This window comes from Pelodiscus sinensis, chromosome 19 (genome assembly GCF_049634645.1).
Source record: "Pelodiscus sinensis isolate JC-2024 chromosome 19, ASM4963464v1, whole genome shotgun sequence".
NCBI lineage: Eukaryota > Metazoa > Chordata > Testudines > Trionychidae > Pelodiscus > Pelodiscus sinensis.
The window spans coordinates 3,782,260-3,834,850 of NC_134729.1; the positions used below are offsets into that span (position 1 = coordinate 3,782,260).

Genomic DNA, 52,591 nt, shown 5'->3' on the forward strand with positions numbered 1-52,591 from the left:
TGGAGTTCATCTTCGCACACTCTCCTGTCCCAGTAAACCCCCTTGCACACTCATTCTTCTCATTGCATATCCATCTCCCCTTGCACAATCCTTTGTCCCAGCACACACCACTTACACGCTTATCTTCACAGTAAAGACACTTACACACCCTTCTATTCACACACTCGCCTCATCTTGCACTCACCCATTGCTGCACGTACCATTTGCACACTTTTCCCCAAGTAAAACAGCTTTCTCCTTGCACAGTCATCTCTTCTTGCACTGCTCCACATCCTTATATTTGCACTCACATCCTCTTGCACACTCATTTCCCCCGATAAAAGACCATGCGCGCACATTTTTCTCCGTGCACAATCATCTCCCCTTGCACACGCACCCTCCACCTAGTACACTCCCACGCCCATGGGGCTCTGGAACAACCCATTCCCGGGGTAGGGGTGTGCATCCCCTCCCCCCTCCCGGGGTGGTTCGCTCCATCATGCTGAGCAGTAGGAAGGAAGGGACGGATCGGGTCTGTGCGCGACTCTTAAAAGGGGCGATGGAATTATCCCGATGTTGCGGTCCCCACCTCACAAAATACAGTAATAGGGACATCCAGAGCCCTTATCCTGGACGGGCAGGACTCCTGGGTCCCTTCTATCTAGCAGGGGAGGGGATCCAGTGGCTCGGGGCGGGGAGGGGGAGCCAGCCCTCCTTTGTTCTTTCCCAGGCTCTGACATGCAGCCTATCTGCCCGTGCCTCAGTTTCCCTCATGGGGTGGGGACACACTCTCCCCTTCTCCCCCCGGAAGTAGGGCGGAGCTCGCAGTTTCGCTTTGCACATGGGGGGGAGGCGGAGGGAGGCTGTTGCCCTTTTAAGGCCTGGCGGGATTTCGGCGCCATTGGAGGCTCGGCGCGGCCGGCGAAGCCCCGGATCGGGTAGGGGGGCGAGCTGGGGCTTGGGGGGCCCGGGCTCGGGGGGGGGGGGGGGGGGGGGGCGAGCTGGGGTTCGGGGGGCCCGGGCTCGGGGGGGGCGAGCTGGGGCTTGGGGGGGCCGGGGTCGAGGGGGGCGAGCTGGGACTTGGGGGGCCCGTGCTCGGGGGGGGGGCGAGCTGGGGCTTGGGGGGCCCGGGGTCGGGGGGGGCGAGCTGGGGCTCGGGGGGCCCGGGCTCGGGGGGGGGCGAGCTGGGGCTTGGGGGGGCCGGGGTCGGGGGGGGCGAGCTGGGGCTTGGGGGGGCCCGTGCTCGGGGGGGGGGCGAGCTGGGGCTTGGGGGGGCCGGGGTCGAGGGGGGCGAGCTGGGGCTCGGGGGGCCCGGGCTCGGGGGGGGGGCGAGCTGGGGCTTGGGGGGCCCGGGGTCGGGGGGGGCGAGCTGGGGCTTGTGGGACCCGTGCTCGGGGGGGGGGGCGAGCTGGGGCTTGGGGGGCCCGGGGTCGGGGGGGGCGAGCTGGGGCTTGGGGGGTCCCGGGCTCGGGGGGGGGGGGCGAGCTGGGGCAGGGGGGGCCCGGGCTCGGGGGGGGGGGCGAGCTGGGGCTGGGGGGGCCCGGGCTCGGGGGGGGGGGCGAGCTGGGGCTTGGGGGACCCGTGCTCGGGGGGGGGCGAGCTGGGGCTTGGGGGGCCCGTGCTCGTGGGGGGGGCGAGCTGGGGCTTGGGGGGCCCGTGCTCGGGGGGGGGCGAGCTGGGGCTTGGAGGGGATCGGGGGGGTCTTTCTGGGGGGGTCTTTAGGCTTGGGGGTTCTATGGGAAAGGCGGTGCTGGGTTATTTTGTAGGGGTTATTGTGGGGGGGTCTATGCAGAAATAGGGGGCAGATTTCTGGGGGGGAACCAGGGTTTGTGTATTTGGATCACGAGGCGCAGGGGGTGAGAACTGGGCTGTGTTCCTTTATCCTCCCCCCACCAGCTGCCCTCCACCCCGCAGAGGTGGCTGCCTGCTGGTGCCCGGGGTGGGGGTGCAGTGCTGCCTGCTTCTCCAATGTACAGTGGGGGGGTGGGGCTGGCTTTTCTCGCCTTCGCACCCTGTACTCCAGGGTAACGTGTGTGTGGGGGGGGTAGACTGGCAGCCAGGCCCTGCAGCTGGAGAAGCCCCCCCCCTGCCCTGAAGTGATGGGGATGGCTTAGGGTCCCCAGCAATAGCTCACCCCTAGGTTGCGATTTCCCCCTGCCCCCGGTTTTCCATCCGTTTCCTGGGGATGTAGCCGGCCGCCCCCGGGGCCCTTAGAGGAGCTGGGATCTCTGGGGCTCAGGGCACATGGAGGGGGCAAACGCAGAGCGTGTTCAGCTGGTTGCTCAGGTTCCCTTCTCCCTGCCTGGGAACCTGAGGGCTGAGCTCCATGGGGCGTGTCTCATCCACCTCTCCGTGCCCACGCCGCTCGTGAGCTGGGTGCACCCCGTGCCGGCTGGGCGACGCTCACCAGCGGTGTCATGTGCTCCCAGGGCACGAAGCAGGCGGGGCGGGGGGGGGGATCCACGAGGAGACACGAGAGAGCGGCTGGTCTCGCAGGCCTCTGGCCTGTGTGGCCACGGGAGTCACTAGAACTGGTCACGACCCCCCCCCCCCCCCCACGGGAATCAGTCGCAGCCTTTGTCATGTCAACATTTACGTGAGCTGTAGCGAGACGCTGCTATCCTCCCGGCCTGATCCAATCGCCACCCAGCTCCGCGGGGCCCCCACGACCTGTCTTGCTCTCCTGCCTCCTCCTAGGCAAAGGATCCCTGTGCCAGAGACCAGTCAATTCTGGGCTCCTTGACAGCTCCTGGCAGCAAATTCCAGAGGCTGGGAGGCAGGTGGGACTGGAGCGGGGGGTGCATGATCTGCCCGCGCTGGTTCTGTCTGGACTGGAGGCAGCGGGTTCCTGGCTGGCTGTGTCCCCTGGTACTAACTCCCCGTCTCTGGCCACAGCCTCGTCCTGCTGGAGGGGGAGTTAGTTGACTCTTCTCCTGCACCCCACCCTGGCAAGGCTAGTCTGGGAAGGTGGAGGATGGTTGAAAGTGCCTCCTTCCCCCGAAATTAAGGGGTCAGCGCCTTGAGCTGCTGCAAGGGAGCCCCTAGTGGAAAGACATGGGGCTGCTGGGGGCAGTTCCTTCCTCCCATCCAGGTCGGGGTGCGACTAGGAGACAGTCCCGCTCTCCGTGTCCTCAGGCATGGCTCCCCGGCGAGGCGCTCCCGCTAAGGGCGGGGGCCTGGCTCCATGGGGATGCTGTCCCTGTGGAAACCGCTCTTTTGACACCAGTTCCGTTGAAATGGGGCCTGGGCTTTCCCATCTCGGTTTGGCAGAGGCATAGGGATGTAAAGAGGTAACCGGTTATCGGGGGGGGGGGGGGGGCTGCTCTGGCCCGGCCGGGCCCACCGCGTTGCACTGCTGGCCAGTTTTCCAGCTGAACAGTCAACACCTAGTTGAACAGATGAACATTTTAAACTGAAGTTTGCCCCCCTGCTGACGCGTCCCCCAGAGGGTTTATACGAAGGATGTTACGTATCGGGTAGTTGACGAATTGAAGAGTCGATGCGTTTTTGCATCGACTTTTCGATTCGCCGAGAGGGCGCCTCCGTCTTTGAAGTGTAGCAACGGCCCTCGGGCTTTTGCTACACTTCAAAGGCGAAAGCGCGGAAGCCCGGGGTCAGCTGGGGACTCCCGAGCTCCGTGCGGCGCTGCCGCTTTGAAATGCCACGAGGAGCTTCATGCCGGGCTCCTTGCGGCATTCCAAGTGGCCGCACCACATGGAGCCCAGGGTCCCCAGCTGATCCCAGGCTCCGTGCGGCACTGCTGCATTGAAGTACTGCCCTCTTCTCCTCCTCCCGCCCCCTCCCCCCCCGCTGCCTCTACCTGATAGAGGCAGCAAGGTGAGGGGAAGCGACTAGTCAACTCGTCCTTCACATCCCTAGTTTAGATGGAACCAGAGCATCCTTCAGGTGGCAGGCACCTGTTTTACCAACCTGCTTTGAACAGGTGCAAAACCTCCTCGTGGCAAAGGGAACTGGCTGGGGAGGAGATTGGGGGGGGAGCAACAGAGAGGGGGCCCCAGATAGGAGCCGACCTGCCCCCTCGCACTGTCTCACGTGGCTGGGGAGAAACAGATTCATAAGCCGGGGGGGACTGTGCAGGCCAGGCGCCGTGCAGCTGGACCCACGTGTGGCAGTGACGTCCGCGGCCCCGGGCTCCAGTGCCTCGTGTGATCCGCAGGCCGGGGAGCCTCACGCCGCGCCTCGTGACCCATTTATTTCAGCCTCCTCGCTCGGCTGTTGCTAGGAGCTGGGGCGGGGTGTGCGGAGAGCCTGCTGCCCAGCCGGGTCCCTTGCACAACGCTGCCTCGCTGAGAGGTGTTGGCTGTCACCGTGATCTCCTGCTCACCTGATTGTGGGTGGGCCGGGAGCCTCCGCTGCGGTGAGGCGTAATTGGCAAAGTGGGGGAGTAGAAACTGAGGCAAGTGAGGCATTAGAGCCCCCTGGGCCTTTGCTTTTCCTCCACTAGAAATGTCGGGTCAGGTCCCTAGGAATTGTCCTCACCCCCTCAGGGGAAACTGAGGCTGGCCTTCCAAACAGGGGGATCGGTGAGGCTCCGCAGGGAAGGGTCCTGGTGCCAGCCTCACCCTTCACTGGAAGAGCTGGAGGCGCTGGCAGGGAGGGCAGGACGCCACGGCTCTCGGAAGGTGTCAGCCATGAGCTGGGGTGTGTGTTCCAGGCCAGGGAAGTGCCCGGGGCAGGCTGGTAGCAGGGGCAGGGGGTGGCTGGCTGGGACTCAGACTGCGGGAGGGGGTTGGTGATCGTCACCCAGCCCTTGGCCATAGGTGAGGGCTGCTCTTATCTGTCGCTGCCCCACGGGGTTATGCCAGTGGGGAGGGGGGCAGGTCTAGTGGCTGGGGGGAGGGGGGGAGAGCCAGGATTCCTGGGTTCTCTTCCCACCTCTGCTCTCCTGGACCTTCTCCCAATCACTCCAGCTCCCTAAAGCAGGAGCCAGCCGGTTTGCCCCTCTCCATGCTGCCCCCGGGGCCTCTTGCCTGGCTCTTCGGGCCACGACCCGGCCCTGGCATGGGGTGCCTGCGGTGTCTGCGGCCACGGGGCAGGGGCGGCTCCCCTCCCCGACACGGTGACCTGCTTTCGAGCGGCCTGCCGCCCCTGGAGACAGGGCTGGGAAGTGGGTTAGCGCCTGGCCGTGCTCCGGGGAAGTGGAGCAGTTGCATAAGCCAGTTATGTGATGTGCCGGCTCCCGGGGGGCGGGTGCCGGTGTGTTGGGGAGGGAGGGGAAGCGAAGGGCCTTTTTAGGGCGGGCGCCAGCAGCAGAGCGTGAATTTTCCAGGATCGGTGGGGCGGGTGGGGGTGCGGGCGAGTGCAGAGTGCCTGGATCAGCCGGTTCTGTGAGTGTGGGCCGGGGCGGGAACAGGGGAGCTGGCTGGGCTGGAGGCAGGGAAGTGAGGGGGGGGGGGATCTGGGTGCAGACTCTGCTTTGGCCCAGGCAGTTTTTCCGCTGGTCCCCCAGCTCAGCCTCCGGTTGCCTCGCACCCAGAGGGGCTCTCACCTGTATGGGAGCGAAGTGGGGCTGCTCCCCTGGGGGGAGGGCTTGGCTGTGTGCTTCTCCTTCCAGCTCCGGCTCCCCTGTTGTCTGGGCCACCCGGGGCTCAGCAAGGGGACGCGGTGATGGCTGTAAACCAGCCCTGGGCAGGCCGTCTCCTGTGGGGGCAGGCGCAAGGAACCCTGCCACAGGGGCGGGCCATGCCCTGGGAGCAGGAATATTTCCAGCCTGGCCACAGCTCTGGCTGGTTTTTGGAAGCCTGGCTCGGTGCTTGATTTCCTGTGGCAGAGAGTTCCGCAGGCTCCCCAGCTTTGGGGTGGGGGCAGGGAATAGCCTTTCCGGCTGGCAGCTTTGAATTGGCCTGTTCGAAAGGCAGGACTCCTGGGCTCTTCCCTTGGGCGAGTCAGTCTCTCTTGGGGGTCAGGGCAGTGCCCTGCGGGGGAAGGGAATGGGCTGCCCCAACAGCTGGGTGGGGGGGCTGGCGGGTGCCATGCGCCGGGGCAGGGCCCTTTCAGTAGTGACCTGACTGGGCTCCTGGCGGGCTCAGCCTGTCGTGTCTGTAGGGACAGTTAGATCTTGGCGGGGGGGGGGGGGCGTTTCTGGCCCCCAGTGTGGGGCAGGAGGTAGGGAAACTGGAGGTGCTCGTGGGGCAGGTAAGAGGCTGGCCCCGGTGCTGCTGTCAGCGTGGTAACCAGCAGGAGCCTTGCTGTTCGGGTGGGCATCAATCCCCCCCCCCCCCCTGCCATGGGTCCAGTGTCTCCATCTGCCAGGTCACCTGAGCCGGCTGCTTTCGGCCTGGTCTCCAGGGCAGCGTGCCGCTTCCATGACAACGCCCCAGGCGGCAGTGGGGGCCATGGGGCCGAGGCTCCGCCCCAGAGAGGGGTGTCACAGGCTGGTGCCTTGGCTCCCCCCCCCATACTCACCTCTCATTCTCGCTCTCGGCAGCTCCCCAGCACCTGCCTGCACAGCCGTCCGGAGGTGGGTCTGTACTCCCTGCTGGGTTCTCAGGGACTGAGGTCTAGTGGTTAGAGCTGTGGGGAGCCTGGTAGCCAGGACTCCTGGGTTCTGCCTGCAGCTCAGGGAGAAGAGTGGGGTCTAGTGGTTAGCGCTGGAGGAGGGGACTGGCAGCCAGGACTCCTGGGTTCTGTCCCCACTCAGGACAGGTTAGGCAGGGGATGGGGACTGCTGAGTTCTCCCCCTAGCCATGCTCTTGGGTTGCTGCAAGACCTTGGATATGTCTCTTAATTTTGCTTTGCCTCAGTTTCCCCACTTGGTCGTGGAAGGCTAACGATTCCCTGTTCCCTGCTCCTTCCTGGCAGCGCAGGGCTCGGGCCTTAGTACTGGGGCTGACGGTTCCCATCCAGGGACACGGGGGGCTCACTTGCTCTGTCCTTGCAGGTTTCGCTCTCCCTTTTCTGGCCGGGCCGGAATTTATGGACTTGTACATGATGAACTGTGAACTCCTGGCAACGTGCAGCGCCCTGGGCTACCTGGAGGGGGACGTCTACCACAAGGAACCGGACTGCTTGGGTACAGCCAGGAGGGCTCTGGCACCGGTGGGGTCGGGGGGGGGGTACCCAGGAAGTGGGGGTGCTGACTGACCCCCTGGTATCACTGGGTGCTTGAGAGCCTCCTTGAAAGGGACTCCTGGCTCACCCTGGTCTGCCATCTCCCGAGGGGGCAGCCCCCAGCCCGAGGGGGGGGTTCGAAGTGGCTTCGCCCCCCCACCACTACATGGTCTCCTTGGATACACTCAGCTCTGGGGTGACGGGGTCCGGCTGCTTGAGTCAGGGCTCGGCCTGGCTGGGACAGACGCTGGACCGGGTGCTGGTGGGACTCACTCCCCTTGCTCTCCCCCCCGCCCCCCAGAGAGCGTGAAGGACCTGATCCGCTACCTGCGCTATGAGGACGAGACGCGGGACGTCCGCCAGCAGCTGGGCGCTGCCCAGATCTTGCAGAACGACCTGCTGCCCATCATCACTCAGTACCCGCAGGACAAGCTGCTCTTCGACGCCGTCATCAGGTACCCCCCCCCCCCCCCCGTGGGAACCAGGCATTAAGTCACAGGGCTGGCAGCCCTCCAGGGGAAAGTGTTTCATAGCGCCCACGTCCATGCTGCTCTGGGCTCCTATCAGAGGAGGCAGATGCAGGCACGTTTCAGATCCAGTGGCGGGTAGTTCCACAGTCTGGGACACTCGGTCCCCCAACATGGGATCGTTGCCTGGGTCCCTGTTCTGGATGCTGAGCCCTTGAGCTTGGCTCCGTCTCTCCGGTGGTGGGGAGTACAGAAGGCTAGGAGGGGAAACACCCCTCCCCATCTCTGGGTGGCTGACCTGGATTAGACCTGGGACCCTGGCTAGCGGTCCAAGGCTGTAGCAAGCTCCTCGGTCGCTAGGGATGGCCCACTCACCACTGGGGGGGGGCAGGTTGGAGGGGTGTCTTTCTGGGTCCCCTGTGAGGTGGGGGACTGCACCCTGGGGAGAGGTTGGCACCGTGCCAGGTCTGTGTCTCTCCCCTGCCCAGGCTGATGGTGAACCTGACCCAGCCGGCTCTGCTGTGCTTTGGCAAAGTCCCGCACGACCCCAGCTCCCGGCACTGCTTCCTGCAGGTGGTGTCCTACCTGCAGGCCTACAAAGAGGTGAGGCCGCCCCCCCCTTTGGGTCCTGGGGTAATGGGGCTGGGGGTTAAAAGCAGCCACCTGTCACAGTCTGATTCAGGGCTGAATGGGTTGGAGGGAAATGGGGGGTGGGGCATGTCAGAAACCCGGGGTCTTTCCAGCCCTGGATGCCCCTGTTGTGCCAGCGGGTAGAGCGGGGGGCTCTGGGGTTGGGACCGCCTGGGAATTCCACATCCAGGGGCCTGGACCTGTAAGTGCCCCTCTCTGTCCCTTGCCCGTTCGCTCCCCCCCAGAGCTGGCCGCCTTGGAGTTGGAAGGGGGGGGTACGAGGCCTGCCTGCTCTTGGATGCCCCCTGCTGGCTTTGCATCAGCCAGCACCCTCCTGGGACCGCCCCCCCCCCCCCGGGCCACACCTCCCTTTGCCCTCATGCCGCTTCTGCCTTCTGCCCCCAGGCTTTCGCCAGCGAGAAGGTGTTTGGGACGCTCAGCGAGAAGCTCTACGACCTGCTGCAGCTGGTGAGCGCAGGCCTGGCCGGCGGGGAGGCAGGGCTGTCCTGTGCTTCGTGGGGCCCTGGGTGAACAAGACTGCTCCTCACATGGCGTCTGCTGGGGCTCAAGGCTCCCCTCCCTCCCCCTGCACTGTCACTGCCAGGGGTTTCCCCTCCCCCCCTGGCTTCTAGTTGCCCTCAGGAGCTTCCCAGGGGCAGGAGGGCAGAGCAAAGCTGCAGAGGCTGAGGGTTGCGCTCCCCGCCGCAGGAGGGAGCCCTCCCTAGCTGCAGGGAGAGGAGAGAGCAGCTGGGGCGGGCAGAGAGGAACCAGGCAGGCTGCAGCGTAGGTGATGGGGGGGGCCATGCTTAAGCAGACAAGCACATGCAGCTGCTGGGGAGAGCACCTGGAAATTTGCCTATGCCCAGGGATGGCCCTGGGGAGAAGAGGCTGCAAAGGGAGTTTTGCACCCAGTAAATTGTCACGTGAGCCAGGTGCCTGATTCCCATAGGCCCGGGGGAGGTGGGATTCCCATGGGGGATGGGTCCCAAGCCTGCCCCGGGGGCCGGGCGGAACTGGGAGGCAGCAGGACTCCCGGGGGGCTGCGTGGCGTTCCCTTAGACGGGCGCCCTCTCATTGCACCTCCCCGGCCTGCCTGCCAGGACTGGGAGCAGAGGCAGGAGGAGGACAACTTGCTGATCGAGAGACTCCTGCTGCTGGTGCGCAATGTGCTCCATATCCCCACGGACCCCGAGGAGGAGAAGGTAATGGGAGCGGGAGGAGGTTTCCGTCTCCTTGCCAGGTGTGGCCGAGGGGAGCCCCGGCAGGGGAAGGAGGTGGGGGGGGGCTGACATTGAGAGCAGCTGGGGCGGGGGGAGAGTTGTCCTCGCGCGCACCCGGTTCTGGTCTCCCTCCCTGTGGCGAAGGGGGGGGGGGCAGGTAGCGAGTTCTGGGATCGCCCACAGCTGGGGTGCGGTGCCCGCAGGGGGGTGGGGGGGAAGACCCAGGAAGAAGCCAGGCTCTGCTCTTGCATGCTGCGAGCAGTAGCCAGGGGAGGCCCCACGTTCACCTCCCCCCTCCCCAGAGTGTGGACGACGATGCCAGCACCCACGACCGGGTGCTCTGGGCCATGCACATCAGCGGCACGGACGACCTGCTCAAGTTCCTGGCCAGCTCGCCGGCCGAGCAGCAGTGGGGCCTGCACGTGCTGGAAATCGTCTCGCTCATGTTCAGGGACCAGGTGAGCCTGGGCGGGCGGCAGGGGCAGGGGCAGGAGCTGGCTGGATTCATGCATGTGTGGGCGGGGGTGCAATGTACAGCAGTGGGTCGTACCAAGGGCCGGGGGGAAGATGCCTTTGTGCTCCAGAGGGGCTGCATTGGCATCTCTCCAAGAAGTCCATCGTGGAGCAGCTGGCCTCAACACCCCTCTCCACAGGCCATCTTGGTAGGGCTCAGATCCTTCAGCCTGCACACACGCCCCTCACTCCCTTGTGGAGCAGGGCCTGCTGGGATATGTAGTCTCCCAGGCCCCCATTGGAGGCACCGCAGGGGAAGTCACTGGCTCCCTGTCCCAGCAGGATCCGGAGCAGCTGGCGGCCGTGGGGCAGTCCCGCCTGGCCAAGGAGCAGGCAGCAGACATGCGGGAGCTGGAGCTGCTGCGGCAGAGGGAGATGGCGGAGAGGAAGAGCCGGGTGCTCCAGCGAGGGAGCAGGTGAGCCAGGGGCTGCGGCTGACTCCTCGCTCCAGGGGTCTGAGCCACCCCAGGGGCTGGGGGAAGAACTGGCCCCCTCCCCTCAGAGAAGTAGGCTTGAAAACAGCCTGGCCCCAAGGATTTGGGGCTTTCTACACCGTATAGATCTCCATGATGCACCGTCTCTGCAGGCGGCTGGGGGTTGGTTTCAGGGGGACCAGCAGAGCTGGGGGGAGGAGGGAGCCCAGAGCTGGGTTGGCAGGGGCTGTGGGCTGGGGGTGAGGGGCACCAGCAGGGCTGTGGGAGCCCAGCAGGACTGGCAGGAGCTGGGGTCAGTGCTGAGGGGTGCTGAGCTGTGGGGAGCTGCTCTGGTGCCCACCTTTCCCATGCCCCTCAGTTCAGAGGGCACCCTGCTCCTGTGTGCTGGAGGCTGCTGCCCTTTGGCATGTGGGGGGCTGCAGCACGATCCCTCCCCCTGCCCGGCAGTGATGACTCCGGCGGCCTGGCTCACTCCAGCCCCTCTCCCCCCCCAGGCACTCCCGGTTCGGCGGCTCCTATGTGGTCCAGGGGCTGAAATCCCTCGGCGACAGGGACCTGGTGTTCCACAAGGGGCTGCACAATGTAAGTGTCTGGCCCTCCCCCCGTCCGTCTGGCTTGTAACAGGGGAGGAGAGCTCCCTGTATGTTGGGGGTGGGGGGCTGAGGAAGGAGCAAGGCCCCAGAGACGTTCTGACAGCAGCGTGGCTGCTCCGTCGTGGCCCGAGGCTGCTTGGATCCCCCGGCCGCTGCCCCTGGGGTTGAGGAGAGCGGGTCTCGTGTGGGAGCCGGGCTTGGTAGGTCCCACCACGGAGGCACCGGAGTCAGCACCTGCCCTGCCAGGCTGCCGGGGTCCCCCCGTGGGGCTGGTTACGGGCTGGGTTCTGGTTACTCTGCTCACACTGGCGCCTGCCCATTCCTCCCCCCCCCCCCCCCCGCAGCTGAAGCACTACAGCCACGACCTGGGCAAGGAGGCGCGGCGGGTGCCCAAGCGCCGGCAGCCGGCCCGGGAGGCAGAGCCACGCCGGCGCTCGGCCCTCAACGTCCGCCTCTTCCTGCGGGAGTTCTGCGGGGACTTCCTGGAGAGCTGCTACAACCGCCTCATGTGCCTGGTGAAGGTGAGTGTGGGGCGGGGCGCCCCCGGCTGGCCAGCTTCCCCACCTCCTGGAGCTCCGGGGCTCCAAGCCCCTCAGTTCCCCAGGGGCGGGGCAGGAGGGTCCCCAATGGCCCCCCCAACATCCGTGTGCTCCCCAGGACCAGCTGCTCCGGGAGAGAGGCCAGCAGCACGATGAGACCTACTACCTGTGGGCCATGGCCTTCTTCATGGCCTTCAACCGCAGCCAGCGCTTCCGGCCCGAGCTGGTCTCGGAGACGCTCAGCGTCCGCGCCTTCCACTTCATCGAGCAGAACCTCACCACCTACTACGAGGCCATGCTCCTGGACAAGAAGGAGGCCACGTCGTGGGCCAGGCGGTGAGCAGGGGGGCCCAGCCGCCCTTTCCTGGGGGCGTTGACTGAGAGCAGAATGGCTCCGTGCAGCCGGGCAGGGAGTGGGGGCTAGTGGTCAGAGCTAGGAAGGCTGGGAGCCAGATTTTATCCCTGGGGGGGGGGTGTCTAGTGAGAGAACTAGGAGCTAGGACCTCTCCCAGAACTAGAGGGGGGGGGTCTATTGGGTTAGAGAAGGGGGCTGGGAGCCAGGGTTCCTGGGTTGATTCCCTTCCCCCGCTGCCTCTCACTTGCCATGTTACCCTCCCTCCGGGGTGGGGGAGATGCCAGGTGCTGCTGGCCAAGGGGGCTCCCCTGACCCGCCTCTGCTCTGTACCCAGAATGCACCTGGCCCTGAAGGCCTACCGGGAGCTGCTGACCACGGTGCAGGAGATGGATCGCTCCCCGGATGAGGCCGTGCGGGACAGCAGCAAAATCATTAAGAGTGAGTGGGGGGGGGGAGTGTCTCCTGGGGCCAGCTGTGTGTGGGGGGCTGCTTTTAATGGGGGCTCCCAGCCCCTTGGCACCGAGGCCCCCCTTCATGGCTGCCCTAGGACCGGAAATGGCCCAGCCCCCCCCCCACCCCGCAGTGCTGTGTCAGCCTCTTGCCTGGTAGGTGCTGGCCCGGCCGGGGGGCTCGCTCGCTCTGAGCCCTCCCCATGCTCCCCCCCTCCCCCCCAGATAACATCTTCTACCTGATGGAGTACCGGGAGCTCTTCCTCGCCCTGTTCCGCAAGTTTGACGAGAGCCGCCAGCCCCGCTCCTTCCTGCGGGACCTGGTGGAGACCACCCACCTCTTCCTCAAGATGCTGGAGGCCTTCTGCCGGGGCCGGAGCAACCTGGTGGTGCAGGTAGCTGGGCTGGGTGGGGAGGAGGTGTGTGGGAGGGTTGTGTTGGGGGGGGCACCCACTTCTTCCCCTCCCCCCCCCCCCCGCCTGCAGACAGGGGGAGGTGCCTCTGATCTGACATTGGGCCAAACTTGCCCCTTTTTGCTTTTCCTGACAGTCCCTCTTGGTGGCCAGCAGGGGGCGCCGGATTCTCTGCTTCCCACCATCCCCATGTGCCTCGGGAGGGGGGGGTTCAGGGCCCTGGGGTGCCGGCCCTTTGGGGGGGGGGGGGGGGTCCTGCCCAGCTGCCTCTCACCGTGCCATCCCCTTCCTGCAGAGCAAAAGGGTGCGGAAGAAGAAGCAGCCCCGAGCTGGCCGGGCAGGCCCCCCCGCGCCGCCCCACACCCCGCAGGAGCTGGAGGAGCTGTGGGCCGGCCTGCAGGAGCAGCTGGACACCTGCGCCCAGGTAGGGGAGGCAGCGCTGGGGGTCCCTGCCGGGTCGGGGCTGCCCCCCTTTGGCGCTGTCGGTTTGCCCAGGGGAGGGAGGGACCCTGCCCAGCCTGACTTGGGCGTGGCCAGGGGCGTGGCCTTGTGTCACTTTGGGGGGGCACCTCTGGGGGGGGTGTCTGGGGAAAGGCAGATGTCCCCAAGGTTGGGGTGGGCCAAGACCCAGGTGGGAGGGGCCTGCTACCCCCACTGATGTAAGCCCCGCAAGGTGGGGGGCTGGTTCAGTGGAGGGGGGGGCTGTTCTGTGATCCCTCCCTGGGCAGGGCTGGCTCTGGCCCTGCCTGCCGAGCGCTGAATCATCCCGGCTGCCTCCTCCTTCCCTGCCAGGGGGCCGAGCCCCTCCCGGAAGACGCGGTCCCCTTCGACGCGGCCTCGGAGACCCCGGTGGAGGAGCAGCGAGCGGAGGCCATGGTGCGCATCCAGGACAGCCTGCTGGACCGCCGGGCGCCCGCCGCCCTCGCCCTGCTCCGCTCTGCCAGGTACTGGCCCAGCCCCGACGGCTGGAAGGGGCCGGCTCCCAGGGCGCTGCGCCCACGCTCGGCTGGAGCCAGGGGGGCAGCGGGAACCCCCTGACCTGTCTGCCTCCCCTGCCCAGGGAGGTGTGGCCCGAAGGGGACGTGTTCGGCTCCCCGCAGGCGGCCGTGGAGGAGGAGACCCAGCTGCTGAGACAGATTCTCTTTGCTCCCCTCCCTCGTGAGTATCCTCGCTGGGGGGAGGGGTGTCATGGGGTGGGGGCTCCTCTCCCATCACCCCCCCCCAGTCTCCGCAGCCTGGTTTCCCTCCAGACCTGTGGCCCTGTCCCCGCCCCGCTTGCCCAGGAGCCCTGTGTTCCCAGAGCCAGTTCACCCCCAGGGCCCGGGCTGTGTGTGAGGCAGGGATGGGCGGGCAGCCCCGGGGTAAGGAGGCGGCGCCTCTGGAGGCCTCCTGGGCCTGGTGGCACCGCGTCCCCGTCATCCTGGTGTCTGGGACTCGCAGGGCAAGCGGCGCTTGAGGTCGAGGAGCCGGGGGAGGAGGAGGAGGGGGAGGAAGACGAGGAGGAGGAAGAGCTGGCGTCTGTCCAGGTGTCGGAAAAAGAGTTTAGCTTCCTGGATTACCTGAAACGGTGAGGGGGGCCGTGGGGGTCGGGCCAGCAGGCCTGGGGCATGCTCTCCCCGGCTGGGCTCCTGCGTGGAATGTGAGGGGCCCCAGATCCTGGGGTGGCAGGGCTCAGGGGGGTGCAGGGGGATGCAGAGGTGTTCGGGGCGGGGGATGAGATGCTGAGGGGAAGGAAGGCGGCTAAAGCGCAGCAGTTGGAAAGCGGGGGGCAGGACTCCTGGCACTCTGTGGCCTTGCCTCAGTTTCCCATAGAGCCCTGCAAGTCCGCAGGTATCCGCGGCTCGTCTTTGCGGCTACGGAAGCGGGTGGGGGGACGTTGTGTGGGCTCTGCTGGTCCCTACCTCCTGGAGGCTGAGCCTCTGGGTGTGAGGAAGGGGCCTTGGCCCTCCGCTGTCCCATGATCCTTTGCTCACCCACCGTGGGTTGGGGGGGTAGGTTCGCCAGCACCAGTGTGGTCAAGGCCTACGTCCTGCTGCTCCGGAGCTACCGTCAGAACAGCGCCCACACCAACCACTGCGTGGCCAAGATGCTGCATCGCATCGCCTACGACCTCAAGATGGAGGCGCTGCTCTTCCAGCTCTCTGTCTTCTGCCTCTTTCAGCGCCTGCTCAGCGACCCCTCGGCCGCCGCCTACAAGGTGAGGGAGCCGCCCCCGCGCAGGGCTGGCCCTTCGCCACCTCGCCAGGAGGGAGGGCCGGCGCCGGGGAGAGGAGGCTCGAACGTCCGAGCGTCCCTGTGTGGTAGAGCAGCTTTGGGTTGCTCTGGGCTAAGCTCAGCTCCCTGCTGGCCCCGGGGAAGCCGAGAATACCCACGATGCCGTGCGTCGTCCTCCTCTCTCATTCACACCTGCTCCAGCTGTGCAGATAACAGCCCTACTACTACTGCTATCCCGGTGAAGCTGCTCTGTTGGCTCAAGCGTTCCAGGCTCATGTGCTCTGACCAGAAGGACTCCGGTTTGGTGCTGGGGTGGGGGCTTATGGGGTTGTGAAGCCTCTAATCTTACCCCCCCCCTTCCTCCCTCCCCAGGAGCTGGTGATCTTCGCCAAATACATCCTGGGCAAGTTCTTTGCCCTGGCAGCCACCAACAAGAAGGCCTACGTGGAGCTGCTGTTCTGGAAGAGCACGGCCACCGTGCGGGAGATGACAGAGGGCTACAGCTCGCTGCGGGAAGGAGAGGGGTGAGGCCGGGCCCTGGGACAGCGTGCCCTGATCCCCAGCCGCCCCTGCGCCCGGGGGTGGCTCTTGGGGAGAGGGGCCCTGGGCACTCCCTTTAAGGCGGGTTTGCAGGCCTAGGGCCAGGCGGGTGGCGAGCCCTGGGGTCCCAGCAGGGAGGGGAGAGTCTCTGACGCTGGCAGCACCTTACCGGGTCTCTGCTTCCCCCAGTGCTGGGGCCCGCAGGGCCTCCAAGTGGACTCAGCAGGAGGAAGAGGAGCTGCAGGAGCTGTACCTGAAATACAAGGGAGTGGAAGGTACCGGCTGCTCTAACGCCCCGCCAGGGCCCCAGGGGTCAGGGAGGCTGTGCCGGGGAGGGCCTTAGAGCAACAGGCTAGAGCCAAGGCTCTTGGGGTGTCTCCCAGCTCCAGGAGGGGAGTGGGGGCTAGTGGTTGGAACAGGCACTCGGTGCTCCCAGGTTCTATCCTGATTTCACCAGTTGGACTCTGAGCTTCTCCACCCTTCCCCGTGCCTCAGTTTCCCCATCTTCACAAGGGCTCTGGGACATACCAGGGCACAGTCCAGACTGGGGGGGTTGCCCTGGGGTGCTGCCAGCCACCCCACAGTGACTGCATGTGACTGCAGCGTGTCAGGCATGTGCCAAGGCAGCCCGTGTAGGAGGCTGAGGGTGCAGGGGGCGAGTTGGGGGGTGTGCTCCGTCCCAGGCTCCCAGCTCTGCTGCGGGGGTTGGCGGGTGGTTCTCCTAACAGCACCCCGGCCTCCCCGCAGGCGCCGACGTGGTGGGCAGCATCCTCACGCACCTGCCCAGCCGGACCCGGAAGCAGGTCGTCAAGCAGCTGGTGCAACTGGGGCTGGCGGAGAGCAGGAGGGATTTCCCGCGGGAGAGGTGGGTGTGCTGAACGGTGGGGGGGCTGGGCGGCGGGGCTGCAGGCTGAGCCGGTCATGGGGAGCAGGGAGCCCTGAGGTCCGTGCCCAGCCGCGACACGGGGACTCCGGCAGCGCCAGTGTGACGGCGGGTTGGGGTTCCCCCGATCCTGCGCCCCCGTGGCAGCGAGAACAGGCTCCGCCAGCCAGTCGAATGGAGGGTTAATTGCTTCTCCGGGACACAGCCCAGCACAGACGTGATGTGGTTACAGGAGTCAGGACCCGGATGCCTCAGCCCCCTTAGGTTAGGGGGTCCTTTCCCCCTCAGCACCCAGCACCTTCGGCTGTGTCTAGACTGCAAATCAGACCCATCGCAATTGCAAATGAAGCGGGGATTTAAATCCTCCCCCCCCCCCCCCCCCCCGCCGCTTCATTTGCATAAAAATGGCTGCCGCTTTTTTCCAGCTCGGAGCTTTGCCGGAAAAAAGCGCCAGTCTAGACGGGGATCTTTCGGAAAATAAAGCCTTTTCCGAAAGATCCCTTATTCCCTGGGAAGAGCAGTGTTATCTGCTCATGCTGGGACGAGGTGTCTGGGCCAATTCACGGGTGGGTGAGTCAGTGGGTGCAGGGGGACCCCGGGTGACAGAGCAGACAGCCCCCCCCACTACGTCACAGCCAGTAAATCCCCGGATGGGGGCGGGACTGGGAGCCAGGACTCCTGGGTTCCATTCTCGGCTCCGTCACTGATGCTCTGTGACCGGGGAAGTTTGGGAGGGGCCAGTAGATTGTTGCACTCTGGAGGCGCAGTGTGATCCTTGGGGGGCGCCGGGGCTGCTGCCCGCACCCCTGAGCCCCCGTGTTCCGGCCCAGGAAGGGGACGCGCCTCGTACTGTGGACGGAGGAGCAGGAGCAGGAGCTGCAGCGGCTGTTTGAGGAGTTCCGGGACGCAGACGGTGAGCTGGGGTCCAGCGGGGGGAGCGGAGTGATCCGGCGACCTCCGATCAGCCGGGACTCGTTCTCCTCGTATCCCTGCGCCCCGTGTAATAGAAGGGCCCTTCCCCCGGCCTGACGCAGACCCTCTCCGCCCCCGCAGACATCCTGGGGAACATCATGAGGCACCTCACGGCCAAGCGCTCCAAAGCCCGTGTGGTGGAGAAGCTGCTGAGCCTGGGGCTGGTGGCAGAGCGCAAGGAGCTGTACAAGAAACGCAAGAGGAAGCCCGGCCTGCCTGATGTGGTAGGACCCTGGAGGCAGGGGGGGCTGGGGCCGGCACGGGGGAGGGGAAACCCCTCCCAGCCCCAATACTGGCTCCCCCCTTGCGCCCAGCTCTCTGCGCCCTTCTGGCCACATGGGAATCGTTCCCCTCCCGGTTGTGCGGGAGGCGTGTCGGTGGGGCTGGCCCCACAGGGGTGGGGGGCTCCGGGGACACCCCCTTGCCCTGCAGGGGGGGTGGGGTGGTTCTGTCCTCAGCTGAGCAGCTTGCTCTGTGCTCCGCATCCCGAGCACGGTGTAAACCCCGGCTCTACATGGGGAAACTGAGGCACGGAGTGGTGGGCAGGCGTGCTGCGCGTGCTGAGTCAGTGGCAAAGCTGGGGAATAGAACCCGGGAGTCCTAGCCCCCATCCCCCAGGCTCTAGCCTACTGGAGCCTGCTCCTTTTACGATCAGGCCCAGCTATGAGTCTGGACTAGCTGCCCTCTTATGCCCAGTCCCCTCCCAGCCTGGGCGGGACACCCCCACCCCTCCTTGGCCTGTGACTCTACTGGTCTCTGATCCCTTCCAGGGCGAGGACAGGTCCCCGTGGGGCGCAGCCGGCCAGGAGGACTCTGCGGAGGACGAGGAGAGCGACAGCGAGGGGGAGGGGGAGGCCTGGGAGGAAGGAGGCGCCGGCGGCAGGGCTGCCGAGGGATGCCGGGAGCAAGGGGGCGAGAACCGGATGGTGCCGGAGCAGGACGTGCAGGGCCTGGCGTGCTGCCTGAGGCAGGCAGGTGAGGAGAGGGCTTGCTCCCCCAGGGGCAGTGGGGGGGGACGCTGCACTGCTGGCCTGGGGAGCTGTGGGGCAGGGCATGGGGCCTGCTGCTTGGCTGGGGCCTCTGTTGGAGGCAGCGAAGGCCAGCTGGCTCCGATTTAAAGCCTGTGTCTACGCTGGCCCCCGAGCCCCAGCGATTCAGCCCCACAGCTCCTTAAAGGGGCCCCCCTGGCTCCCCTGTGAGCTCTGGGCCAAGGCTTGTGAATTGTAGTGTGTTGTGCTCCCCCCCCCCCCCCCGGGGCATCTCTCACACACGCACCCCCTGTACCCGCAGGCCTGGCTGTCCCCTTGCTGTGGCTTCAGAGCTGCCTGAACCGAGCGGCCGAGGACCGGGAAGAGGACGGTTAGTACGGGGGGGGGGGGGGGAGCAGTGCTGGGGTGGCAGCTGGCATTGGGCAGGGCCCTGCCCCGCTGGGGGGGGGGGGGGGGCAGAGTGCCATGGAGGGGGCTTGTGAATGGGGCCTGCTCTCACCTGGGGTGAATGGGGGCTCCCCGATACGGCCAAGGGTGAGATGTTGCTTGGGGCCATGGCTTCTGTCTGGGGGGGGTCTGTGTGTGTCTCAGCACTTACCCCCCCCGGCCCCTCTGCCTCCAGGCACCGCCCAGCCCGTGCCCCTGGTGCCGCTCTCGGAGGAGAACGAGGACGCCATGGAAAACGAGGGGTTCCGGAAGCTGCTGCGGAAGGTCGGGGTTCGGGCCCCAGCTAACGAGCAGGTAACAAACCTGGGGGGGTGATTTTGGGGCTGGGGGGGGATTCCAGTGCATTGAGCAGGGACTGGAGTGTGCCGGGGAGGGAGGGGGGGCAGGGCAGGATGGCGGGGGGGAGGGGGGTCTGTGCCAAGTTGCGGGGCCTGGGACCCGAGCGCCCCCTGCTGTCCGTGCCTGGTACTAACTGTCATGTTATGGGACCCCCCAACCCCCCCTCCCGCAGGAATCCTTCTGGCGCATCCCGGCCAAGCTGAGCCCCGAGCAGCTCCGGCGCGCGGCCGCCTCCATGGCCCCGGCGGAGCCCGAGGTGGGGGGAGGCTCCACACAGGGAGCAGGCTCCAGGGAGGAGCAGAGCAGCCGGGCCCTGCAGCGCTTGCAGCTGGCCAGGAGGAAGAGAGGGGCCTCGCCGGGTGAGTGACTGGGGGGGGCTGGCTCTGCCCCAGCGGGTGGGGGCTGTGGGTCGTGCCCCCCTGCGCCCCCTCCCCCCTGCGCTGACGCTTTTTTTGTCCCGTTTCAGAGGAGGAAATTCCTGTGCTGGAGCAGCCACCGGCAGCCCCAGGGTCTGAGCCAGAGAGGTGAGAGTCAGGGGTGTTTGAACCCCCCCACCCCCGGACTCCTGGTTCTCTCCCTGGCTCTGGGAGGGGGGTGGGGCCCGCAGGGCTGGGAGCCAGGACTCCTGGGTTCTGTTGTCCCTGCCACTCGGCCCAGTGGCCTCCAGCAGGTCCTGCCTGCCTGTGCCTCGGTTTCCCCATCTCTGGCAGAGTAATGACACCCCGTCTCGGTGTAGGGCTGGGCTGGGGCGGGTGCCCGAGCCCTCCCTAATCCCGCCCCCTCTCACTGCAGGGACAGTCCAGGCCGCTCGCCGCCGGGCCCCAAGAGGAGCCGCGTGATCCTCAGCGACGACGACGATGACCCCGACAGCCCAGGTCTCTGAGCCTCCCTGCCGCCTGGCTGTTCCACTCCCTCCCCCCCCTTCCCCTGCTTGGCTCCCTCCCTGCGGATGGGGCTGGTAACAGCTGCTGGGGGGCCGAGCCAGGAGGGGCCCCAGGTGCCTCCTGGTCTGGAGGGCAGGGGGCGAATAGTCACTGTCTAAGCTGGGGCGCTCTGGGGGGAGGGGGCTGGCCAGGGGGCAGAGAAGGGGGGAGCAGGGTGAGGGGGGGGCACGTGGCTGGGTGCCTGGCCTGAGCTCCCTCCTTCATTCTACCTTTCAGTGGCAGCGCCAGCTCGGCCGGCCCCAGATTCGGACGGGGAGGGGGCGCGGCCCCCCAGCCGCAGGAAGCGCCTGCGCATTGAGGAGGAGGAAGAGGATTAAAGGGGCCGGACCGGAGCCTCCAGCACCCCTGCCGGCTGCTCTGGGCAGGCCTGGCCCTGCCTTGGACACTGACTCCTCCACTCGCTGCTTGGCAGCTAGGCTGGGGGGGCTGGAGCCAGGCAGCAGGGGGCACTATGGAGCCAGGCAGCCCCCGTCCCCCTGGCATTGAGGGCTGACCCTTCCCCCTCCCCCTCCGAGGGATCAAAGCCCCAGGGTGGGGGGACCCCTGGGAATTGGGTTCTGGGGCCCAAGGCTGAATTGTTTCTTGCCCCTCGTGTGGCTGCCTCCCCCAAGGGAGTCACCGGGAAGTGGCCTGCCTGGGGGCTGCAGCCTCACGTGGGAAGGGGGCATCTTGGGGGAGGGGAGACCCAGGCCCAGCCCCTCTGTCCTGGCCAGGCCCAGATGCCCCAGTGTCCACCCAGCAGGACACAGACCCCTCTGCCCCCCCCCCCCCAAATCCCAGTGGATTGAGCGTGGGAACCCCCCCTCCCCCCCAGGAGGTGCCATGATGCCTGGGGCTGGATGGTGGATCTGCTGGGGCCTGTCAGCCAGCCAGGAGGGGCCCCTGCTGGAGCAGTAGGGCTGGATCAGTGGGGCTGGAGCAGCTGTGCCTTGGTGTGCTCAGCAGAGGGAGGCGTTAGTTCTGCTGGTGCCTCGCTGCGCCCCCAGAGGCCTTAACGCCCCCCTCCCCGGGTTGTTCCCTGCGTGGGGCCTGCACCCCAGCCCCCTTCCTCGTTTAGTTTCCAGCAGGAGTCGCGCACCCCCCCCCCTTGTTTGCTGTGTCATTGCGAATGGGCAAAGGCCAAAATAAAATGGGCTGAACCTGCTCCCTTATCTCCCTGTTGCAATGGGGGGTTCTGAGCGCCCCTCCCTGTGGCAGCCCCAGGCTGGGGGTTGGCTCTGCCCTCCCCCGCACTGCCTCCTGCACCAGAGCTGGCCTGAGGAGGGGGGCCTGGGCCAGCTTCACCCACATCTCGCTGCCCTCCCCTCCCTCCCAGTCCCCACCTCCCCTGCTGCCTGCCCCACAAGGGGCTGGCCCCCCAGCCTGAGGCTCCTGCACCCGCCCCGGAGAGAAGGGAGCAGGGACCGGTGGGCTGATCAGCTGCCTGATAAGGGGGCCCCTAGCCTAGTGACCTCCCCCCGGTGGCCTATAAGAGGGGCCGGGCGGGCCAGGCATCCTACCATCCCTCCCCGCACCCAGGAGCTCCTGGTCTCATCTGTCCCCAGGTGAGCAGAAGCCCTAACGCCGCTGCTGCCGCGGTTTGCTCTCGCACGGGGAGGGGGCACGTTTACACTAGGCCTTTGCACGAGCGTCAGGTGCCAAAACCCGATGGGGTGGCTCTCTCACTGGGGGGGGGACTGTTATGGGGGGGACTGCTATTACATCATTCTCCCCCCTCAGCGTGCAATTCCCTGGCAGTGGGGGGGGGGGGGGATGCCCTATTTCCTGGGGGGGATGGAAGCTCTATGCTGTGTGGGTCCCTTGGGCTGAATCGAGGGTGGGAATTTGCTCCCTGCCCTCCCCTGGATGCTGATGTTGGTGAGCAGTCGGGAGGGGGGGGGCTCTTTTCCAACTCAGGCAGCCCAGTGCCCTGGGGGAATGGCCCAATTGGTGCCTACCGGCCTCACTGGTTCCTTGGGGGGGGGTGCACCCTGCCACCCGGTTCAGTGCAGCTGCTTCTAACTGCATAGGAAAGGAGGGGCCTGTTTTGCTCCCAGAACCCATCTGTGTTGAGGGACCACCTCCCCGTGCCCAGCTCCGGGGGGGCCCCCTTTGGGCTCCAGAGGCTTGGGGGTTTGTCGGCGCCCTTGCTCCCAACCTGCAGCCACCTGCTCGCGCCAGGCTGGCGTCCCTGCCAGAACGGTCCCAGCTGCTCCGGTCACACTTCCTGTCTGCGGATCTCAGGGTGTGGTAGAGATGGGGAAACTGAGGCACAGAGCCCGGCAGGCCAAGGGCAGAGCTGGGAGCAAGACAGGGACCTCCGGCATCCCAATGCTGTGTCCTGTCCATTAGGCCACGCTGCCCCCCTACCGCTCTGCAGTGACCCCCGTTCCAGTCCCCCTCCTAGCCCAGCCCTGTGCAGCTGGGGCATGGCTGGCCATGCTGCCGTGCTCCAGAGGACAAAGATTGGTCCCCGCCCCCAGCTGTGGCAATAGCAGCAGATCCTGGGTGGCAGGGAGGGGCTCTGAATTCTTGTGTCTGTGACGTGTCCCCTTCAGCAGGGTCTGCGCTGCCCCCCGAAGGACCTGCCCGCCATGCACCCGTCACTTCTCTGTTTCTGCCTACTCCTGCTGGGCCCTGAGCTCGAGGGGCACTTGCTGCTCCCCACAACTCGCCCGGGAGGCGCCGCTGGGACCCTCAAGCCCCCAGGCCTGGCTGTCTCCCCCTTCCCCAGCGGCCAGCGGGCTGGGGCCAGGGCCTTGCTTGGCTCCCTCCCATTGCAGCTTCCCCAGCCGGGGCTCCCAAGGAGGGGTGTCTCCTGCCCCGACTTGCTGCCCGCAGCCCTGGAGGGTTTCTCCGAGCTCCCACCGCTGCCCTGGAGCCTCGCCAGCGCAGCCTTGGCCCTCTCCCTCCAAGGGGCCGGCTGCCCCCACCAGGCCGAGGCGCTGGTGCTGCAGCTCTACGAGGCGGTGGGGACGGACGATGCCAACGCTCTGCTCCTGGGGGTAGCGAGCCTGCCCGGAGCCCCCAAGCAGGGTGGGAGAGGCCGGGCCGCCTTGCTCTTCAATGTGGATCAGCTGGCAGGCGTGGACCCCCAGCGCTGCTCAGGGCTGGCTCGGCTCGACTCCCTGCTGCTGGGCCCGGTGGCCAGCACCCATGCCACCTTCCCCGCCGCCGCCGCCGCCTGCCGCCAGCTGGGGGCTGCCTGTGCCGGCGTGGCGCCCAATGGCACCGCTTTCTCCGTGATCGACCGGCACGGCGCCTACTCCCTGCCGGGCCGCGGGGCCCCAGCCTGGCTTCACCGCTGCAGCCGGGCCGGGAGGAGCCGGCGCGGGACCGTGGCAGCCTGCGGCAACGCACGGGAGCAGAAGGTCCACAGTGTGCTGCAGTGGGTGCCCGTGGTCAGCACGTACTACAACGTGGGCACCAGCATGTACTACGCCTTCCGGAACTGCACCGAGCTGGCCCAGGACCGGGGCCTCGAGGCCGCCATGGATCTGGGCTACGACGCCCTCTTGGGGCTGACGGGCGGGATGGGGAGCCCCATGGCCGTGGGGGCGGCCTTGGGGCTGAGGCCAGCATTCAAAGTGGGCGTGCGGTCTCTGATCAGCTACTTCCGGCAGGTGGCGCCGGCTGAACCCCTGCCCACGAGCTTCTCTGGCCCCTTCAGGGTAGCCACCTCCTTCCCACTGGGAACGCGGCGAGTGTGAATAAACCTGAGCACCCCCCGTGCTTTGATCCTAGTGCCGGTGTCTGTGATGGGGGCAGCTGGGGGGGGGGGCATGGAGGGGAGCTGCCTTATAGCCAGCCCAGCTTCAGGCCTAGCCAATTGCACCCTCCTACATGCAGCGAGGATGCTGGGTCTCAACCCAGTCCTGCTGGCCTGCTGTCTCAGCCACAGCAGGCATTGGGGCTGGAGTCTGGCCTCAGGGGAGGTGGGAAGGCCCTACCCCCACCATGTGCCTGCGAGCTCAGCATGGGCGCCTGTGCATGAAATTGACAAAGGGCTTATGACCTCTCGCCAGGGTTAGCCTGACCCAGACAGCCAGCTGCCAAGTGTCTATAAAGATCAGCAGGGCTCAAAGGTGCTGGCTGAGCAAATTTCCCCCAGTCACGTGGCCTGCCCGGCCCAGCCTCGTCCTGCCTAACGCAGTTTGTTACCAACCGGGAAAGCGTGGGCTAGTGGTCACAGCAGGGTACGAGGCCACCTGGGTTCTGGTCTTGACTTGGGTGCATTTATCAGTCCCCAGCCTTTTGACAAGTGCGTTGAGAGCCGAAGCTACACGGCAGGGGCCCTGGAGAGAGCGCCAGCTCCCTGCCCCTGTGAGCAAACCCTGGCCCCTGCAGTGTGCCCAGGACCAAGGTGCGGCGCCGCGTCGGGGAGCCCCCGACCCTGCACCCCTGTCTGCAGCCGGATGTGAGACTCAGCCAAGCTGCAGAACAGAAGGTTGATTTGCTTCCCAGAGATACAGGGCAGCGCAGGCTCGACATTGACACAGGAGCCAGGGCAGAGCCTCGTCCTCTCGGGGGAAAGGGGTTCACAGGCCCTGGATTTAGTCTGCTTCCTTCATGCTTCCCTCTGCCAAGCCTGCCCAAACCTCCAGCAACTCAGCCCCCCGGCAGCCGCACCCTTTGCTTTGTTTCAGGTTCCACTACCTAGCCCAGGTGTCAGGGTGCTGGGGGACGGGGACACCCACGCAGAGCGTGTACAGCACACCCCACTACTCACACCAGCGCAGTGCCTGGGCTCTGGGGCCAGCTGGCTAGGGTGGAAACATCTGCCCAGCTGCAATGACGGATTATTGGAGAGACCCATCCCCAGGCGGAGGAACCCAGCTGCTCCCCGGAGCCGCGTCACCCTCCCATGAGCAGCGTGGGCTGGGGCCTGGCCCAGAAGGGGGAGGAAGATTAGAGAACCGTGCAGCACCAGCCTGGGCAGAGAGGAGCCCCTGCAGCTCTGCATAGGGCCATGCGGGGCTGGGCCTGGCATCCCCCTTTGGCTGGGCTGCATCCTCGCATGTCCCTGGGGCGGGGGGGGGGACGACACTGCTGGTACTGCAGGAGCTGATTCATTGCCCAAAGACCATGCCTGCCCCTCCTCTGCAGGGCCAGGGAGAGCCCCGGGCAGGGACTACTAACCCCTGGCAGGGTGATGAGAGAAGGGGGATGTCCCTCAGCAGGGGGGCAGTGGAGGGGCTGGAGGCTCTAGGGGTTAGGGCTGGCACTGGGGGGCTCTGGGGACTGGATGCAGGGGGGCAGCGGAGGGGCCGGCACCGACGGGCTCTGGGGACACGATGCAGGGGGGCAGCGGAGGGGTCGGCACTGGGGGGCTCTGGGGACGCGATGCAGGGGGGCAGCGGAGGGGCCGGCACTGGGGGGCTCTGGGGACGGGATGCAGGGGGGCAGCGGAGGGGCCGGCACTGGGGGGGCTCTGGGGACGGGATGCAGGGGGGCAGCGGAGGGGCCAGCACGGGGGGGCTCTGGGGACGGGATGCAGGGGGGCAGCGGAGGGGCCGGCACGGGGGGGCTCTGGGGACGGGATGCAGGGGGGCAGCGGAGGGGCCGGCACCGGGGGGCTCTGGGGACGGGATGCAGGGGGCAGCGGAGGGGCCGGCACGGGGGGGCTCTGGGGACGCGATGCAGGGGGGCAGCGGAGGGGCCGGCACTGGGGGGCTCTGGGGACGCGATGCAGGGGGGCAGCGGAGGGGCCGGCACTGGGGGGCTCTGGGGACGCGATGCAGGGGGGCAGCGGAGGGGCCGGCACTGGGGGGCTCTGGGGACGCGATGCAGGGGGGCAGCGGAGGGGCCGGCACTGGGGGGCTCTGGGGACGCGATGCAGGGGGGCAGCGGAGGGGCTGGAACCGGGGGGCTCTGGGGACGCGATGCAGGGGGGCAGCGGAGGGGCCGGCACTGGGGGGCTCTGGGGACGCGATGCAGGGGGGCAGTGGAGGGGCCGGCACTGGGGGGCTTGGCTTGGGGTGTTGGATTGGCCCCCCCGCTGGGGCCTGGGCTCCCCAGTGGGGAGAGTGGGCGAAGCCGCCCCACTCTGCGGGCCCCGCCCCTCATTCACTCTCTTAGTATAGCTCCGCCCCCTTTCCGAGGCCCCGCCTCTTTCTCCCCTGTTACATCATTTCTGGGAATTCAGTAGGCTGGCTTCGGCCCCGGGCTCCGGTCTTCCGCTTAGCGCCTCCCCTCCCGCCGCCGCTGATGGAGGGAGGCGTGTCCTGCCCCGCCTCTCAGCCAACCGGCGTCGGGCAGGGGCGGGGTCTCCTCCCGGAGGAGGAAGAGCGGGTCGCTGCGCGGTGGGAGGGTCGCGCGGAGGCCGGCACGGCAGGCTTAGAACACCAGCGAGCCGGGCAGCCTCGGAGCCAGGTGAGGGGGGCGGGGCAGGCAATGGGATGGGGGCTACTAGGGGGCTGGGGGCTCTAGTGGTTAGAGCTGGCACTGGGGGCTCTGGGGCTGGGTGCAGGGGGCAGTGGGGGGGCTGGGGGCTCTAGGGGTTAGAGCTGGCACTGGGGGCTCTGGGGCTGGGTGCAGGGGGCAGTGGGGGGGCTGGGGGCTCTAGGGGTTAGAGCTGGCACTGGGGAATCTGGGGCTGGGTTCTCTAGTGGTTAGAGCTGGGGCTGGGTGCAGGGGGCAGTGGAGGGGCTGGGGGCTGTAGTGGTTAGAGCTGGCACTGGGGGCTCTGGGGCTGGGTGCAGGGGGCAGTGGGGGGGCTGGGGGCTCTAGTGGTTAGAGCTGGGGCTGGGTGCAGGGGGCAGTGGGGGGGCTGGGGGCTCTAGTGGTTAGAGCTGGGGCTGGGTGCAGGGGGCAGTGGGGGGGCTGGGGGCTCTAGTGGTTAGAGCTGGGGCTGGGTGCAGGGGGCAGTGGAGAGGCTGGGGGCTCAAGGGGTAAAGGCGGCACTGGGGGGTTCTGGGGACGGGGCTGGGGGCAGTGGAGGGGTGTCCGGGGGCTGCTGTCGCTGCCAGCTGATGAGTTGTTAAGGAGCAGTGTAAGCCCTTTTTACCTCCTCACAGTGCCCCCTTTATGTGGGGGGTGGGGCTGGTACTGGGGGTTCTGGATGGAGTGGGGCTGGTATTGGCGGTTCGGGGCTGGCTGTCATGGTGCCCTGCCCCCTGGGGCAGGAGTCTCCCGACCAGTGTTAGCCCCACCCCTCCCTCCATGAACCCTGTGGAGCAGGGGGCAGGGCTGTCATGGCGGGGGTGCAGCTCTGGGCAGTGGTTGGCACTTGCAGCCCCTTGGCAGGTAAGGCCCGGCCCAGGGAACGTGCTCTGTGGGGCAGACACCGCCCCTCTCTGCATGTGATGCAAGCTGCAGTTGACTTCCTGGCTTCCCCCTGGGGAGCCCGGTCAGGAGTCTGATCACCCGAGCCCCTGGGTGAGGCCAGAAACCGCCTGGCCTGGCCCTTTCTGCCCTCGGGTGCACCGAATCCCTCCTCAGCCTATCCTGAAGGGGTTAGCCCCAACCCCGCCGGAGCCGAGCCAGGAGGGAGGGCTGGGGACATGCAGAGGCGAGGACGTGGGTTGCACTCAGCCGTGGGTGACAGGCTTTGACGGCAGGGCACCTGGTGCCTCACCTGAGCCCTGGTCTAGCCAAGCCCTGGCACGCGCGCCCCCCCCCCCCATCTCCCTTCCCTCGGGGGTTGACAGGAGAGCAAATTGCTTTTGCAGCTGGGAGCAGGACTCGGGCCTGGGTGGGGGGGCATGTTTGGAAATGGCTTCACGCGCTGATGGTGTCAAGTGGCTGGGTGCCAGGGAGGGTGGCGCTGAAGTTCAAAGGCGGAACTAGGGGGTGTTCAATGTGTGGCGCTCAGCTTTGACTGCGCCCCACAGCCCCTGGGCTCCCCTCAGCTCTGCCAGTGCCCCTCGCTCCCAACGCCCAGCCTTGGGCCCCCCCTCGGCTCCCCCTTTTAGCTGAAGGGCCCCGGCTCCTCCCAAGGATTTGTGCAGTTCCTGCCCTTAAAGACCTTCCCCAGAGCGAGCGGCTCTGCAGAGGCCCCCGGAGCCCAGTGAGACGGGGTGAGGGCTTTGCAGGAACCGGAGGGCTCATTTCCTGGCACCCCCAAAGCAGCCCAGCTTTGCCCCCCAGCTTACGGCCCTCGTGCGGGGGCCCTGCGGCTTGGGGCCTGTGGTTTGTGTCTGCGGTTGAGTCTCCTCTCCTAGTTTCACATCCACAGGCTGCTGCTTTGTCCAGCTTGCAGACGCTCCCATGGAGGGATGCAGGCTTGGGGGGGGGGTCCAGCCGCTAGGCCCCTGTGGCCATAGCGGGCGGAGGCTGGAAACTGTCCTAAATGACCTAGGGAGGCATCTGTGCTCTGACAACTGCTGCTACATCTTTCCTCAGCTTTGATTTCCTGGTGGGTTCCCTTTATGCCGGGCTGGACTGGCAGGGGCTGTGGGGCAGGAGTGAGGGGCAGGGGCTGGGGGGGCAGAGGCTGTGGGGCAGGAGTGAGGGGCACTGGCAGGGCTGTGGGGCAGGAGTGAGGGGCACTGGCAAGGCTGTGGGGGCAGGGGCTGTGGGGCAGGAGTGAGGGGCGCTGGCAGGGGCTGTGGGGGGCAGGAGTGAGGGGCACCGGCAGGGCTGTGGGGCAGGAGTGGGGGGCAAGGGCTGTGGGGCAGGAGTGGGGGCACAGGCTGGGGGGGCAGGAGTGAGGGGCACTGGCAGGGCTGGGGGGAAGGAGTGAGGGGCACCGGCAGGGCTGTGGGGGGCAGGAGTGAGGGGCACTGGCAGGGCTGTGGGGGCAGGGGCTGGGGGGGAAGGAGTGAGGGGCACTGGCAGGGCTGGGGGGGCAGGGGCTGTGGGGGCAGGAGTGAGGGGCACTGGCAGGGCTGGGGGGGCAGGGGCTGTGGGGGCAGGAGTGAGGGGCACTGGCAGGGCTGGGGGGCAGGAGTGAGGGGCACTGGCAGGGCTGGGGGGCAGGAGTGAGGGGCACTGGCAGGGTGGGGGGGGCAGGAGTGAGGGGCACCGGCAGGGTGGGGGGGGCAGGAGTGAGGGGCACCGGCAGGGTGGGGGGGGGCAGGAGTGAGGGGCGGGGGCAGGAGTGAGGGGCACTGGCAGGGCTGTGGGGGCAGGGGCTGGGGGGGAAGGAGTGAGGGGCACTGGCAGGGCTGGGGGGGCAGGAGTGAGGGGCACTGGCAGGGCTGGGGGGCAGGAGTGAGGGGCACTGGCAGGGCTGAGGGAGCCAAGGGCTGGATTCTTACCCAAAAGAAAGCCAGTTGCTAGCATGAGCTATGAATGCTGGGGGGGGGCACAGGCAATGGGGGTCCTCCAGTGCCATTCAGCAGCCCCTCTCCACACAGCCTGGGGCAGCTGCCCCGTGTGGAGTGACCCTGCTCTGTGCTGCTGAGGCCCTGGGGGAGCCGGGTTCGAGGCAGCGGCAGCGGCTGTTTCCCTTCCCAGCGGTGGCTGCAGAGCTGGGACCGACCCATCCCCGAACGCAGGCTCCTTGTGCCCCAGGAGGGGGAGGCTGCTGTCCCAGCCCCTGGCCCCCACTCACCTGCTGCCTGGGTTTGCTCCGCAGAGGGGGGCTGGCACGGCCCCCAGCATGGCTCAGTGGCAGGAGGTGCAGCAGCTGGAGAAGGCCTACCTGGATCAGGTGCACCAGCTGTACTCGGACGACCACCTGCCCATGGAGGTGCGGCAGTACCTGGCGCCCTGGCTCGAAGACCAGAACTGGTAACGGCCAGCGAGGGAAGGGTTAATGGGGGGGGCAGAGTCAGCAGCTGGGACCCACGGCAAGCGCTGGGGACGTCTCAGATTGAACCGGGGGTGGTCTGGTGTGGGGGAGGGGAGTGACACCCCCACAGGCAGCCCTGCGGGAAGGGGGAGCAGGAGAAGAGATGCGACCCTCAGGCACCTCTGCTGGCATGCCCCGGGGGTCCCCGCTGGAGGGGGACGGGCAGGAAAGGGACAGTGCAGCCCCAGGGGTCCCCGCTGGAGGGGGACGGCAGGAAAGGGACGGTGCAGCCCCGGGGGTCCCTGCTGGAGGGGGACGGCAGGAAAGGGACGGTGCAGCCCCAGGGGTCCCCGCTGGAGGGGGACGGCAGGAAAGGGACGGTGCAGCCCCAGGGGTCCCTGCTGGAGGGGGAGGGGCAGGAAAGGGACAGTGCAGCCCCAGGGGTCCCCGCTGGAGGGGGAGGGGCAGGAAAGGGACAGTGCAGCCCCAGGGGTCCCTGCTGGAGGGGGAGGGGCAGGAAAGGGACAGTGCAGCCCCGGGGGTCCCCGCTGGAGGGGGACGGCAGGAAAGGGACGGTGCAGCCCCGGGGGTCCCTGCTGGAGGGGGACGGCAGGAAAGGGACGGTGCAGCCCCAGGGGTCCCCGCTGGAGGGGGACGGCAGGAAAGGGACGGTGCAGCCCCAGGGGTCCCTGCTGGAGGGGGAGGGGCAGGAAAGGGACAGTGCAGCCCCAGGGGTCCCCGCTGGAGGGGGACGGCAGGAAAGGGACAGTGCAGCCCCGGGGGTCCCTGCTGGAGGGGGACGGCAGGAAAGGGACAGTGCAGCCCCGGGGGTCCCTGCTGGAGGGGGAGGGGCAGGAAAGGGACGGTGCAGCCCCGGGGGTCCCTGCTGGAGGGGGACGGCAGGAAAGGGACGGTGCAGCCCCCGGGATCCCCGCTGGAGGGGGAGGGGCAGGAAAGGGACAGTGCAGCCCCGGGGGTCCCTGCTGGAGGGGGACGGCAGGAAAGGGACGGTGCAGCCCCGGGGGTCCCCGCTGGAGGGGGATGGGCAGGAAAGGGACAGTGCAGCCCCGGGGGTCCCTGCTGGAGGGGGAGGGGCAGGAAAGGGACAGTGCAGCCCCGGGGGTCCCCGCTGGAGGAGTGGGGTGCAGCCCGGGCTCTCCCGGCAGCGCGGGGCGGTCTGGGGGCGGGGACCCTGCAGTGCGCCCTTGTCTCTGCCCCAGGAGCCAGGCAGCCGAGCTCCCTGTGTCCGAGTCCCACTCCTCCCAGGCCCACATGCTGTTCCACACCCTTCTGGCCATGCTGGACGACCAGTACAGCCGCTTCGGCACCCGCCAGGAGGACTTCGTGCTCAAACACAACCTGCGCAAGTCCAAGCTCAACCTGCAGGTGGGGGCCGGGCTGCTGGGGGGAGAGGAGGTGGGTGGGGTCCAGGGGGGTGGGGCAGGGTGTCTGTGCCCCCCCCCCCCCCCCCCGATCCCAACGCCTCTGGCTTCCTTCCAGGCCAAGTACCAGGAGCGCCCGGAGGAGCTGGCCAACGTCATCGCCAACCTGCTGCTGGAGGAGAAGGCCATTCTGAGCAGGGGCCATGCAGCCCAGCAGGCAAGGCAGGGCAGGGGCCGATCCCTGGGCTCATAGTGCCCCCCCCAGCAGCACAGTGCCTCCCCCACTCCCTGCCAGACCAGAGCCCCCCAGTCTGCCTCCCTCCCTCCCTGAGTAGTGACCCCCTCAGCCTGGCTTCCCGCCGCGCCCCCTAGTGCTGTATTGGGGAGAGCCCCCTTTCCTGGGTAGCCGGCCCACCCCCCTGGCTCCGGCTGGGGGGCTCAGGGGCCCGTCTCTTGTGCGTCCCCTGCAGGCGACAGCTCCGCCACCGTCCAGCGCCCCCATGGAGACAGACCGGCAGCAGAAGATTTCAGGGCGCCTGGCGGAGACCCGGGCAGCGGTGCAGGTGGGTATGGCCTGGAGCTCGCCCGGTGCCCTCCCCAGACCACCCCACGCTGGCAGGAGAGGGACAGGGGAGCCTGGGCTGCACCCCTCTCCTCCAGCGGGGATACCTGGGGCTGCACTGCCTCCCCTCCTCCCTCTGGGCGCTGGTTCCCCTGCATCCCTTCCCCACTGGGCCTTAGGTGCAAATGCCTCAGTTTCCCGGTGTGTAGGGAGCCTGGGGCCCTGCCCCCAGCCCATCCTGAACATGTGGCCAGATGGCTCCGACCCCGGACCCAGCCCCAGCGTGCACCCCAGGCTCTCCTTCCCCCATAGCCGGTTCCCTTTGCCCCCTGCCAGGAGCTGGATCGCACCGTGCGGCACCTGGAGGAGCTGCAGGACACCTTCGATTTCCGCTATAAGGTTCACCGCATGGCGGGTGAGGAGCCCGGCTGGCTGGCGGAGGGAGGGTGAAGTGGGGGGGGGGGATGGGGCAGCAGAGGGGGCTGAGCAACCCTGGGGGTAGGCGTAGTCGGGGAGGGGGGGGTCTTCTGCTTGCTCCCCCCAACATGCTCCACGTGCAGGCGGGTTTCCCGAGGGAGGGCAGAGCCGCCAGGAGGGCGCGGGGTGTGGGGGGACAAGGAGACCCCTCCCCAGAGCCGCCGCCGCCCTCCCTACCTAATGTGGTGCTAGGGGGCTAAGGCCTCCTGTGGCGGGGAGGGGGCTCAGCCGGGGACACTTCCCCCTTGCAGTCAGCGCTGCCCCCCCCCCCGTATCCCAGCAAGCTGTTAGGGGGCTGGGGAGGGGGCCCTGTGTGGCAGGGGTTTGGTGGGGGGCTGTGCGGTACATGGCTGGGAAGAGGTTTGGAGGGGGCGCGGTGCTGCACCGGGGGGGGTCTGTAGGGGGCGCGGTGCTGCACCCGGGGGGGGGGGGGTCTGTAGGGGGCGCGGTGCTGCACCCGGGGGGGGGGGGTCTGTAGGGGGCGCGGTGCTGCACCCGGGGGGGGGTCTGTAGGGGGCGCGGTGCTGCACCCGGGGGGGGGGGGTCTGTAGGGGGTGCGGTGCTGCACCCGGGGGGGGGGGGTCTGTAGGGGGCGCGGTGCTGCACCGGGGGGGGGGTTTGGAGGGGGCGCGGTGCTGCAAGGGGCTGGATGGGTGGGGGGCCCTCCCCAGCTGTGGGGCTAGGGGGCAGGTTCTGTTCCTGCCCCTCCCCCCCACCCCCCACCTGCGAGCTGCCGCTGTCTCTCCAGCAGAGGGGGCTCCCGCCAGCCCCGAGCTGGCCCGCCAGATGGGACAACTGCAAGTCCTGCTGAACAACCTGGATCGGAGCCGCAAGGTGACTCCGGGGGTCCCTGGTGCCGCTGCATCGAGGGGGCAGTCGCCCCTCCCCCCTCCGGGCGCCGGTTCCCCTGCATCCCTTCCCCACTGGGCCTTGGGTGGCCATGCCTCAGTTTCCCCGCGCTGTCCTCTCCCCCTGGGCTGCGCTGCGGGGAGCTGGGCACGGCCAGTCTCCCTGTGGGGTGCCAGGGGTCACGGCAGACACAGTCTCTCTGGCAGGACGTGCTGGCCCGGGCGCAGGAGCTGCTGGGCCGCTGCGAGACGCTGCGGGATTTCCTGCTGGAGGAGCTGGCTGAGTGGAAGGAGCGGCAGCGGAAGGCCTGCCTGGGGGCGCCCTGCGACACCAGCCTCAGCCTCCTGGAGACCTGGTACAGGGCAGAGCAGGCGTGGAGTCCGGCAGCCCCGCGAGCAGAGCCCGGCCGGGTGTCATTGGAGGGGAACCCCAGCCGGTCCTGGCTCTCCGGCCTGTCGCCTCCGTATCCCGATGACGCCCTGGCCCCGAGGCCGGGCCCTTCCCTGGGTCCACGGGCCCCTTGCTCTGGTCCGGCGGCTTTGCCCGAGAGGGAAGGGGAGCGAGCGAGTTCTTGCCGGGGGAGCACACGAGTGTCGGCGGGTCCTGGGCACGTCCCCCAGGGCTGCCCCCAACGGGCTGCTGAAACGCCCTGTCGATGGCCGGGGCAGGAGCCTGGTCTCTAGGCTCCTGGGAAGGGCTCGGGGCTGGACCCCACAAGGAGCCCGCCCAGGGTGGCGTGAGCTGGCAGCGACCCCCCCACTTGGCTCACCTCTGCCCGCAGGTTCACCGGGGCGGCGGAGGTGCTGTTCCAGCTCTGGCGCTTGCTGCGGGCGCTGGGCGAGCAACACGCCAAACTGACCTACCAGCACGACCCGCTCACGGCGCAGCTGCCCCTGCTGGACAGCCGGCTGAGGGAGCAGCTCTGCTGCCTCATGAAGAGGTGTGGGGCGATTGGGGGGGCAAGGTACTGGGGGGGCTGCTCCATAGGAGTGGGAGGGGGCGGGGGGCAGAGGTTGCACCTAGGAACATGGAGGGGGAAGGTTTCCTCATAGGAGTGTGGGAAGGGGTCGGGTGGTGCATGAGGGGGGCTGGGGTCTGGGGATTGGGCTGCCCCATAGCCGTATGGGAGGGGTATTGGGGCCTGGCCCATAGGAGCGTGGGGAAGGGGGGGTTGGAGGCCTGCCTCATAGGAGCATGGGGAGGGGGTTCCTTGGTGCAGGGACCTGACCGGCTCAGGACAGAGGGATGTGGATGGGGTCGCTGGACTACATGGGATTTGGGAGTATAGAATTGCATTAGGGAGCACCCTGGGGTGCTAATGCCTCCCCCCCCCCCAGTGCCTTTGTGGTGGAGGTCCAGCCCGTCATGCCCTTATTCAACTGGAGGCCCCTGATTCTGAAAACCAGCAACAAGTTCTCCGTCCGTGCCAGGTGAAACTCCGGCTTCGCTTGCCTCCTCCCGCCCAGCCTGCAATGCCTTGTCCCCTATCATCCTGTGAGGGCTGGTGCTTGCTCCACAGCCTGGCCCTGGGGCAGATCCTGGTTCTGGCCGTGCCAGGAGGGGGCCCAGTGTTCCCCGTAGGGTGAGCGCTTGGGCAGTTGCCCCCAGCTGGCAGCGTGCTTCTACTGGTGGTGCACATGGGTCGGCGCATGTAACAAAATGTATTCCACACATGGATGGAAACAATTAGAGGGAATGATTCTGGCAGCCTCATTGGGAGCGGGCGCTAAAGCGGGAGGGATGCTCAGCCCCCAGAGCCCACCCCCACACCTACCCCTCCCATGTGGGCCGTGTGGCCTTCCAGGCCAGTGGCCAGGGTGACGGGCTCCTTCTGTCCCCTGCCCCTCCAGGCTCCTGGTCAAGCTGCAGGATCGAAGCCACCAGCTGGAGGTGGAAATCAGCATTGACAAGTGAGTTGCCCCCTGCCCCATAAGGGCCTTAACGCACCCCCCCCCTGCAGGGAGCCCACTGGGTGTGGTTGGGTACAGGGAGCTCTGATTGGGGTGGGGGTAGGAACCTAACACCCAGGGAACAAGGGCTCCTTGGCGGCAGGGTGGGGGGAGCAGGGCTCCCGTGCGAGCGGTCGATTTACTGGTGGTGTCGTCTTTTTCCTCCTGCAGGGATCCCCCCAGCCTGAAAGGGTGAGCGCTGGCGCAGAGGACGGGATACGGGCCTTCCCCCTCCAGGGGGCGCCAGCTACCGTCCCACCTGGGGGGGGGGGGGGGCTGGATCCAGTTTGTTCCCATTGCCGGTTCTGCTCCACCTGAGGTGCCGGTGGCTGAGCGCTGCAGCCACATGGCCTGGGATGAGAGCAGGAAATCTGAGTACTTACTCGGTGCCCATCACCGGGGTCTCTGGCCCCCTCCCCGGCCTCGGGACTCGAACCTGGGTCTCTGCCTCACGGCCCCGCCCCCTTGGTCCTTCCCACAGGTTCCGGAAGTTCAACATCCTGACTTCCACCAGCAAGTTGCTCCAGGACAACGCCCAGTTGGACGGGCTGGTGTGCGACTTCCGTCACATAGTATGGCCAGGGCCTGGACGCCTGGGTCCTCCGCTCAGGGAGGAGATGGGGGCGGGCGGGGGGGAGCCTGGATGCTTGGATCCTCCGCTTGGGGGGGCGGAGCCCGGATGCCTGGGTTCTCTCCCCGTCGGTGCAGCTTGCTTGCTGTGTGGCTTGGCAGGGGCGGAGCTGCCTCTGGGGTAGGGGAGCCCTGCCCCCCCACGCGGGTGGTTCAGCCCCATTGCCTCCCTGCTGTGGGCTGGGTGGGGGCAGGCAGGGGCCGAACACTGACTTTCCCCTGCTCCCTGGCAGACACTGAAGGAGCAGAGGGCTGGAGGCGCCGGCAAAGGCAACAGAGGTGCCAATGAGGTGGGTTTGCTGCGGGGGGGGGGGGGAGCACCTGCAGCCTGACCTGGGAGGGAGGGGGTAGAATGGGGGGCAGCTGGCACAGCCTCGTCTCCTGGGGGGGTTCCACAGCTGCCCCTGGAGGTGCCCTGCCCCTGCTGGGTTATGTCCCCCCCTCTATGAAGCTGTTTAGGGGCCTGGCTGACACCCCCCCCCCCCCCCGGTCTCTGTTCCAGGGCCTGCTGGCTGTCACGGAGGAGTTGCACCTGATCACCCTCACGCTCAAGTACAAGTACCAGGAGCTGGCGCTGGAGCTGCAGGTGGGTGGGGGGAGACTATGGGGGTTGTCTCCCTCGCTCGGGGGCGCACCCCTCCCCTGCTGACTGCTCTCATCCCCCCCCCTCCTCCCCAGACGTCCACCCTGCCCGTGGTGATCATCTCCAGCAGCAGCCAGTTCGCCAGCGCCTGGGCGGCCGTGCTCTGGTTCAACATGCTCAGCCCAGACCCCAAGGTGAGGGGCCCGCATGGCTGTCCTATGCCGCTGGAGGGAGGGGGGGGGTCTGGGCACTGTGTGTGTGCAGGTGGCCTGTGGTCTGCCCCCCATCTTTGGAGCCATGGCCCCGTGTGGGCCCCACGCTACTCCATCCGGGCCCCAGCCCCCCGTGCTAGCCCCCTCACTCTCTGCCCGCAGAACCAGCTGTTCTTCTCTGCACCGCCGGCGGCCCCGTGGGCCCAGCTGAGCGAGGTGCTGAGCTGGCAGTTCTTAGCCGCCACCGAGCGCGGGCTGGACAAAGAGCACCTGCAGATGCTGGCGGAAAAACTCTTTGGTAACATCCTCCCAAAGGCAGTGGGGGGAGAGGGGCAGGGGTAGGCACCTGGCTAGCGCCCCTTTGGCCTAGTTGTAGCCCATCCCTGGGGTCTCTGGGCAGCGCTGAGACCCCAAATCCGGGGGGGCCTGCCATGTGGGGTGGGTGGGCAGTGGGGATAGGAGGGGCAGAGTCTGCCAGGGTGTGTGAGTCCCTCCTGGCTCTGCCCCCGGGGGGGGGCATTGCTTCTCCTCCCTTTACCCCACCTTTCCCCCTCCCCTGACTCCACACTGGCCCCCCCCCAGGCTGCAGAGGGAAGGACCCTAGAGCAGCTGCATGAATTCACCTTGCCACAGGCTCACCCCCTTTTCTCCCCCCCCAACTTAAAGGGCCGGGAGCCCCCCCCAACAGCGCACTGACCTGGGCCAAGTTCTCCAAGGTAAGCGGCTGCTGAGTAGATCTGTCCCCTCCCCGGCGTTCCCTCCTCGTACCCTCCCTTCAGCCTGTCACCCCCTCTCGGCTGCAGGACGACCCCCCCAGCTTCTCCTTCTGGACCTGGCTGGAGGGAATCCTGAACCTCATCCGGGACCATCTGGCTCCGCTCTGGAAGGACGGGTGAGTGATGGGAGCCGTGTCTGCTCCCCCCTGTGGGCAGATGCCGGAACTGCAGCTGGCTTTGGCCACACCCCTGCCCTGGGGTCACCCCTTTGGGGGGGCGGGGTCGAGTGAAGGGGGAGGGGCTAGGGGAGCCCTTGCCCCTCCCCCCCCAGTAAAGGGGCTGTGGACCTGGCAGGGCGGAGCGTGGTGGGGGCCCCGCTAGAGGCTCACCCGGGCTCCCCTCCCCTCCAGGCACATCATGGGCTTCGTGAGCCGCAAGCGGGAGCGGCAGCTGCTGAAGAGGAAGCAGATGGGAACTTTCCTGCTGCGCTTCAGCGAGAGCACCCGGGACGGCGGCATCACCTGCAGCTGGGTGGAGCTCGGGGAGAAAGGTGGGTCCCCGCCGCTCGGCGTGGGACGGGGGCAGCGTTCCCTAGCGGGCGGAGCAGGCGCGCTGACTGCTGGGTTCTCCACCTGGGGCTATGCAGCCCGTCCCATCCCTGGGGGCGCTCGCCGGGAGTGACACCCCCTTCCCCCTCCGCTGTGCCCAACCCCAGGTCAGCCCAAGGTCCGTTCCGTGGAGCCCTACACCAAGGTGGAGCTGGCGTCTCTGCAGCTGCCCGACATCATCCACGACTACCAGCTGCTGGCTGCGGAGAACATCCCCGAGAACCCCCTCAAGTTCCTGTACCCTGGCACGCCCCGGGACCAGGCCTTCGGGAAGTACTACACCGAGAGGAGGGAAGGTACCGGCCGCTGCCCTCCTGCCTGTCAGCCCAGCCCCGGGCTCCCCCAGCCCCTGCCGGGCCCCTCGCTCCTGCCCCCCAGCCCCTGCCGGGCCCCTCGCTCCTGCCCCGCAGCCCCTGCCGGCCCAGCCCTGCCGGGCCCCTCGCTCCTGCCCCCCAGCCCCTGCCGGGCCCCTCGCTCCTGCCCCGCAGCCCCTGCCGGCCCAGCCCTGGGCTCCCCCAGTCCTGCCGGGCCCCTCGCTCCTGCCCCTCAGCCCCTGCCGGCCCAGCCCTGGGCTCCCCCAGCCCTGCCGGGCCCCTCGCTCCTGCCCCGCAGCCCCGGGCTCCCCCAGCCCTGCCGGGCCCCTCGCTCCTGCCCCCCAGCCCCTGCCAGCCCAGCCCTGGGCTCCCCCAGCCCTGCCGGGCCCCTCGCTCCTGCCCCGCAGCCCCGGGCTCCCCCAGCCCTGCCGGGCCCCTCGCTCCTGCCCCCCAGCCCCTGCCGGCCCAGCCCTGGGGCAACACTCCCAGGCCTGCTTACTCCATTGGTGGCCTAGGTGAGATTCGGTGGCAGGGGTGGGGGGCTTGCCGGGGCTCCCCTCTCTCTGACACCTGCTCTTCTCTCCCCCTCCCCAGCGGACCTGCTGGAGCAGAAGAAATACCTGAACCGGCGGCTGATCAGAGTGTCCTCCAGGTGAGGGAGCCGGATGTGGGGTCCCCATGTGCTGGCCTGCCCCAGCCGCTTCAGAAGAGACCACTGTTTCCTGCCCCTCCCTGGCCTGGCTTCCCCCCTGGCTGAAGGAGATCCCCAGGGCCCTCCTGGCTACCCCATCCCACCCTCCGCCATGGCGATGGAGCCCTTCCAATGCCCCTTGCCCTTCAGAGCGGCTCTCGCTGGGCCTGGGCGATGGGTGGGGTCGTGCCCTTCCCCTAAGAGCGCTCCTCCCCCTGTCATGTGCCGGCTAAGCCAGGCCTGCTCTCCTTCTAGGCAGCCCAGTGAATCCTGGATCCCAGAGGGCGTGGGGCTAGAGGCTCCCGCAGCAGAGCAGCCAGGGGCCAATCATCTGGAGGCCCTGGATGTACCGGAGCCCGGGGCCAATTACTTGGCGGCACCAGGGCTAGAGCCCGGGGCCAATCACCAGGAGATGCCGGAGCCTGGGGCCAATCGTCTGGAAATGCTGGAGCTAGAGGCCAGTCACCTGGGGATGCTGGAGCCTGGGGCCAGTCCTCTGGAAATGCTGGAGCTAGAGGCCAGTCACCTGGGGATGCTGGAGCCTGGGGCCAATCCTCTGGAAATGCTGGAGCTAGAGGCCAGTCACATGGGGATGCCGGAGCCTGGGCCCAATCGTCTGGAAATGCTGGAGCTAGAGGCCAGTCACCTGGGGATGCCGGAGCCTGGGGCCAATCATCTGGAAATGCTGGAGCTAGGCACCAATCACCTGGAGATGCTGGAAGCGCTGAACATGATGAGGTTCGATTCATCTGGTGAGTCTCCAGGTCCCGGCCTAGGGGTGGGGGGCCAGGCAATGGGTGGACGTTGGCCCCAAGCGGGTGGGGTAACAGAGGCCTTCCAGGTACCCCTCAGTCCTGAGCCCCAGCTCCCTGGTGTCTCAGCTCCTTTTCCCCAGGCTCTGCAGCCCCCGGCGCCCCCTGAGCCCAGCTCCCCTTCTCTTGCAGACCCCTTCCTGCCTCCGCCAGATGATGCACCCCCGCCAGAGCTGCCTGGCCCCCCCTTGTTCCTGGCGGCTGACGACATGCCTCCGCTCCAGGTTGACTCCACGGACTTCCAGTGACGATGTCTCGCCCGGCTGAGCCCTCACAGGGGCCTGGAGCTCAGGGGCTCTGCCCCCACCCTGGCTGTGCCCTCAGCTGGACGGCAGGCAAGGCCTAGCCCAGCCCCGCCTGACCTGTAGGGGGCGGAGGTGTTCTCGGCCGAGGCCCAGGGCTTGGCTTGCCCCCCGCCGGTGGTGCCTTGTCCCCCCTCCACGTGCTGGCAGGGGCGGGGTGCAGCCATCCGGGGGAGGGGAGCTGCTGTGCACACTCGGACCCCGGCTCCCCGGGGTCCTAGAGCGGGGGGCGTCTGCAGCTCTTGGGCTGACACGGGCGGGGGGACAGTCCCTGGCCACAGGGAATCTCTCTTGTGTGTATATATATATCTGCCCCCCCAGCTCCCTGTGGTGCTCGGGGGGGCTCCATGGTGCTCCCCTAAAAAAAAGTCCCTCCCCCTTGTGTGGGAGGTCTTGTGCTGGCAGAACTCTCCTGCTGCCAGGGCCTGTTGCCTTCTGGTGGCCACCCTGAGCACGTCACCCCCTTGCCTGCCATCCACCCCCCACCAGAATTCGGGCCCTGGCTTGAGGCCCATGTGCTGGGCTGGCTCTAGGGCAGAGGGCCTGGATTTGTGGGGGGAGCTGGGCTGGGGCCTGTGCTTGTGTTACCAGGCAGCCCCCATGGGGCTGGGCCAGAGTTGGATTCCTAGGGGGTCAGAGCTGGGACTAAGGCATCCCGCCCCTCCATCTGTCCATTCCTGTCTCCCTCCTCCACTCAGCCGTGCTACCCCCTCTCCACGGGGTGGGGGGGGGGGGAGAAGAGAGGCCGCCAGCTGCCTGTCCCTGGTATTCTCCCAGGGAAGGGAGTTCGTGGGGCTGAGCTGGAGCCGGAGGGCCACCCCCCCTGCAGCAGTTGGCGTTAGTGCTCTTCCCCCAGGCTGCTGGGGGAGAAGTGGGAATTGTTCAGAGTATTTTGTATGACTGTGGTGGGTGCCTCAGTTTCCCCGGGGTGCTGCATTGGTCCCTAGGTGGCTTACTCCTTGCAGAGAGCCAGGCCTGTGCTGCCTGGCTGGCTGGTAGCTCCCCCCACTGCCGTCTCAGAAGGCACCGGCCCAGCCAGGTAGACAGTCGGGGGCCGGCCCACCAGCAGAACAAAGCGGAGGCGGCTGGCCGGAGCTGAGGTTTGCTCCGGCACAGAACGGAAGCCGGAGGAGGCTGGGGGCCGTGATGGGCAGGCCTGCGCGGACCCTGCGGGCCTGGCTTTCTGGGCCGTGTGCCAGCCGGTTATTAAACTCCCCCATCGCCGCACCACTGAGCCTGGTCTGTACAAATCAACGTCCTTTAATAGGCACTGGAGGCTGGGGAGCCATTAAATATCATAAATAGCGGCCCGGCGGGGCATAAATAGACAGCGACTGCTCATAAATAACCCCCGGCCGGGCAATAAATATAAATACACAGGGAGGGGTGGGGTTCTCCGGCCAGCCCCGGGGCCGAGGGCTGGGGTTGCTGGGAGGTGCAGCCCGAGCGCCAGCCTAGCGGGTGGCTGCGCCGTGGGCGAAGACCCTTGCCATCACGGCCGAGAAGGAGCGGAGCTGCTGGAGGATCCGGTGCTGGAGCAGGGGCCGTTCCCAGGGCTGGCTCTGCTGGGGGGGTATCGTCGGTGGCTCTGGGGCCAAGCTGCCGTCCTGCGGGACAAAGAGGCGGCGGGTTACGCTTGGTGCTGCGGCCCCCCGGCTGGGGGGGCCCCTTAGGGTCGTGCTCTCCGGAGCTGACGGGGTGGATTGTGGCTTAGTTCCCCCCCCCAGCCCGTGAGGCCCCCCCCCCCTCACCTGGACGAGGCTGGTCAGCTGGGCCAGGGCGCTCTGCAGCGCCGCCACGAGTTGGGTGTCGGGGCCCTTGAGCTCGGTGAAGACCTCGGAGCCCAGCAGGGCACGGTAGTGGGTCAGGGCCTCGTGAATCCGGTCCAGGCATTTCTGCGGGGGGGGGGAGGGGGAACGGGGCATGAGGCAGGGGGAAGAGGGGGAGTTCCAGCTCCCACCCTCTTAGAACACCCACCAGCCCCAACTAGGGGCTTGGTCCTGAGTCCATGGAGCTTGGGGCTGGGGGGGTGACCCTGAATCAGCAGCCCCCCACCCCCTTTTGCTCACGGAGTACGTCCTTGGGGGGAGCTGAGACTCTGCATCTCTCCCCCTGCCCCCCTTGGCCCTGCCCTCATCTGTCCCCCAAGTGCTATTCCCCACCCCTATCTGCCCTGCCCGCAACTACCCACCTGTCTCCCAACTGACCATCTGCCCTACCCCCCAACTGCTCTTCCCCACCCCGCTCTGCCCTGCCCCCAACTGCCCTTCATCTGCCCTACCCCCCCAACTGCCCTGTCCCTGCCCCCATGTGCTCAGCCCCCCTCCCAACTCCCCACCTGCCCTGGCCCCACCCGGGTGCCCGTCCGGCTGGTACCTGCTCGGAGCCCAGCTTGTCAGGGTTGCAGTTGTCACTGCAGCGGATCTGGGGCATCAGGTCCTCACTGGGGTTCTCCTCCACCAGGGACAGCTGGGCAGGGAGCAGCACAGCCCTGGGTCAGCCTGGCAGGGGGGCAGTTTCCTGCCTGTGGCCCTCCCACCCCCCAGCTCAGCCCGGTCCCCCTTGCTTCCTCCCCCATCTCCCAGCTCCCATTTGGCTGCTCCGCCCTCCTCCGGGCCCCTGCTCCCACCCCATGGCTCTGGATGGAGTACCAGCCCCTTGGCTCGGACCCTGTGATCCCAGCCTAGGAAAAGCCCAGCCCAGAACTGGGGTAGTCCCATGGGCTGGGTTTTTCTAGACACCTTGTGAATGGCTGGAACTGTTGCTGGGGTGGGGCTGGGGGGGGGGGGGGATCATGGAGCCATGGGGGGGAGGAGCCCAACAGGGTCTCAACCCCAAAGTGCCTCTGCTGGGAGGGAAATGGGTCCTTGCAGCTGTCTGTCCGTCCGGCACTGGACTCGTCTCCCCTGCAGTCCCACACAGCCGTCTGTCTGGACACCCATCCCTCCAGCCATCTGTCCATCCAGCCCCTCTGGCCGCGGCGTGTGCCGAAAGCCCCTTCCTAGCTCGCTGTCCATGCACAGCCCTGGGGTTAACCAGGCAGCAGCTGGCTCTGCCCTGCTGGCATCAAACCCTTCCCCATGAGCTCAGAGCACTTCCCAGCCTTTGTGGGCTTTACCACCCCCCACCCCCAGAGGCAGGGCTGGTACCTCATCCCCTTGTATAGGATGGGGAAACTGAGGCAACGGGCATAGCTAAGCACCTATAATCACCCCGGCAGCCTGGGGCAGAGCAGGGAATTGTTCCCAGCTCCCCATAGCCTGGGCTACTGTCCTTTCTGTGGGTCCAGCCTGGGCACGACAGCCTCATGGCCTCTCAGCCCAGACCCATACCCATGGGGTCGGCCAGCACAAGGCTGAGGGGGGATCCCCCAACCAACTTATGTCCCCCCAGGGTTGTCAGCTGCTGCTGCTGGCTGGGACCCAGGACCCCAGATGGTGTGCCCCCCTATGCACCTCCAGCTGGGGGCTCCCCTGCCCGCTCTCCAGCTCCCGGTAACACACCTCCCCCCGGTCCCAGCTGCCCGGCCCCGCTCACCAGGCTCACATGGCCCTTGATGTCCCAGGCCAGCTTGTTGACTTGGCTGGAGAAATTCTTGCAACGCTGCCAGTCGGGGCTGGGCGGCAGGACCCTCCCCCAGGATGCCGCCAGCAGCCCCAGGAAGCAAAGGAGGGCGCCGGTCCAGTGCCAGCTGTTGCTCTGCATGCTGCCAGATCCCCGTGGGTTGCTGTGTGGGGTGCTGGGCTGGGCCCAGCTGTATTTATGCAGCGGCAGGTGACTCAGTGGGCAGGTGGGGTTTCCCCGGGACAGCAGGTAGCACCCCCGAGTGATGGTGTCAGTGCTGGCCCCAGCGGAGCGCGATGTCATCACTCACCCAGGCCGGTTACTGCGAAATTGAAGCCACCCCGCGAAAGCAGAAGCGATACCAGGAGGGGGGGGGCAGGGTCCAGGGATCCGCCGGCTCCTCGGCCCGTGGTATCTCCCTGCCGCCAGCAGCTCCACTGGTCACCGTGGGGTGGAAGCAAGGGACGACATGGGGCAGCTCCCAAATCCCCCTTGGCGCGCCCTGGCCGAACCCAGAAAACCCCAAGGTATTTTCATACCGCTGGGCTTGTCCTCCCAGAGCCAGCCCTGGCTCCCAACGCCCTTGGGCCGCCCTCCCCTGCCATGGCTGGGACTAGAACCTAGGTGTCCTGGCTTCCAGACCCCCCCACCCCAAAACCCACCTGCCCCCCGCCGCCAGATCTGGAGCCAGAACCCATGAGTCCTGCTTGCTGGGTTCTCCCCTGACCACTGGCATAATCAGCAATTGAGCTGTTGTTTGGGGGAGGTGAACCCAAGAGATCAGCCAGGGGGGCTCTGGGTGTCCCCCTGTGGGGTCCCCCCTTCAGTGAATTTCTCACCAGTGCATCAAACTTCACTGCAGGTTAACCCTTTCCCAGAGCTGGGGGGGCTCTCCCACAGGGAAACATGCCGGGGAGGGGGCTCATCGCACCAGCACAGACCTGCACTTAGCTTAATTTCAAACCAAGGAGGAATGGGGAAAAGCTGAGGGGGGGCCGCAGGTGAAGGGAAAGGACCTTGGGGCGGGGGGAGGAGTATGGGTGCTGGGGGACAGCATGAAGGGAGGGGGCAAAGGGGTGGAGTCTGGGGCAGGGATGGAGGCAAAGGGGTGGAGTCTGGAGGCAGGGGGTGAAGGGATGGGGTAGAGTGAGGGGGCAAAGGGGAAGAGTCTGGGGGAAGAGGGGGAAGCGAGGGGGCCCAGAAGAGAGGGGCAAATGGGTGGAGTCTGGGGGCAGGGGGTGAAGGGATGGAGCTCAGAAGGGAGGGGGCAAAGGGGTGGAGTTTGGGGGACGGGGTGAAGGGATGGGGGCAAAGTCTGAGGGCAGGGGGGAAGGGAGGGGCAAAGGGGCGGAGTCCGGGGGACAGGGGTGAAGGGAGGGGGCAAAGGGGCGGAGTCTGAGGCCAGGGGGGGAAGGGATGGGATAAAGGGGCAGTGTCTGAGGCCAGGGGATGAAGCAAGGGGGCTCAGAAGGGAGGGGCAAAGGGGCGGAGTCTGGGGGACAGGGGTGAAGGGAGGGGGGCGGGCAGGCAGGGGCGAAGGGACAGATCACTGGGGGATGGAGAAGCAGCGGGGCCCTGCTGGCAGGAGGCAGAGGGTCCTGGGGAAGGTTAATAGACTCCTCGGCCCCCAGCCTGGTGCCCATGAAAATCCCTGGCCACAAGAGGCCCCAAGGCACCACCCCTGGCTAGAGGCATCTGGGAGCCACAGGGCTGGTCCCAGCGGGCTGGGGGCCTACAAGGACTATGGCTCCGTTGGGCCAGCCAGAGTCATCTCAGACCCCCCAGGCTGTCCTGGGAGCCCTGCACCTGGGGGGGGGGGCCAACCTAGCAGTGCAATGGGGAGCCGTGCAGGGTAGGGCTCATCCCCCCACAGGCAAGTGGGGCTGGCAGGGAGAGAGAGCAGTGGGTCTCTGGGGGGGATGCTGGCTTAGTGCCTGTGGGAGTGGGGGAACCTGGGCCTGTGGCAACCCCCCCTCCCCCGCCAGTGAGCCGGGTATTCCAGGCCTGTCACAATCCAGGAATCCCGGGTGCCCGCCTGGCGAGGAAACACAGCAGGGCCGGGCCTGTCAGGGGCGGGTGAGGGCAGAACAGAAAGGAGCCACTTCCTTCCGCTGTGGGTGCCAGGATGGGGGGGGCGTTGCCCCCTCCCCAGGACCCTCTGCCTCCTGCCTGCAGGGACCTGCCACATGGCCATCCCTCAGAGCTGCCTTCAGGCACCTGGGCGGGCACGGCATAGGGAGCCCCCTAACTCCTGGTATTTGGGGGCCTCAGGGCCGGGAGCGGGGGGAGGGATGGCTAGGGGGAGCAGCAGGCAAGCACAGAGGCTGTGTGGGTGGGAGGAAAAGGGGGCACAGAGAGCAGAGGGGGAGCACAGAGGGATGGGGGAAGAGGTGGGTTGGGGTGAAAGGGCACATGGGGGGCAGGAAGGGGAAGGGTGGGGGCAGGGACGCAAGAGGGGATACAGAGGGGTGGGGGAGTGTGAAAGGCTGAGGGTGCGCACAGGGGCACAGGAAAGAGGGAGGAGAGGAGCGCAGGAGCCCCCAGCAGTGCCAGGCAGGAGCCCGGTGGCAGACACAGGCGTGTGGCTGCATAGCCCCCCAGCCCCAGGCACCAGCTTTGCCCTCAGCCACCCACTGCCATGTGCCTGGCACCCCACCACCCCAGGCCAAGGGAAATCATAACAGCTGCCATGCTGTGGGGGCCTGGGGCAGCGTTCCCTGTAAGCTGAGCACAAGGGCGACCACCTAGGAGCGATTTGGGTGCTGTCCAGCTGGTTAGCAGAGCACCCGCCGCCTGGCAGCCTGTGTTCCTAATGATGGTGCACATCCACACATGCCTTGGTGCACAGGATAAAATTTATTCCACACATGGATTAAAAAAAAGAGAGGGAACACCGGTCTGGAGCATTGCCTGTTGTGCTCCCAAGCAGCTCCCCTCAAAGCCAGGGCAGGGGGCACCTCGTGCCAATTGGGGGGCACTGACTTTCGCACTGGCTCATGGGGTTACCCATGCGGCAGGGGAAGAGGGAGAGCCGTGCAGTGCCACAGTGGGGGAACCTGGGGCGTGCCTGGCTCAGCGTGCCCCTCCCCTGCCCTCTCTGCCAGGGTGGCTCCTGGCCAGAAAGGAATTCTCCTGGGGAGGCCCCTGCCTTACCAGGCGGTGGCTTCATCTCTTTGGTGGCCTGTGTCATTGCAGGCCAAGCAGCCACAGCCAGCACTGTGGGGGCTTCCCCGCGGCACTCGAACCCCTGAGGCTGCGAGAGCATCGAGGGAACATGTGGGAGGAAAAGCACCCATCTTCCTAGAAATCCAGCCGCTCTGGCAGGAGTGCCCGACCCCTGCGCGGGGGCGAGGGCGAAAGGGGGACTGTGCCAGCCCTGAGATCGGGGAGGTGGACCCTGATCCCCCGCTCACCCAGCAGTGGGGCTGTCCCCCTCTGCCAAAGGGCTACCCCCTCGCCCCACCCTCCCCTGTAACCACCCTCTGCCCCCCCCCCCCACGGCAGGCGGTTACAGGCTGGCTGGGCCAAGCTCCGGGGAGGCCTGGGAGCGGGGGCAGGAAGCAAGGACTAGTCAGCAAGGGGGCTGCTGTGTGGAGCCTTGGCATGTTTCCTGGCAGCCCTTGCCAGCTGGCAGTGCCCCAGGAGGCTCCAGCGCAGCCGGCTCAGGTGTGGCGGCCTGCGGGGGGGGAGGGAGGGGGAGCTGGCTGACAGGCCTGTTGGGAACTCCGTGAGGCGCGCAGCGAAACCACCCCCCCCCCCCCGCGCGCAGCAATCCCGCATTGCACATCACCGTACTACACGCGGCTGTGAAATCCACAGGTTGCAACATCGGCCGTGGCTCCAGCCTTTCCCAAACCCGGCAGGGAATGAAATGCCAGCTGGGACCGTGCCCAGGGGCTGTGCCAAGCAGGAATTTTCCCTCGCCCGGGGACTCTCCTCAGCTTTTCCCTCCCCCTGTCCCGTGGAAAATAAACCCCACACTGGGATTTGGGGCAGTTTGGAAGCCGGTCTGGTGATCCCTGGCAGGGACAGAATTGGGGCGAGGCAGGTCTTGAACCCCTGGGGGCTCCCTGAATTCTGGGGCCCCCGGCAGCAGCCAGGGCAGCCGCAGGGCCGTGGCACTAAAGGGGAAATGGGATGTTATAGTAGAGCGACTTCCCTCTCTGGGTTTTTATCAATGGGCGCCGAGATCGCGGCAGGTGTGCGTGGGGGGGGAGGGGAAAGCGGGGGGAGTGCTGCGGCTTGCAAAGTGCGGGACCTTGACCTCAGGCCCGGCTAGCACAGGGAGAGGTGGGGTGGGATTGGCAGCCTGGCCCGGCACGTTGGCTGGACGGCAAAGGGACCCCATCTGACCTCCGGCGGGCCACCGCCTTGGCCGACCCCTCCCTGCTAGGGATTAACGCCTTTAACAGGTGCACTGGCTGTGCTATAAACCTGCCCGTTCCAGCCAAGGACCGGGCCTCTACTGTGGGGGGAAGAGTCAGGAGGACCCTTTCCCTGTAGACCAGCTACCTTAACCCCCTCCCTCCCGCCCGCTGCTGGGTGTCTTGCAATCCCTCCTGGACACAGGCTACCACAGAGCTGGTGGAATTGACACAGCCCCACACAGCCTGTTGCTCTGATCCTGTAATCAGGTGACACATCTCTGGGGGCAGCCAGAGCCTGTCCCATAGAGTCACCATGGAGTTTCCTGCCTCCCTGGGCTGACAGGTGGGGGATTCCCTGGTTTCTCTGTGGGCCAGGAGATCTGGCAGCCTAGAGGATGGGAAACCCAGCCGGCAGGAAAGCCCTTCGAAGTGCTCAGGCACCTCGCTCTATGCACCTTTGAGGACTTGGGCTTTGGGGCTAAGGACGCCCCTGCCCCCGTCCCTCGGAGCAGCCAGGGTATCTTTCTGCATCCCAGGAGATGCAGGGGGTAGCAGGGCACACAGGATGTGGTCTGGTGTCAGGCGGGCTGGCAGGGATCCACGCCGCAAAGGAAGCCAGACCACCAAAATCCGGTGCACAGCCGCAGATTGGTGTCAGGGAACGGAGGTGCTGGTCTTCTACAGGGCGGCATCTCCCTCCCTGGGGGACAGGTGCCCGGCTCTGCCTCTGGTCTCTACCACCAGCCACGCTGGGAGCTTTACAGTTTGCCACGGCCGACACCCGCCACGGGCTCTGTACAAGACAGGAACGTTCTCGTTCAAGCAGAAGTTGGCTCGGGGCAGTTGTAGGGCAGATGCACCCCAGGAGGTCACTCTGGCTGGAAACGATGAATCATAGGAATTAACACTTCATCCCCCGTCTAGTAGAGCAGCGGCTTTCAAACTTTTTTTCTTGTGACCCAGTTGGAGAAAATTGTTGATTCCCACGACCCAAATTTGACTGGAGTGTGGGCTCCGGGGTGGGGCTGAGGATGGAACTTCAGCTTTGGGGAGGGAGGGGATCAGGGCTGGGGCTTCCTTGGAGCGGCTCCCCGTCCGCAGTGCAGTGGGGGTTCTAAGCAGGGTTCCCTGTAAGCTGGGAGCTTGTGAGATTCAGGAGAGATTCCAGTGCCGCCCAGCTGATCAGCAGAGCGCTCATGGCTAAGTTGTGTGTTTCTGTTGGTGGTGCGCATTTGCACATGCCTTGGTGCACATAAAATTAATCCGCACATGGATGGCCAAGATTAGAGGGAACATTGGTGCCAAGGCAGGCTTCCTGCCTGTCCTGGCACCACAGACCATGCTGCGCCCAGGAAGGAGCCAGCAGCAGGTTCTAGCCAATGGGAGTGCGGAGCTAGTGCGTGGGGCAGGAGCAGTGCATGGAGCCCTGTGCACTCTTGTGCTCCCCCTCCCACACCCACCCTCACCTAGGAGCCGGGCCTATTGCCAGTCACGAGTGCCATGACAGATAGGAAGCTGCTTTAGCACCCACACTCCTGAGCCCCCTGCAGCAACGAGATCCAGGGCCTGACATTATATGCCCCAATATTGGGTCGCGACCCTTAGTTTGAAAGCCACTGTAATTGAGCCTCACAAGGAATGATAAAGCAGAAGTGAGTTCCAAAGCTACATTCCAGGGCCAGTGTAAACACACTGGAAGGTAACGCGCACGGTTTGAGCGCTGGCGTCCTCCCAGCCACTCAGGGGGCTAACGCCCAAGGGAGGTAAAGCCCTTTGAGGATCTGGCCCTCGGTACCTGGCATGGGTTGACAGAAAGCAGAGATTTCCTAGGAACTTCCTTCATTAGCTCAAAAATTTCTTTTCAGTAAATAAATTACTAGATGCCTGGAAGCAGACGTGTTCCCCTTACGCCATATGGAAAGAACTGTACTGCTCTTTTGAAGAAGTGTCCCAGAGTCTGTAATGCCCTAAAATTAGTCTAATCACTAGTGATTCAGTTATTAATAACTACGTACACCGCACCAGTGAGGTCTCCCGCTACCTTCAGCTGTCCAGCGTTTGGGGCGTGGGATAGTGAATAGGTGTCAGGAATTGCCAGCAATCTGCCTGTAGTATGTTGCTAAAAGGGAAGTGGTGGGAGGGGGCAAACCACTACCTTACAGCAAGAAGTCTGGGCACCTTCCAAAGCCTTAGGCGTGTCTTTGGAAGCTGGAATTGAGGTAGGGTTTTTCCGGGGGGTTGAGACATAAGGGGATGAGCTCAGTTTCTCTGGTGACATAGAAAGCATCGCGCTTGGGTTTCCAGCAGCATCAATGATGATGGGACTCTGATCCAAGAAAGGTCTCATCCTAGTGCAGCCATGCGAGATTGCTCATTTTAGTAGCCTGGCTCTCTGCCTGGTACGGCTCCAGACCCCTGGGCTGTGTCTAGACTGGCCAGTTTTTCCGGAAAATCAGCCGCTTTTCCGGAAAAACTAGCCAGCTGTCTACACTGGCCGCTTGAATTTCCGCAAAAGCACTGACGTCCTACTGTAAGAAATCAGTGCTTCTGGCGGAAATACTATGCTGCTCCCGTTCAGGCGAAAGTCCCTTTTGCGCAAAGCTTTTGCGCAAAAGGGCCAGTGTAGACAGCTCAGATTTGTTTTCCGCAAAAAAGCCCCGTTCGCGAAAATGGCCATCGGGGCTTTTTTGCTGAAAAGTGCGTCTAGATTGGCACGGACGCTTTTCTGCAAAAAGTGCTTTTGTGGAAAAGGATCCGTGCCAATCTAGATGCTCTGTTCCGAAAATGCTTTTCACAGAAAACTTTTCCGTTAAAAGCATTTCCGGAAAATCATGCCAGTCTAGACGCAGCCCTGGTGTCTTTGTGTAGTTGGGATGAGCTACTCCGTGGATAGGAAAAAACAAGGCGTCTTGGGGCAGCTAGCTGGGTTAGTCTGTAACTTTAAAAACAACAAGTCGTCCCATGGCACCTTAGAGCACGGCTACTCAACACGCGGCCCTGTTTGTTTGTGGCCCGTGGTGCCGTTTGGAGCTTTTGAACATGGCCTTCACTAGGAACACGCTTCACAATGGCGAGTCAATAGAATGGTCTGTTGTTATGAGTTTTAGTAGTTACATTCCTGGATTGTCATTGCTCATTAAAAGTGCAGTCATATGAGTGGAAATCGGGTAAATATTGCGTTTTGTTAATATCAGCAGAACTGACTTAAATGGGGCCTGTGTGTGGTGTATCTTGCCTTAATCTTTGTATTCATGCCTGTCAGTGTGAAGGAAGCTATTTGTATATATTTGCATATATATTTACATGTATATGCAACTGCACTTAGGCTGTGGCTCTCGGGATGTACTGTGAGTATCATTGTGGTCTAGGGTTGCCAGATGGTGTCAACAAAAATACCGGACACGCTTGACATTACATCACAAGCTACATTCCATCTTATTTAGAAAATACCAGACATTTATATTTTCTCAATTTTTTCCCCAAAAAGAAAGCTCAAATACTGGACTGTCCGGTTCAAAACTGGACACTTGGCAACCCTGATTGAGTAGCCCTGCATTAGAGACTAACAAAAATACACAGTATCATGAGTTTCTTGGGTAAGACTAAAGTTGCCAGGTGCCTGGTTTTGAACCAGACAGTCCGGTATTTGAGGATTCTGTCCAAGAAAAAAAATAAGAAAATACCAGACACATACAATGTCTGGTAGTTTCTAATTCAGTAAGTTTTATGATTATTAGGAGTATCAGTATTATTGTTAGGAGCTCACACTGCGTGAGCGTGTCTACCAACCAGGCAGTACGCAACTATGTGGGGGGGGGGGGGGGGGAGCAGGGTTGGGGGGGAGGGAGGTAATCCTCGGGGCCGGACTCACTTGTGCTTCGCCAGGACCATGTGTGGGACAGGCAGCACCCCGGGATCTATGTGTGCCAGGGTCAGTCCCGCTCCCCGCTGGCCGATTCTCTCCCCCAGCTTGCCCCCCTGGCAAGCCCCGCTCCCCCTGACCCCCTCCCAGCCAGCCGCGCTTCCCATCAGCCAGTGTCCCCCCCCCCCCCCCCAGCCAGCCCTGCTGCTCCTGACCAGCCCTGCTTCCCACTGGCTGGTTCTCCCCACCTCCTGCTGATCTCCCCCTGCCAGCTCCACTCCCCCCAACCCTCTCCCAGCCAGACCTGCTTCCTACCAGCCAGTCTCCCCCCCATCTCTCCCAGCCAGCCCCGCTGCCCCTGCCCCTCCGCTCCCCGATCTCCCCCGGCCAGCCCCGCTGCCGCTGCCCCACCCCCACCAGCCCTGCTGCCCACGAGCTGGTTTCCCCCTCACACACATCCTCCCAGCCAGCCCCGCTCCCCTCCACTCCCAGCTGGTGTCCCGCCCCCCGCATCTGAGATCAAGTGTATCCGGTATTTTTTTTTAAGCCGCCTGGTAACCTGGTAAGACCCACTTCATCAGTTGAATTGGAGTGGCAATAACAGAATCCAAGATCTACATAACAGCAAAAGAAGTACCTGTCAATTGTAGGCCCCGGGTTAATGAAGCTAATTAAGCGGTCTGTGTGGTATGATGAAGGCTTAAAACATAAGCCAATGCAGGACAGGCCTGGCCCGAGGAGCTGAGGCCTAGCTAACAATGGACAAAACATGGCTAACATAAAGCAAAGTTAAACTGTGAGCAAGAGGCAGGCCCCAGCTCACAAAACTTGGCACAAACAGGGCTAAGAGTGCAAAACACTAATTGGTAATAGAACCAAGGGCAGAACAATAATTGGTACTGGTCATAAGTGGAACGCACAGAATATCACTAGCTTGTTAAAAAAGACTGTGGTACCCACTCCTCACAGACACAGACTTAGGTTCAAGAAAGGGTCTAAAATGACAGAATGATGGCTAGAGATGATCTAATAAAACCACGAGGTACAGGGTGATGGGTGGTATCT

General features: G+C 66.0%; 4 protein-coding genes across 12 annotated transcripts; 3 read left to right on the forward strand and 1 right to left on the reverse strand.

Annotated features, from left to right (window-relative positions):
- The first annotated feature begins 773 nt into the window (after window positions 1–773).
- TIMELESS (timeless circadian regulator) lies at window positions 774–21,135 on the forward strand. Of its 3 annotated transcripts, none has more exons than XM_075901866.1 (30): window positions 774–917; window positions 6,881–7,012; window positions 7,352–7,505; window positions 8,006–8,120; window positions 8,553–8,615; window positions 9,248–9,349; window positions 9,670–9,825; window positions 10,160–10,296; window positions 10,809–10,896; window positions 11,252–11,428; window positions 11,565–11,782; window positions 12,136–12,239; window positions 12,476–12,645; window positions 12,959–13,087; window positions 13,456–13,607; window positions 13,724–13,821; window positions 14,104–14,230; window positions 14,659–14,860; window positions 15,250–15,401; window positions 15,607–15,692; window positions 16,165–16,282; window positions 17,131–17,213; window positions 17,354–17,496; window positions 18,043–18,247; window positions 18,563–18,631; window positions 18,884–19,002; window positions 19,220–19,406; window positions 19,514–19,571; window positions 19,840–19,922; window positions 20,208–21,135. In XM_075901866.1, the coding sequence occupies exons 1-30, from the start codon at window positions 821–823 to the stop codon at window positions 20,306–20,308; spliced, it is 3,825 nt and encodes a 1,274-aa protein (XP_075757981.1). In that variant the 5' UTR covers window positions 774–820; the 3' UTR covers window positions 20,309–21,135. The 3 variants fall into 3 exon arrangements, with proteins under 3 accessions (XP_075757981.1, XP_075757982.1, XP_075757983.1); XM_075901867.1 differs by having other exon boundaries at window positions 10,163–10,296; XM_075901868.1 differs by lacking the exon at window positions 774–917 and adding an exon at window positions 6,226–6,460.
- Window positions 21,136–21,281: 146 nt separating this feature from the next.
- APOF (apolipoprotein F) lies at window positions 21,282–23,729 on the forward strand. 2 transcript variants are annotated; one of them, XM_075901870.1, is made up of 2 exons: window positions 21,282–21,535; window positions 22,529–23,729. In XM_075901870.1, the coding sequence occupies exon 2, from the start codon at window positions 22,565–22,567 to the stop codon at window positions 23,678–23,680; it is 1,116 nt and encodes a 371-aa protein (XP_075757985.1). In that variant the 5' UTR covers window positions 21,282–21,535; window positions 22,529–22,564; the 3' UTR covers window positions 23,681–23,729. The 2 variants fall into 2 exon arrangements, with proteins under 2 accessions (XP_075757985.1, XP_075757984.1); XM_075901869.1 differs by having other exon boundaries at window positions 22,532–23,729.
- Window positions 23,730–26,195: 2,466 nt separating this feature from the next.
- STAT2 (signal transducer and activator of transcription 2) lies at window positions 26,196–40,960 on the forward strand. 6 transcript variants are annotated; one of them, XM_075901876.1, is made up of 24 exons: window positions 26,196–26,342; window positions 29,491–29,645; window positions 30,867–31,032; window positions 31,147–31,245; window positions 31,499–31,591; window positions 31,927–32,005; window positions 32,816–32,901; window positions 33,111–33,271; window positions 33,698–33,856; window positions 34,254–34,346; window positions 34,767–34,826; window positions 35,037–35,057; window positions 35,347–35,437; window positions 35,729–35,785; window positions 35,998–36,081; window positions 36,174–36,272; window positions 36,453–36,588; window positions 36,957–37,006; window positions 37,094–37,182; window positions 37,417–37,556; window positions 37,722–37,910; window positions 38,523–38,580; window positions 38,875–39,371; window positions 39,564–40,960. In XM_075901876.1, exons 2-24 carry the CDS (start codon window positions 29,515–29,517, stop codon window positions 39,677–39,679), a joined length of 2,754 nt encoding a protein of 917 aa, XP_075757991.1. In that variant the 5' UTR covers window positions 26,196–26,342; window positions 29,491–29,514; the 3' UTR covers window positions 39,680–40,960. The 6 variants fall into 6 exon arrangements, with proteins under 6 accessions (XP_075757991.1, XP_075757992.1, XP_075757987.1 ...); XM_075901877.1 differs by lacking the exon at window positions 26,196–26,342 and adding an exon at window positions 26,852–26,961; XM_075901872.1 differs by lacking the exon at window positions 26,196–26,342 and adding an exon at window positions 27,004–27,215.
- Window positions 40,961–41,123: 163 nt separating this feature from the next.
- On the reverse strand, window positions 41,124–43,438 carry IL23A (interleukin 23 subunit alpha). The gene is made up of 4 exons (XM_075903383.1): window positions 43,271–43,438; window positions 42,110–42,202; window positions 41,485–41,628; window positions 41,124–41,340 (listed from the first exon to the last, which is right to left on the reverse strand). The coding sequence occupies exons 1-4, from the start codon at window positions 43,436–43,438 to the stop codon at window positions 41,188–41,190; spliced, it is 558 nt and encodes a 185-aa protein (XP_075759498.1). The 3' UTR covers window positions 41,124–41,187.
- Between the last annotated feature and the right edge of the window lie 9,153 nt (window positions 43,439–52,591).

Bases quoted from the DNA above. Each gene is read 5' to 3' on its own strand.
- TIMELESS (XM_075901866.1), top strand. From the start codon at position 821: ATGGGGGGGAGGCGGAGGGAGGCTGTTGCCCTTTTAAGGCCTGGCGGG. The intron at 12,646-12,958 runs GTAGCTGGGCTG...CCCTTCCTGCAG, and splicing joins GGAGCAACCTGGTGGTGCAG to AGCAAAAGGGTGCGGAAGAA. The intron at 18,632-18,883 runs GTTAGTACGGGG...CTCTGCCTCCAG, and splicing joins CGAGGACCGGGAAGAGGACG to GCACCGCCCAGCCCGTGCCC.
- APOF (XM_075901870.1), top strand. From the start codon at position 22,565: ATGCACCCGTCACTTCTCTGTTTCTGCCTACTCCTGCTGGGCCCTGAG.
- STAT2 (XM_075901872.1), top strand. From the start codon at position 27,132: ATGAACCCTGTGGAGCAGGGGGCAGGGCTGTCATGGCGGGGGTGCAGC. The intron at 33,272-33,697 runs GTACAGGGCAGA...CTCTGCCCGCAG, and splicing joins CTCAGCCTCCTGGAGACCTG to GTTCACCGGGGCGGCGGAGG. The intron at 36,589-36,956 runs GTAACATCCTCC...CCCAACTTAAAG, and splicing joins GCTGGCGGAAAAACTCTTTG to GGCCGGGAGCCCCCCCCAAC.
- IL23A (XM_075903383.1), bottom strand. From the start codon at position 43,438: ATGCAGAGCAACAGCTGGCACTGGACCGGCGCCCTCCTTTGCTTCCTG. The intron at 42,203-43,270 runs GTGAGCGGGGCC...CTCCCTGCCCAG, and splicing joins TCAAGGGCCATGTGAGCCTG to CTGTCCCTGGTGGAGGAGAA. The intron at 41,629-42,109 runs GTACCAGCCGGA...CCCCCCCCGCAG, and splicing joins ACAAGCTGGGCTCCGAGCAG to AAATGCCTGGACCGGATTCA.